This window comes from Natrix helvetica, assembly GCF_964273705.1.
Source record: "Natrix helvetica genome assembly, chromosome: Z".
NCBI lineage: Eukaryota > Metazoa > Chordata > Lepidosauria > Squamata > Natricidae > Natrix > Natrix helvetica.
Window position 1 is genome coordinate 16276832 of NC_138554.1, and position 72089 is coordinate 16348920.

Consider the following 72089-nt stretch of genomic DNA (forward strand, 5'->3'; position numbering starts at 1 on the left):
GTCTTAAGAGAGACAGAAACTCAGAGGCCCCCCTCCCCTTCCCCAGCAGATATTTTGTGCTCACTGAGAAAGATTGGGCCGGCCTATCTACAAAACTTCAGCTCCAGGGTGAAGGGATTAAGACATGACTCTTTGGGACATAATAGGATTAACCCACTAAGACACAGAGCTCACTACTGTTGTGGTCTGCCAGCAGAGCTGGCAGCAGATTTGGACAGTGAGGAGGTTGGGGAGGAACATGGGCCAGTCCTGGAGTCTGGGGAAGGCTCTGATGAGGGCTCTGTGTCAGAGGCAGAGAGGGGGCCAGAGCCGTCTGACAGTTATCAGCTTCCTTCGGAGTCAGACATCTGTGAGGCAGAGGAACAGCTGGAGCCTGTTCCCAGTGTGCACATGCACAGAGTTTCCAGACAAAGGGAACAGCTAAAAAACATGGGTTGACTTGGAAGAAGGTGAAATGTTTTAATTGTATAATATGTGTTTTTATTTATTGTACGCCGCCCCAAGTCCCTTCGTGGAGAGGGAGCGGCTAACAAATCTAGTAAATTCAATTCAATTCAATACAATACACAGGTGGACAATGAATGGCCCCTCCCAAAGGAAATAAAAGAGGAGCGAAAGGGGAGTGGAGTTTGTAGGAGTTCGTTTAATTGGTTCGTGACTTTCTTAGACTCCTTGCCAGGTTTTGCAGATATCGGCCTGTCAGTTCTCTAAGCCAGATAAGGTCTGTGACTGCAAATACTCCATTGAAAAACTTTGCTGGATGAGAATGAGCAGAATTCACAGTCAATTAATAAAATGATTTTTTTTTTTTTTTGTCGAGAGCAGGAGTTTGCTTCATGCTCTTGGGAAGCCTAGGTCAGAAGAACTACATTGCACAATCTCCTAAGGACATTGCATCATCCCCAGCAAACTTCAACCAAACTTATCTCAGACAAACTCCAACATGGTCCCATGGGCATCTGACAAAAGCCAATAGAATACATGTTCTTGCAAAGGAACAGGAAGTTCAAGTGCGTAGCGCAAGAGAACGTATAAATACCCCTCACTCTCAACTCCATGGGATCAGCTGCACCAGAAACCTTCATGTTGTTCCGCTTCATCATTAAACCATCTTTCCAATCAGCTTCCATGTTTCTAGTGTCTTTTTCCCTGCTTGGAACTGAACCAGATGGATATTTCTCTCAATACATACAATAAATCAGAGCTGAGCCTTTAGCCTCCATGTTAAGAATCTCTTCTCTCAGGACCTTATTGAGAAAAGTCTTTTTAAATAGCATTTATTGAGTTTTGCAACTTTTAAAAGACAAAACACAAAAGACAAATTTACACTTATAACAGCCTTTCCTTATCGGTATCAATATCTTTCGTAACAATCCTATTTACAAAAATTCTACCTCAATTTCACTATCTTAAGTTATATCCTTATTTCAGTTATTACAACATCAAATCAATATCATTTATTTCTTACACCTTTTACATTCTATCTATTATACTTTTACATCTTATACCTTAAGTTCAGTGGTGGGATATGACCGGTACTCCCCGGTACGGGCGTACTGGTGCCTGCTGGGAGCACCATATACCGTTCCAGTATGGTGCTCTGGAGGGCCCACCTGCCCTCCCATGCTCCTTACCTGTATTTGAGCTGTTTGGAGCTTCCGTGCACGGAGTGTACGGCACCTGCGCAGCGCTCCGCCGAGCAGCTGGAGCATCACGGAGACATCACAGAGGGTCGCGGAGGTGTTGAGGAACATCACGGGCAGTAAGTACACATGCGTGTGCCACACACATTCATGTGGTGGACCCCCAGCCCAGTTGCACCATACCGGTTGCACCGGGATCCGGAATCCACCACTATTTAAGTTTTATGTTTACTTTTAAGCCAGGAATACCATCTATTCCAAATTTGATTGTACTCAGTTTCTTCCCTCTCCTTCATTTTCATAGACAGTCTATCCATTTCTGCATATTCATAGATTTTCCTTCTTATATTTGGGTCTGGAGGAGTATCTGTTTGCTTCCAGTTCTGTGCTAGAACGATTCTACTTGCAGTTAGAATATGTAATGTTATTTATTGAAAAAAAGTTGCATGATGCAATGACTCTCCCACCTCCTTTTAATCAACATTCTGAAGATAAGAAATAGTACAGGAATTGACATTCACACAGCTGAAACGGGTAATCCTTGACCTAAAACAGTCCATTTAGTGACCAATGAAAATTACAACGGCACTGAAAAGAGTGACTCGTGACCATTTTTCACACTTACAACCATTGCAGCATCCTGATAGTCACATGATCAAAATTCAGATGCTTGGCAACTTAATTACTTAATTCACAACTTAATTCACTTAATTATTATGGCAAGAAAGCTCTTAAAACAGGGGGAAAAACATTTAACTGTCTCACTTAACAACAGACATTTTTGGTTCCATTGTGGTCATAAGTCAAGGACTATCTGTAGATATAAGCTACCTATTGCTTAGAAATAAATACTTCTTTATGGGTTGTTCTTTATTCCAGATGTGAATAAACACCTGTGATACATCAAGGATGTAACTGTCCTTTCAAAAGCTCATTTCTAACAAAAGTGTGATTTTTTTCCTAAAATATGTTACACTGAAAATGAGAGAGTCAGTTCAGATTGGTCTTGTAGGAGTTAAAGGGCCATGTCCTCCATTAAAGTGAGATCCTGTTGTATAAGAAATATATCTGAAACAGCTTATTTGAATTTGTTTGCTTGTTTTTCACTTTTTTTTAGTTGTGCTAATTTATTCTATTTCATCAAGCATGAATTAGATAACAGATATAAGTATAAACATGATTATGAATACATGAAATGAATACGAATACAAGGGAATATTAGGACTAAGACGGTAGGCACATTGGTGTGCTTAGTCATGCCCCTTAAAGACCTCTTAGGAATAAGGTGAGGTCGACAGTAGACAGTTCTCGGGGGTTGAGGAAGAAACCATAGAGTCAAGCAGTGCATTCCAGGCATTGTCCGTTCTGTTACTGAAGTAATGTTTTCTACAATTAAGTTTGGAACGGTTTACTATAAGTTTGTATCTATTGTGTGCTCATGTGTTATTGTGGTTGAAATTGAAGTATTCATTGACAGGTAGGACATTTTAACAGATAATGTTATGTACTACGCTTAGGTCGGATCGAAGACAGCGAAGTTCTAAGTTGTCTAAGCCCAAAATTTAAAGTCTGGTGGCATAAGGTATTCTGTTGTGAGCAGAAGAGCGGAGGACTTTTCTCATGAAATATCTCTGGACTCGCTCAATTGTATTAATGTCTGATATGCAATGCATACCGACATATGAGCTGTATTCAAGAATTGGTCTAGAAAAAGCTTTGCATGCCCTAGTTTGCAGTACAATGTTACCGGAGAAGAAGCTTCGCAAAATTAAGTTATCAACTCTTAATGCCTTTTTGGCAATGTTATTACAGTGGGCTCTGGGGCTTAGATCATTAGAGATTAGTACTCCTAGGTCCTTGACAGAGTGAAGGTCATCTACGAGGTCGTATATGCCCAGCTTGTATTTGGTGTTCTGATTTTTTTTGCCAATGTGTAAGACAGAGCATTTGTTGGTTGAGATTTGAAATTGCCAATTGTTCGACCATTCTGACACATAGTCAACGTTGCTATGTAGGGCAGCAGCATTGTCAGTGGTGTTAAATAGTTTTACATCATCAGCGAAGAGGACACCGTTGTTTATAATATGATCACAAAGGTCCTTTTCTTATGATCAGTTTCTCTCTCAGTATTTTCCAGCCTCTCTATCAAATTTCAATATCCACTTCTTAAGTTAAAAAAGCCATTTCATTAAGCAAGATGTACAGTGTGTTTTGCCTTTTTTTCCTCAAAGTCTTTTCAACACTTTCAGCACTGCTAAATGGATGTCTTTGTTTCTTAGAGTGTAAATGATGGGGTTAAGAAGGGGAGTGATTACAAGATAAAAGACGGCAATTTTCTTGTCCCGATCAGGGGTGGAGTCTGACTGGGGGACAATGTACATAGAGATGATGGTGCCATAGAACAAGGTCACCACAGCAAGGTGGGAACCACAAGTGGAGAATGCTTTGTGCCATCCTCCTGTCGACTGCATGTGCAATACAGAATCCAGAATGTACCCATAGGAAGCCAGGATAACAAAAAGGGGAACGAGAACAATGAAAGTTGAGAGACCAAAACCAATGACTTTGGTGATTCTTGTGTCACCACTTGCAAGTTTTAGCACAGTGGGTGGTTCACAGACGAAGTGGTTGATGACAATCCCACAAAAGGGATGACGAAAGGTGCAGAGGACATAAATTGCAGAGAACACAAAACCAATGGTCCAACAGGATGTGGCCAGCAAGAGTTGGTGCAACCTATCCATGGCTAAGGCATATACCAATGGATGGCAGATGGCCAAATAGCGGTCATAAGCCATGGCTCCTAATAGTAAACACTCAGTACTACCCATAGCCAGAGTCATGTAACCCTGCAGAGCACAACGCGCTAAGGAGATGATCCCATTGCCAGTCAAAAGGTGACTCAACATCTGTGGCAATGTGCTAGTAACATACCCAATTTCCATGCCTGCAAGATGGCTGAGAAAGAAGTACATGGGGGTATGCAGTTGAGAATCAACCCATACCAATACGATGATGAGAGTGTTTCCAAAGATGGTAAGCAAGTAGATAAGGAGAACTGTCACAAAAAGTAGCAGCCTGGTTTGGGGATTGCTGGTGAGCCCAAGTAGGATGAATTCTCGGGTGATGGTGTAATTCTCAGCTTTCATCTTTCTTTCTGTTTGAAAAGAGAGGTGAGGCTGGGGCAAAATGAATGTCCCTGTAAATAGGGTGACCTTTAATAAGAGAATTCCTCCAACCAAAACTTTTAATGAAAAAAATCGTTTTCTTTCATATTTCCAGTATTGATTTTCTGCAGGCATCGTTCATATGTTTATAAGGAATGGGGTTTTTTTTATGGCAGCGGCTTCATTTTTAGTGTATAACCTGTGTATAGAGTATGACATTGGATATAAAGAGCATGTAATGCATTATTTATAATGTCAGAATGAATGAACTTCATGGACATTAAACAAAGAACTGGGGGAGAAGAGATTTATCTCCACACTGAAAATTATCTTTTGTGAGTACAATCAGTAGATTAGTCACCTACCTTTTCTCATACTAGCCAATAAAAAGGGGCAAAGGATTGAAACTTAAGGTAGTAAACAAACATACTGAACTTCACCAACATCTATATTCTCCAAAACCACTATGGATATAATATTTTATGGCCTCTGATCACTGTTTTATCTTTATGGACATGTTGGAAGGAAAATCCATCTGGTTCAGTTCCAAGCTGGGAGAAAGAAACTGGAAACATCATGGAAGCTGATTGGAAATAAATATTTATTGAAGAAATAAATATTGAAATAAATATTTATTGAAGAAATAAATATTGATGAAGCAGAGCCACCAGGGTTTGTGGTTCTGGTGCAACTGACAAAGTGGAGCTGAGAATGGATGGGTTTTTATACCTTCTTTGGGGTTTGTATTTGAGCTTCCTGTTCCTGTGAAAGGACATGTCCTTTAATATTCTATTGGCTGTTGTCCGATTCATATGGGATCATGGCTCGCTCCATAGGCAAAAGGGGAAATGCAAATCCTTGGTGCTTGTCTGAGCTAATCCACTAAACCCCTTTGGCTTCCTAATTGCTTATTTGGAGTTTCTTGATTGACCCATTTTTTCTGAATGGATGATGAAATCTGCATTTCTAAAAGCTGACCTACTCAGTTTCTGCTTGGGGGCAGGGAGATTGGTTTCTGCCTCTCTTAAGTTTTTTCCCCATTTCTCCTTTAAAGCAAATATTCTAGCCTGCCTTTTAAAAATATTTCACAAAATATTTCATTCTTCTAGGAGGGGGCCTTCCCACAGGTTTACCCAAGAAAAGGGCAAGTGAACTTGAGCTTGAAATTATGAAAAAAGGTATCTGATTATCTGCTGAAATAATTGCCTTTGGATGCCACAAATGACATCATATACACACAATAGGAGGCTGGAATGCGGTCATAGCATGTTTTGCTTGGTACATCCTCATTTTTGAGATATGAAGAGAAGTGGATTTGTATCAAAACTAACAACTACCAGATAAATGTCTGAGGATCATTAAATGAAGATACTAAAGGACTTCTAAATGAAGTTGCATGCCATATGGTGGAGACCTGTAAACCAAACCCAAGATTCAGAAATGTATTGCAGAATTAATTCAGAAATTTGTTGCAGAACTAGTGTTAAAAGATTATCAAAGCCACAACAAAACAGAAATATCATATTTCTTCACATGCATAACAATATATGGGCCTGAAACATGGCATATTATAACTTCCATATACTACATAATCAACCACCTATGAGATGGAAAGGTGAACTATAGAAAAATGTGCTCCTGGTTGGAACACTAGAACATTAGACAGAAAACAATTCCAACATCTGTAAATAATGTTGTTGTAAGTGGTGAAACTACTCAATGAATTTAATAATTGAAGTCTCAAAGTAGGCATTTGCACTATGTTCTAATTACTCAACCACTTTAACAACTGCTCCATCCCCCAAATTTTAAATCTTTCTCTAGGATTTATCCAACTCACATGGAGACTTCAGCTTGTACTCTATCCAAGTAGCACTCTGTCTTACGCATCATGATGTGTAGAAGGTTTGAAAATTTCTTAGGGAAATAAAAAGGATATCAACCTGCTCTCTTGAGAATGCTACACTCCCTGTTGGACTTTTTGTAGATCATTATACATGTGCAACAGCTTACCTCTCAGGGGTATCTGATATACTATCTCTGGTATACATAAATAAATATCCACCACAATATTCTCTTTCAGGTTAAGCACTATTATGTTATGCAAAAATCTGCAAAGTAATAATAAACCAAAGGAAAGTAAATCATGAGATAAGAAAAAGGGAGAAAAAGAGAGAGGGAGAAAAGAACAAATTCAATTCAAAGTTTCCCATTCAAATTCAAAGTTTCTTCTTACCTATGAGTTGGCCAATCACTTAGCCGGTTCCGACACTCTGTTCCGACACCATTCCATCTCAAAAAGCTTACTCTGGTTGCCCCAGCTTTAAAGCGATCATTTGTATATGGTCGCTTCTCCCCCTGTCAGTTTGGAGAGCTTTTCTCTGACCTACCGAGGAACTTGACAATTCCTCTTGGTTGTCTGAGATGCCTCTCCTTCTTCCCCGTTCCTTCAAAATGGTTCCAGTCTGAAGCCCTCCCCCTCCCCCGCAGCAGTTTGTTTAGTTGGATTTCCGTCAGACCCCGCTATTTTTCAACCGGTCTCGCCGTGATGCTTCTGGTTTCTCCCTCCTTTCTTAGTTTTCTACCTGTCCTCCAGAGGTGGTATTCAGCCATCTCTGACAGGTTCAGGTGAACCATAGCAGAGATTTTGAGTAATTTGGAGAACTGGCAAATAGGCTGGCCTTCCCCCAATGCCTCCCAGCCTCCTGATCTTCTTTCGTTGCCCTGAACAGGAGAATGGAGCTGGAAAGCAGGTTAGTGGGGTGGGGAGGGAATGGAGATTTTGCCATAACCTTCCCCCAGGAGTGGGGAGAGAATGGGGAATTTGCAATATCCTTGCCCTGCCATGCCCAAAAGCCATGGCCACAAAGCCACACCCACAGAAGCAGTAGTAAAAGGAAGTGTCCAAATCGCTCTTTATTTGAATTGTACAAATAATGGAAAATTTATCATTTCATCAAGAACCAGTTAGGTGCATTGATTAAGGCATCAGGCTAGAAACTGGGAGACTGTGAGTTCTAGTTCCTCTTTAGCATGAAGCTAGCTGGATGATCTGGAACAGTTACTCTCTCTTAGTCCTAGGAAAAAGGCAATGGCAATCATTGATGAAAAATATTGCTAGGAAAACTATTCATGCAAACACCAGGAATCAAGATTTACTCAAATGCACAAAAATCATTTTGCTACATCTCGTTGTCAGTCCTTTGATGAGGACAAATTTAGGAATGGAGTTTACAAGAAATATTAGAACTCTACTTTAGTAATACATGGTGTATATATCTTGAAAACTTGGCAGCATTTCCCCTTTTTTTCTCTCATACCAAAAAGTATCGTGACAGGCCAATCTTGAGTTTCTTTCTCACGTGTTCTTGTTTTTCTGGGATATGTTCATGTTTTGCCAATAAGTGCCACATATATCGCTTAAATAAAACCCTAGTATGTCTAGTTTAATGAAAAGGACTAGGAGTGACATGAGAGAAGTCTTCCAATATCTCAGGGGTTGCCACAAAGAAGAGGAAGTCAAGCTATTCTCCAAAGCACCTGAGGGCTGGACAAGAAGCCATGGATGGAAACTAGACAAGGAGAGAAGCAACTTAGAACTAAGGAGAAATTTCCTGACAGTTAGAACAATTAATCAGTGGAACAACTTGACTCCAGAAGTTGTGAATGCTCCAACACTGGAAATTTTTAAGGAGATGTTGGATAACCATTTGTCTGAAGTGGTGTAGTGTTTCCTGCCTAAGCAGGGGATTGGACTAGATGATGTGCAAGGTCCCTTCCAATTCTGTTGTTCTATTCTATTCTATTCTATTCTATTCTACTCTACTTTACTCTACTCTACCCTACCCTACCCTACCCTACTCCACTCCATTCCATTCTCCCCTCCGCTCCCCCCTCTACCTCTACTTCTACCTCTACCTCTAACCCATCCCACCCACCCCACCCTCTCTACTCTGTTCTGTTCTGTTCTATTCTATTCCATTCCATTCTGCTGCCTGCTTTTCTGCCACATCATCCTTACAAAAGAGCAGAAACAGATAAAACTGCCTGGTATTATGTTTATAGTCATCCTTCCTCAGTTGAAAGAGAACATAACCAAACACCAGCCCAGCAAGATGTCAATGGTCATATTCATTGCTCTAAGCCCCATCTTCTCGCCATCTTGATCACTGCGGAATGAATCTCCTTGTTCCGCAAGGTATATATGACAGGGTTAAGCAGAGGAGTAACTACTAGGTAACAGATAGTCATTTCCTTGTTGTGAGAAGGACCTGAGTCTGGGTGGGGGATAATGTACATAGAAATAACGGTGCCATAGAACAAGATGACAACGGTAAGGTGGGACCCACAAGTGGAGAAGGCCTTACTCCTTCCTGCAGTTGACCGCATATGCAATATAGAATGCAGAATGAATCCATAGGAAGACAAGATAACTGAAAGGGGAATGAAAACCATGAAGGCTGATAGACCAGAGACAATGGCGTTAGTCATTTTTATGTCATCACATGCAAGCTTCAGCACAATCGGCAGCTCACACATGAAGTGGTTAATGAGGTTAGGGCCACAGAAAGAATGATGAAAAGTACTGACGGCATAAATCATGGAGAATGCACCGCCTGTGATCCAGCATGTGCCAACAAGCAGGACCTGGTGGATCTTTCTCATGGCTGTAGCATATAACAAGGGAGAGCAGATGGCCAAGTAACGGTCATAGGCCATGACACCCAACAGCAAACTTTCAGCACTGCCGATGTTCAGTGCAATATAACCTTGCAGCATGCAACGCGTTAAGGAGAGGATTCCATTCCCGGTGATCAGATGGGCCAACATCTGAGGCAGCGTGCTGGTGACCAACCCAATCTCCATCACAGCAAGATTGCTAAGAAAAAAGTACATGGGTGTATGTAGCTGGGGATCAGCCCACACCAAAGTGATGATCAGCAGGTTGTCAAAAAGGATAAGCAAGTAGATCAGGAGGAGCACCCCAAAGAGCAGAAGCTGGGTCCCTCGATGACTTGTGAGTCCCACCAACATGAATTCTTTAACTGAGGTTAAATTCTCAGTTCCCATCTGGCTTACTGCCTGTAAGATAAAAGAAGTTGTTGGAAGATAGTGAAAAATCCCTAAAAATTAAGCAATTCTTTTTTTAAAAAAAAAGAGTATATCCATAGAAGACTAATGTAGGCAATAATCAAGGCTAAATAGTGATGTCAGTCAGTCTCAGACTTTTAGGAGTTCCTTTAATCAGGAATCTTTCTGGGGAGCAAGTTCTTTTAACAAAATTATACATAGAGAACTAATATTCTCTATGTATAATTATGAACACCATATATTATGGAAATAATATATTACTACACTATATGACATTTGATGCAAAAATTAGACAAATAAGTGGGTATTTTTATCTCCATGTAAAATCACCATAAGAGACATAGTGGCTCAGTGGCTAAGATGATGAGCTTGTTGATCAGAAAGGTCAGCAGTTCAGCGGTTCAAATCCCTAGCGCCACGTAACAGAGTGAGTTCCATTACTTGTCCCAGCTTCTGCCAACCTAGCAATTCAAAAGCATGTAAAATGCAAATAGAAAAAAATAGGAACCATCTTTGATGGGAAGGTAACAGTGTTCTGTGTGCCTTCAATATTTAGTCATACCAGCCACATGACCACGGAGACGTCTTTGGACAGCGCTGGCTCTTTGGCTTTGAAACAGAGATGAGCACCGCCCCTTAGAGTCAGGAACAACTAGCCCATATGTGTGAGGGGAGCCTTTACCTTGTATACTATATGACATTTGATACAAAAATTAGACAAATAAGTGACATGGGTATTTTTATCTGCATGTAAAATCACCATGCCAGTGGAATTTCTCAAGCATTTTTAATGAGATATTTTATTTATTTCTATCCCAACTTTATTTGTTTACAAATAATTCAATTCAGCAATCTTATCTAATACTTCTTCCTTCTCTTATTTTCCCCACGACAACACCCCTGTGAGTTGATTTTGGAGGAGAGCAAGTAATTGGTCCAGTCATCCAGTTGGCTTTCATGTTTAAAGCGGAAATAAAAATTTGAAGGAAAATTCAAGAAAGGTGACTAAATCTAGCTGGCTGAGAAATGAGAAACATTACATACTATTTCTTACTTACATGTAGCTTTTCTTGCATCCTACTCACATGCCTGTTATCTATTTGGGTGTAATTTACTTAAAGAATTAAAAGTTGCGTCATTTGATTTTATTAATGATAACAATTAATCACTACAACTGCCTGTCTTGAGATATTGTGGATCTTCCATCACTAGAGATTTTTAAGAAGGAATTAGACAGCATTTGTCTGGAATGGTATAGGGTCTCCTGCTTGAGGAGAAGTTCAGAACAGGATATCTCCAAGATCTTTCTAACTCCATTATTCTGTATTCATCATCTTCACTCAACCCATCCAATTACATTTGCTAAGATTAAAGCTGCTTAATTCTTTCAGATCCCTTCAAACACTGCAAAAAGACATGGAATTCTGGGCTTCTCATTCTTCAACTATAGAAGCCAGAGCCTGAATTTCTGCACATCCACTGCAGAGATATCAATTATCATGAAATTATTATGACCAGATTATACCATGTGTGTCTTGTACTTTGCTGGAGATGCAAACACAATAAAACTTGAACTACCTTGCTAGGATAAGTCCCAATAGGAGTCTTGCATTGAAGCACGAGATCACAATTTTTGTAGACCACAAATCTTATCCCATTTAGCTTAGCAGGATGGCAGCTTCCATGTTGCTTGTATCTTTCAATTTATATTGTTTTTGTTTGTTTCCTAGTATGATTTGTTAACTTATTAGTAACCTTGACTATCAACTAAATGTTGCATCTTTTTATTCTTGATGAATGTATTTTATTCTCCTTATATACACTGAAAGTCTATGCACTGAAGACAAATTTCATTTGTGCCCAATCGCACTTGGCCAATAAAGAATTCTATTGTATTCCATTCCATTCTTACCAATTTTGCCATACCGTGCCAAGATTGTATCAACTAAACACCATTCTTAATACATGGCACATAGCTGACTACAGCATCAGTCAGCTGCAGGAGCAGTCATTCAGGCTTTTGACCATGCTTAGTTCTTTCAGAGGTAGCAATGATTTTCCACCTAATTAAAAACAACATCTTCCCTCATGTTCTCCTTCCTAACAAAATCAGATTCTGTCAACAGACTTCCAAATGGCGAAATGTCTTACCTTTCTGTATCTCTTAAATACTACCAGCGTCTGTTGAGTAACGGTGAGAAGCAACTTGGAAACTCAATGGCTTTTCAACGGAAGATTCTTAGATGTTCTGTAATATGTTCTTCTGATGCTTGAAAAGATTCTCCGTGCACCGAGCCTGTTAATGTAATGACTAGCAACTAATAGAAATACTTAGCTGAATAAAGCCCAGTTTTATGAAGATCCTGTTTAAGATATCACAAGCCATAGATACTTACTTAACTAAAGAACTAGAGAAATTATTATTTTCTTTCCTGTACCAATTACTTCCGATTCCTTAATTTCAGAGTCACCATTCAAAGGTAGTAGGCTGAAGAATGAGAACACATGAATTTATGAGTAAGTTTTTGAAACTGGGAATTGCCTTAGATTAAATCAAAACAAAGAATCACCCAGGTTAGACAAACTATCTTCCCAAATCCTCGGGTGGATGTTGTTCCATAGAATTTACTGAAGGCCTTTTTAGTTGATGATATCAACTGTTCTTTTTGGTGCAAAGTATATTTTCAGTAAATCAGTAAGTTATTGTGTCTTGATCCTTGTAACAGCTAAATACAGTTAGATTTAAACCCACTTATCCTTGCTTTTTCTTCTTCTCCCAGATATTGACAGTTGCTGCTTTGCTGGGCAAGGAAACAAGATTGCAAAAGATCATAAGAATAATATGAATGTACTCCATGGAGGTTATTTCAATTCCACTGGAACTTTGCTTTACTCATTTTTTATCTCAATCTCTTGAGAATTGAAGTACTTGATTAACAAAGTCAAATAAGATGGGTTCTTTGAATAATTAAAACAAAGGTAGTTTTTCACTTTTGACAATTGCTTAGCAATCTTTCAAATTTATGACCGACCTCCCCAGAGCTACTTATTGGTGTTGTTGTTAGTTGCAAAGTCATGTCCCACCCATCGCAACCCCATGGACAACGTTCCTCCAGGCCTTCCAGTCCTCTACCATCCTCTGGAGTCCATTTAAGTTCACATCTACTGCTTTGGTGACTCCATCCAGCCACCTCATTTTCTGTCGTCCCCTTCTTCTTTTGCCCTCAATTTTTCCCAGCATTAGGCTCTTCTCCAGGGAGTCCTTCCTTCTCATTAGATGGCCAAAGTTTCATCTTCAGGATCTGGCCTTCTAAAGAGCCATCAAGGTTGATATCCTCTAGGACTGACCTGTTTGATTGCCTTGCAGTCCAAGGGACTCACAGGAGTTTTCTCCAGCACCAGAGTTCAAAGGCCTCAATTCTCTGGCGCTCAGCCTTTCTTATGAATTTCTTATTATTACCTGGATTCAAAGTTCTAATAGTCATGTGATCACTTTTTGGGTGCTCAGCAACCATCCCACATTGACAACTATTTGCAGCATCCCACAGTCATATAACTACAATTTATGAGGGGTTTTGCTGTTGTTTACTTCCAGTTTTTGGCAAAAAAAACACCTGTTGAGGATGATAGATTCACCAAAGACCTTCAGTGTTAACTTTATGACAATGGCAAATGGCTAATAATGAATCATTGGTTCACTTAATGACTGCAGTGATTGCTCAATGACCGTGGAATTCACTTAACAACTGCACAAAAATGGTCATAAAATTGTATGCATTTATATGGGTACCCACAATGACCAGCATGGCTTATAACTGTAATTCCAAAGACTATCTGTAAAGACCATCCCATCATGCAGCAATGCTTTTTTCCCTTGGTGCCAAAAGCCCACACGCATGTGCCAACACCCATAATCTAATACTCCCCCCCAGGTCCCCCCATCATACAGGCATGTGTGACATCTCCCCCATGCTCCCCCTCTTCTCACGCATGCATGTGTGACCCCCATTTTGATGCTAGAAGGCCTCCCTGAAGCCTCCTGGGACCAAAACAAGTAGGTTGGTAAAATGAAGACTTGGGTTTTTGAGGGCAATAGGCTGACTCTATAAACAGCTTAGAGAGGACTGTAAAAGTACTATGAAGTGGAATATAAGTCTAAGTGCTATATGCTATTTGTACTAAAATATATTCAGTCCATTTATTAATCAGGGTCAAAATACACTATAGCCTGTTAGCATCAAAACAGGGGATTGGGGACCTCCCTGAAGCTCCTGGAACAAAAAATGGGATGTGGGGGGGGGCATCGACTCCCCCATCCCCCATGTGTGACTCCTCCCCACTCTCCAAGCATGTGTGCGCGTCAGTGGTGGGTTCTGGATCCCGGCACAGTCGGTACGCTGCGACGGGGCCGAGCATCCACCATGTCTACGGGTGCTGCGCGCATGCATGCACCCACTGCCTGCAATGCTCCAGCTGCTCAGCAGAGCATTGCACATGCGCTGTACACTCTGTGTGCATGTGCAAATGGCCCAGTTGGATCAAATACAGGTAAGGAACACAGGCAGATGGAACATGGGCCCTCCGAAGCACCATACCAGAACGGTGCCTGCTGCTTCCAGCAGGCACTGGTGTACCCATACCGGGGTGTACCAGCTGAAACCCGCCACTGGTGTGCGTCCCCTAGAAGAGACCCAAAAAACAACTGGCCAGCAGGAGGCACAGAGGAGCTGACCTGGGTGATGGCTCGCATGCCCCCAGAGATGGCTCCGCTTCTCACCTGTGGCTTGCGTGCCATAGGTTCACCATCAAGGTCATAGTATATTTTGACCCTGATTAATAAATGGACTGAATGTATTTTAGTACAAATAGCCACAGCACTTAGAGGTATATACCACTTCATTGTGCTTTTACAGCCCTCTCTATGCGGTTTACAGAGTCAGCAAATTGCCCTCAAAAAATTTTCATTTGACCAACTTCGGAAGGATGGAAGGCTGAGTCTACTTGGATGCAGTCCGGATTTTCTCTTTCTGTGACGATGGCACACTCTGTTACAAGTGGGATCATAGGAGAAATGTTCTAGAATTTTCTTCCAAGACTAAATGGATTGAATAATGTTTGGTTTGTGTTTTCTGCATTGTGTATGTCTGACGAATAAGCAAAACAGCAGGAAGACCTGCCTTATCTGCAAAAGAAGTCCAACCCATTTATAGGCCAAAGTTTCTTTTTTGGAGAAACTTTTTTCCTTATGTTAATCTGGATATCAAAAAGAAAAAAAAGGAGGGGGGATTTTACTTAGAAGTAAGATTAGTAAAATGTGGCATTTTCTTCCGTTATCTTTTTTCCTCAATATTCCCAATATTTTCCAGCATATTTAAAATCACTAGTAATTCATCTTCTAATTTTCATTGTCTGCAATTCATCTCTGTGTGTGTGTTTGTCTTTCTCTGTGTGTGTCTCTGTTTGTCTGTCTCTCTCTTTGTGTGTGCCTCTGTCTGTATGTGTGGGTATGTGTCTGTCTGTCTGTCTGTCTGTCTGTCTCTCTCTCTCTCTCTCTCTCTCTCTCTCTCTCTCTGTCTCTCTCTCTCTGTCTCTCTCTGCCTCTGTGTGTGTGTGTCTGTCTCTTTCTTTCTTTCTTTCTCTCTCTCTCTCTGCCTCTGTCTGTGTGTGTGTGTGTGTGTATCTGTTTGTCTGTCTTTGTCTCCCTCTCTCTCTTTCTCTCTCTTTTTCTCTCTCTCTGCCTTTGTCTGTCTGTCTGTCTGTCTCTATCTCTTTTACACACACACACACACACAAACACCTTAAATGAACAACCCCATCCAATTCTAAAAATCTATTTAGCAAGACGGGAATGTTCATGCTATAAAGCCAAAGTCCTTCAGCATTTTGAGTGCTGCTTTATGGACTTCCTTGTTTCTCAGGGTATAAATAATGGGGTTCAAAAGAGGTGTCACTACAACATAAAAGACTGCGACTTGCTTGTCATGACCTTGACCTGTGTCTGAATGGGGGATGATGTACATAGAGATAACGGTACCATAGAACAAGGTGACCACCATAAGATGGGAGCCACATGTGAAGAAAGCTTTACGCCATCCGGTAGTTGACCTCATGTCCAAAACGGAATAGAGAATTAAACCATAGGAAGAGAGGATGACTAAAAGGGGAACCAGAACAATAAATGCTGATAAACCAAAAACAACGGCTTTAGTTATAGTGGTGTCATCACATGCAAGTTTTAGCACAACAGGCAATTCGCAAATGAAGTGGTTAATGTGATTGGGGCCACAGAATGGATGATGGAAAATGAAAGCTACATATACAACTGAGAAGAGGCAACCTACAGTCCAACAGGATGTCACAAGGAGTAGCTGGTGCATCCTATCCATGGAAGAGGCATATGTCAGTGGATGGCAAATGGCTATGTAGCGATCATAAGCCATGACTCCCAACAACAAGCATTCTGTACTACCCATGGTCAGAGCAATATAACTCTGTGTCACACATCGTGCTAAGGAAACGACTCCATTTCCAGTCAAAAGTTGACTTAACATCTGGGGCAAAGTGCTGGTAACATAGCCAATTTCCATGCCTGAAAGGTTGCTGAGAAAAAAGTACATGGGAGTGTGGAGTCGAAAATCAGCCTGCACCAAGATGATGATTAGCAGATTCCCCAAAATTGTAAGCAAGTAGATGATGAGGATGATCCCAAAGAGAAGAAGCTGCGTTCTTCGGTGGCTGGTGAGTCCCAATAAGATGAACTCCTTAATGGAGGTGAAGTTCTCACTTGCTATCTTAGCATCATCTTGCCTGAAATGAAAGGAAATTAGTGAACGATAATGAAATTTCCTGGAAATGAGGCAGAAAGAAAGAGAAAGAAAGAAAGAAAGAAAGAAAGAAAGAAAGAAAGAAAGAAAGAAAGAAAGAAAGAAAGAAAGAAAGAAAGAAAGGGGGAAGGGAGAGTAAGAGAAAGAAAAAAGAAAGAAAGAAGAAAGAAAGAAGAAAGAAAGAAAGAAAGAAAGAAAGAAAGAAGAAAGAAAGAAAGAAAGAAAGAAAGAAAGAAAGAAAGAAAGAGAAAGTAAGTTTCAGAGTGTAGTCTCAAGAAAGTCATAATCATTAGAAGCTAATTCCTACAAGCTGAAATGTTTCAGATGGTTGGCACAGCCTTGTTGGGAAATTTTATTTATTGGATTATCTTTATTCTCCTTAACAAATTATAAATATCCACAGTACAAACATTTTAGTGAGATTATGGGACTTAAAAATTAATCAGCACAATGCATCAATTTTAAAAAAAAAGAAAGAAAAAGGAAGGGGAAAGGGGGAGCCTGGAAAATTATTCTGAAAACAGAAGAATTCCAAAAAATATTGACCAGAGTGGATATCTTCCCTGACCCTTTGTAAAAAGAACAAGCAGAAAAAATAAAGTTGAACTCTAAAAAGTAATGCTTGTTAACAACCCACAGTTGCAAATTGGGTTTAGATTTTATTTCCAGGATTGTATGAACTCGGTGCCTGAAAAATCCATAACTTGATATTTTTAATTACCTACCCTACCATTTTTGTACAGGAGCTGAAAATTTCAAGTACATCTATTTTTGCTTAAGTTTAATCAGGAATGCCTAAAGTTCTATCTGGATGATAAATTGCCACATACCTGTTTTAAATCGTTGCAAACAAGAAACACAGACAGATAGGCAAACAATTTGGGCAATCAAATAATTTTTGAATGAGTGATTTAGTTCTAATCTGCTTTTAACTATATATATATATATATATATATATATATATATATATATATATATATATATATATATATATATATATATATATATATATATATATATATATATATATATATATATATATATATATATATATATATATATATATATATATATATATATATTTGTAATTTCTGAAGAATTAAATAGCTGTTGACTGGAGAAGAATTAGCACTGATTCAGTATTTCATGATTTATAGCAACTTTAACAATAGCCTTAAAATCCCTTTCTGGGAGAGGGGCGGTCTAAAAATCTAAGAAATAAATAAATAAATAAAAATAGTTCCATAGTCAGATTAACTAGCTCAACTTGGACCCCAACGTGAAGGAAACTAAAGGTAAAAGTACCCAAGGATTATACTCAAATATTACTTGAATACGAATCCCAGACAAATTGCCAATGCCGAGGGAAGCTAAGAAAATAGCAATCATTCTAAGCACTTTCTGAGGTAAAAAAAGGAAATTAAACCCCAGAGCTCACTGTAACAGCATTGCAAAAAAGGCATTAAGAACTGTTAATCTAATTTTATGAACTTTCTTCTCCGGTAACATGGTACTGCAAACTAAGGCATACGAAAGTTTTGCCAGACCAATTCTCGAATATAGCTAGTCTGTCTGGAATCCACACTGTATATCAGACATTAATACAATTGAGTGAGTCCAGAGATATTTCACGAGAAGAGTCCTCCACTCCTCTGCTCACAACAGAATACCTTGTGCCATGATGCTTGAAATTTTGGCCTTGGACAACCTAAAACTACCCTGACTAAGGTCTGACCTAAGTGTAGTACACAAAATTGTCTGCTACAATATTCTACCTGTCAATGACTACTTCAGCTTCAACCGCAATAATACACGGGCAAAGAATAGATAAAAACTAAAGGTAAACCTCTTCAAACTCGATTGCAAAAAATATGACTTCAGCAACAGAGTGCTCAATGCCTGGAATGCACTACCTAACACTGTTGCTACATCCTCAAACCCCCGGGACTTTAACCTTAAACTGTCTAGTGTGTACCTCATCCCTTTCCTAAGAGGCCTGTAGGTGCCATGCATAAGCGCACCAGCGTGCCTACCTTCCCTGTCCTATAGTCCCCATTTATTCGTACCCATTTCCTGTGTTCATGTCCATGTTTATACTTATACCTGTTATCTCGTACATGTTTGACAAACTAAATAAATAAAATAAAAATAAATACATATGCATGGTTTGCCTTAGCAAATGTCTCTGCATTTATCTCCACCAAGAAATACTTAAGATAGGGTATGCCAGTATTAAAGTTAAATTCTAAGACTACTCTCCCAAGTCAAAATATTTCATCCTTTAAAAATTCTTTTCGTCATAAATACATTCCAAATGAGCCATTGAAATATTAGCTTTAAGAATCATTAAGATCTTTCTCACTTAACCAGAAGGATTCCATCATGATTCCAATTATAACAGCCAACAACTTGGTACACAATATTGTGAAACAATTCAAAACATTAGTGGAATAGTTTCAAAGAACTATAATAATGAAATATACTGAAAATATAATGAAATATCTAAATAAAAAGGTCAGGAACTCTACCATGCCATGTCCTTGCAATAATTTGGAGGAAGAAGTAGGTGGCAGAAGATTTTGGACTGATAGATAAAATGAAATTCGAAGAGATTTCAGATTAAATTCTTGGTGTTGATGTGTTGGCTTTTGTTTCAGGTTTTTTAAAGGATTCTTGAAAACTTTTTTCTACCATCTTTTCCATCACCCTGACTCCTGCTCAACCAACTATGTTTTCCAGCTTCCTAAAGTTAGTTCATCTTTGAAAGTATTCCAGGACTTAAGATAGCACTCTGGCCTCTTCTCTCACTGTCTATGAGAGATGTCAAGATTTCATAATATTATTTCCAATGAGATTACTCCAATCCCTTGTGGTTATTTCTAATAAATTGATAACACTCTCTGTTTTTTTTAATCTCATGGGCACTTTTAAATATTCACTGAAAGAAAAGAACTTTATGTCAATGTATTCACAAAGGTTAAAAGAAAGGAGAGGCAAACTTTTGTGTTTATTATTTCTTTTTTCAAACATATATGGAAAATTAATTGAAAGGCAGACAAATATTTGAACATTGAACAAAGAGGAACAGACATTAGTAAAGCAAAATCCAAGAAAAATGCACTGTCAAACCATTTCTGAATTAAAGCTGAAAATGAAATGAATGAAGTGTCCCTAAGAAATTAATTCAATTCAACATATGAATATTTATGTGGGTGAGAGGGAAAGAGGGAGAAGGAGGGAGAGGGAGAGAGGGAGTGAGGGAGAGAGAGTTCTGTAAGCATTTGTAAACAATTTTTTATGGAATGGACTTTCAACTGGAGACATATGTAGCTTCATACAAACTCTCCTTAGAACATGAGTAAATACTGAAGGTGCCCGGAACACTGTTACCTTCCCACCAAAGGTGGTTCCTATTTTTCTACTTGCCTTTTTACATCTGTCCAACTGCTATGTTGGCAGAAGCTGGGACAAGTAACAGGAGCTCACTCTATTACATGGCGCTAGGGATTCGAGCCACCAAACTTCTGACTTTTCTGATCGACAAGCTCAGCATCTTAGCCACTGAGCCACCACATCCCTTGTACACCTAGATAGTCTTCTCCAACACCACAATTCAAAAGCAGTGATACCAATTGCCTAATAAATTGCCTAACAGAAACCTTATTTGGGGTATTTGCTTGTTTTTATAAAGCAACTCTTCACAATATTTTAGATGCTGCCCTATGTATGCTCTTGTTCCTCAAGGTATAAATAATGGGGTTGAGCAGAGGGGTGACCACAACATAGAAGACTGCAATTTGTTTATCATGATCAAGAGATGAAGCTGACTTTGGAATCATATACATACAGATAATCGTCCCATAAAACAAAACAACCACAATCAAATGGGAGCCACAGGTAGAGAAAGCCTTGCGCAGTCCAATGTTTGACTTCATATGTGAGACCGAGTAAAGTATACACCCATAGGTGGTCAAAATGACCGATAGAGGAACGAGAATGCCTAATGCTCCTATAGCTAAATTCACAAGCTTGATTATATGTGTATCACTACATGCAAGTTTCAGCACCACTGGCAACTCACATATGAAGTGGTTGATCTGGTTGGGACCACAATACGTTTGGCCAACAAGACAGATAACACAGATGGCACAGAGCACAGGAGCAATTACCCAGCAGGCTAAAGCAAAGTGCAACTGGTTTTGCTTGCTCATGGCAGTAGCATAAATTAGAGGATGGCAGATGGCTAAGTAGCGGTCATAGGCCATGACACTCAAGAGAAAGGACTCCATGCTCCCCATGGTCAATGCGACATACATCTGGATGGTGCAGAGTGCAAAAGAGATGACCCCGTTTCCAGTCAAGAGATGGGTTAACATGAGGGGCATAGTGCTGGTGACATAGCATATTTCTATCCCTGCAAAATGTGAGAGAAAATAGTACATGGGAATGCGGAGCTGAATGTCAATCTGCACTACGATGATGATCAGGAGATTCCCCAAAACCGTAAGCATGTAGACAAGAAGAATGACCACAAAAAGGAAAAGCTGGATTTTTCTTTGGCTGGTTAGTCCAAGTAAGATGAACTCCTTTACAGAGGTGACATTCTCAGCTTCTATCCTGGCCTCCTGCTGTAATGAAAGAGAAATGAAGCAAAATTTTAGATTCCTTGGAAAAAAGACTAAAACAAAAGACCAAATTACTCTCAAAAGAAACCAATCGTAACCCACTCTTATATCCCGAGGTAGAGTTATGAGATGGACTCCAGAAATTTTATCTCAAGGATAACTATTTCCACAATGGCAGGTTCAATCCCTGGATATTCTTGTCTTAACTCAAAAGCTAAGGCAACTTAAATTTGGTTACATCTTGGATGGATATGGGAAAGTGGTTGGGAGGATTGTTGGCACACAGCTACAAAGGGGATGAAGTGGATTATCTGGAACCTTTACAGTCTGGATTTAGGGCAGGACATAGCATTGAAATGGCATGGTCTAGAGCCGAGGGAGTTCACTGTTCCTCAGATATCCGGGTGTGAGTCACTTGGTGTGAAATGGGGCCCAGGGAGGCAGTGGGGTTTGCTGATTGTATACTTGGCTCCTCGCTATACGTCAGCAGCCCTGCCCGAGCTCCTCGAGCTGATCTCGGAGACAGCGGTGGAGATCCCCAAACTTTTAGTTATGGGGGACTTCAACCTGCCGTCGACGGGAGCAGCATCCGAGGTAGCTCGGGAGTTCATGGCTTCCATGACAGCCATGGGCCTGACCCAACTAATTCAGGGCCCCACACACGAAGGTGGTCACACACTGGACCTTGTTTTTGTATCTGAGCAGTGGACGAGTGATCTGGGAATAGGGGATTTAGATATTACCCCCCTGTCATGGTCAGATCACTCATGTCTCCGGCTAGACTTCCCTGGCGCTACCCCCCACCGTGAGGAGGCGGAGCCAGCTCGTCCAAGCTGGTACCGCCCCAAGCGCCTGATGGAACCAGATAGGTTCCAGATGGAGCTTGGGCCATTACCTGTAGCCCTGACCCGCGCTCGGTCGGAGGACCTAGTGGCCGCCTGGAATAGGGCGACGGCTGGGGCCTTGGACCAGGTTGCGCCTTTGCGACCTCTCCTACGGCAGCGACTCATCCGGGCACCTTGGTATACCGAGGAGCTCAGGGTGATGAAGCGCCATAGAAGACGTCTAGAGAGCAGGTGGAGGTCCTCACGCTCCGAGTCTGACCGAACACAGGTAAGAGCCTACTTACGGACCTACCTTGTGGCATTGAGAGAGGCCAAACGTAGACATTGTGCTGCTCTTATTGCGTCTGCGGATAGCCCTGCCGCCCTGTTTAGGGTGACCCGCTCCCTCTTGGTTCAGGAGACACGGGGGGCACCCTTACAGGGAAGAGCAGAGGAGTTTGGAGAATATCTACAGAACAAAGACGCTCAGATCCGAAGCAGATGGGCCCCCTCCAGTGGTCTGGATGGGCCGTCAACAGTGAGTCTTGTGAATCCACTCTGGGAGGAGTTTGACTCTGTTGCCCCCGAGGATTTAGACAGGTTGCGTGGACGGCTGCGACCCACCACATGTTCATTGGACCCGTGTCCCTCCTGGTTGGTACTGGCATCCTGGGAGGTGACACGAGGCTGGCTTCTGGGCCTGGTGAATGCCTCGTTGGGGGAGGGATCCTTACCATTTGCCTTGAAAGAGGCGGTGGTGAGGCCCTTACTCAAGAGGTCTTCGCTTGACCCAATGGAGCTAGCTAATTATCGTCCAGTCTCCAACCTTCCCTTTCTGGCGAAGGTTGTTGAGAATGTGGTGGCGCAGCAATTTCCACGTCACCTTGATGAATCCGACTATCTAGACCCACGCCAGTCCGGCTTCCGACCCGGACACAGCACAGAGACAGCCTTGGTAGCGTTGGTCGATGATCTCTGGAGGGCCAGAGATAGAGGTTATTCCTCTATCCTGGTCCTATTAGACCTCTCAGCAGCTTTTGATACCATCGACCATGGTATCCTACTGCGCTGGCTGGAGGGGATGGGAATCGGAGGCACCGTTTTGCGGTGGTTCGGCTCCTACCTCTCCGGCCGGATGCAATATGTGTTGACAGGGGGGCAGAGATCGACCCTGAGGCCACTCTCTTGTGGAGTGCCGCAGGGGTCGGTCCTCTCGCCCCTTCTGTTCATTACATATGTGAAGCCGCTGGGCGAGATCATCCGTGGTTTTGGGGTTGAATACCATCTGTACGCTGACGACACTCAGCTGTACATTTCAACCCCGAGCCACCCCAATGAGGCTGTTGAAGTGATGTCCCGGTGTTTGGAAGCCGTCGGGGTCTGGATCGGGGACAACAGACTCAAACTCAACCCCTCCAAGACTGAGTGGCTGTGGCTACCGGCGCCTTGGTTCAGCCAGCTGACCCCATCGCTGGCCATAGGGGGCGAGCAATTGCCCCCTGTGGAACGGGCGCGCAATTTGGGCGTCCTCCTAGATGCCCGGCTGTCAATGGATGACCATGTGGCAGCCGTGGCAAGGGGGCCGTTCCACCAGGTTCGCCTGGTGCGCCAATTGCGCCCCCTTCTGGATCGGGATGCCCTACGCACAGTCACTCATGCGCTGGTGACGTCTCGCCTAGACTACTGTAACGCTCTCTACATGGGGCTTCCCTTGGGACGCGCCCGGAGACTGCAGCTAGTCCAGAACGCGGCCGCGCGGGTTGTCATGGGGAGCTCTAGATACTCCCATGTAACACCTCTCCTGCGCGAGCTGCACTGGCTACCTGTAGTTTTTCGGGTGCGTTTCAAGGTCCTGATTACCATCTTTAAAGCGCTCCATGGCACAGGACCTAGTTACTTGCGGGATCGCATCCTCCCACATACATCCCTGCGGCCAATCCGCTCTCACAGGGAGGGGCTTCTCCAGGTGCCGTCCGCTAGGCAATGCCAGCGGGTGACGCCAAGGAGTAGGGCCTTCTCTGTGATGGGCCCAACCCTCTGGAATGACCTCCCCCCCGATATCAGAACCACCACAGACTTCCGCTCCTTCCGACAAAAATTGAAGACTCACCTGTTTCGATTAGCTGGCCTGGCATAATTATAATTGTGACAACTGTTACCTCCTGGAAACATATTCTTACCTGGTTATTTATAGGGTACGGTTTTAAATTTAACTGATTTTAGGGTTTTTAGAACCAGATTTATATTCTTCCGTACAGTTCTTTTAAATTTTTAACTTCCTCCTTATGTGTATTTATATCTGTATTTATATTTGTATTTGATACTTATTGTTTGTTGTGTGGACTGTACACCGCCCTGAGTCCTTTTCGGGAGAGGGGGCGGTCTAGAAATTCGAAGAAAATAAATAAATAAATAAATAAATAACATTGGTCACACTTACTAAGACTGTATTACTATTCTTCTTCTCTTCCTTACTAGTACCTATCTCTTCCCACTTATGACTATAACTATGTTGCTTGTATCTTTCTATTTATATTGTTTTTATTTGTTTCCTAGTATGATTAGATAGCTTATTAGTAACCTTAATTATCAACTAAATGTTGTATCTTTTTATTCTTGATGAATGTATTTCATTCTCCTTATGTACGCTGAGAGCATTTGGACCAAAGACAAATTCCTTGTGTCTAATCATACTTGGCCAATAAAGAATTCTATTCTATTCTATTCTATTCTATTGTCTTTGGGGGGCTCAGGGTGGAGTTGGGTGCAACTATTCTGGCGCTCCTGACCATCTCAGCACCTTTTGATACTATCAACTATGGTATCCTTCAGGACTAGCTTCTGGGGTTGGGAATGAGAAATATTGTGTTATGTTGAGTCTCACTTGTTCTCAACCAGTTTCAATCCATGTTAATAGTAGGGGAAAGTTCAAACCCTAGATTTCTACAATGCCTCAGAACTCACCTCCATCAGGCCTGCAGGCGGTTCCTTTTGGGATTTTTGGCCTGCCACACTCATATTCTATTCTACTATGTTGTTTCAGTAGTGGGGAATTGGGAGGGGGAATAGTAAGGAGTAGAATGTGATGTTGTCAAAATAAAATTCCTATCTAGAATCCAAGGTCATATTTTGTCTCTGCACCTCTGCACCTGACCGGAACTGGATGGGTGGAACTGCCAGCATGGCAGTGGAAGATTGGACCATGTTGTGGACTTGTGGGTGTGGGGGTAGGATCATGAACTCTCAACTGGGTGGGGAAAGCCAGGAAGCTTTCAGATTTGGGTTTTCCCAGATGTGCCAACATGACTCTCTTATTAAATTGGAACCTTGAGCAATACTTTGTTTTGGACTCTGATTTAATTTTGGATGTTATTTGGAACCCTGTCAACCTTTCTATTTGCCTCACGGACTCGCCTTTCGCATCTCCATTTAAATGTCTACATGAAACTACTGGGGGAGATAATCTGTTGGCCTGGCATCTGGCATATTAATCACATCTAATTATCTTCCATCCCAAGCCAGACTGGTGATATTTTGACAGTGCAGGCTGAAGGCCTGGAGGCTGTAAGTGTCTGCCTGGGGAGGAACTAGTTTTGACTCAACCCTGGCATGACAGTGTGACTTTGTGATATTGGTTTCCCAGGCCCATATATTTTATCTTCGGCTCTGGCATTCCCCAGACAGAACTGGTATGTCATTTGTAGGTTCTTTTAGACTCACAGCTCCTACTCAAGGCTAGGGGGGGGCTGACTTTGCACATTTCATCTAATGCACCAATTGCACCTTCTCCTGAACTAGGAGGCCCTATCCCAGAAGCTTCAATGGGTTTCAAAATCAAAATTCTGCATGAGTCAAGATTTGTGTCACCTCTTTTGCAGGAGCTGCATTGGTTATTGATTTGCTTCCAGTTGCAATTCATTTTACAGAATAATAGAGTCGGAAGGGACCTTGTAGGTCATTTAGTCCAACCTCTGCTCAAGCAAGACACCCTATACCATTTCTGACAAGTGCCTGTCCAGTCACTCAAGGTGCTGGTTATTACTATTAAAGCACTAAACGGCTTGAGGCCAAGTTATCTGAAGTATTGCCTTTTCTCAGATACATGTATACAGATGATACCACTCAAATGGCAGAAAGTGAAGAGGAACTAAAGAGCCTCTTGATGCTGGCGAAGAAGTAGAGTGTAAAAGTTGGCTTGAAACTCAACATTAAGACATTAAAAGACGCTTGCTCCTGGGGAGAAAAGCTATGGCAAATCCAAACAGCATACTAAAAAGAGGCATCACCCTGCCAACACAAGGGTGTATAGTCAAGGCTATGCTTTTCCCATAGTTGGTTCTATGGTTCTGCAACCCAACAAGACAGACACAGACTTCAGAGGATAATCAGAACTGCAGAAAAAACAATTATTGCCAACCTGCCTTCCATTGGGGACCTATAGACTGCACGCATCAAAAAGAGGGCCGTGAAAATATTTACAGACCCCTCACACCCTGGATATAAATTGTTTCAACTCCTACCCTCAAAACGACACTATAGAGCATTGCACACCAAGACAACTAGACACAAGAACAGTTTTTTTTTCTCATCACTCTGCTAAACAAATAATTCCCTCATCACTGTCAAACTATTCACTAAGGCTGCATTGCTATTAGTCTTCTCATGGTTCCTATCACCCTTCTCCTCCCACTCATATAACTTTGTTGCTTGTATCCTTACAATTTATATTGATATTGATTGTTTCCTGATTGCTTATTTGTACCTATGACTTTCATTGTAGTGTTGTACCTTATGATTCTTGACTAATGTACCTTGTCTTTTTATGTACACTGAGAGCATATGCACCAAAGACAAATTCATACTTGGCCAATAAAGAATTCTATTCTATTCTATTCTATATAAACTGACAGCAGGCAGCACTCCTTACTAGCACTGATGATGATAGTTAGGGTAATGAAACATTTGCAAGAAAACCAGCAAGCTCAGAGAGCACCAAGGACCCCTCATTTCAACCCTGACCTACAAATATTTTCTTTTATTGAATCCTTTATCCAGCAGCAAAATATCAGCTTACCTTAGCCTTTGGCGAAGCAACTAAAAAAGACATTCCTTGCTCTTGGTTTCTGCCCATCTCAGTAGACTATGTCAGATATGTTATTGGAGAGGGTTTGATGGTCCATTGTACAACTCTCAAGAAGATATGTTTTTTAAACAATTTTTTAAAAATCTTGGCAGGAATCAGTTACTTATCATCTCATAATTCTTAAAAGCATCTCAACTCTTATGGGTGAATAATAACTCACAACACCTGGAGATACCTTGGGATTAATTAACGAGCACAATTATTTCCACAAGGAATCTATGAAACTGCCAATGTTTATTCAAATGTTGATTTTTTTTTATTTCTCTTTGCAAAAGTTGCAAGATTTGGGGGGATTACCTTCCCCTGCATGATGTAGCTGTCAAAATTTTCTATACCCTTTCTTTTACCCTTTTTCCTTCAAAAAATTTGTAAAAACCAATAAAAAATTTTCAAAAAAAAAAGGAATCTATGAAGTGTGCAAGATATCAATGGGAATATGGAACTTCGCTTGCGTTTGTTTATTCTCAAAGGTTCTACTGAAAAGAAATCAGTAGCAGTTAACAATCCTAGGGAAATTGCCCCAATTAATTATCTTCATGGTCATTTTTTTCAGCGCTTGATATTTTTTTAGCTTCAACGAAGGAAAAGAAAGTTATTTGGACAGATGAATCAAAGTTTTAAAAAATCAATCAGTGCTTAGATGGAACAACCAAGAAATAGATATAGATGGAGACTTAAGAGAGGAATGGGGGAGACAAGCAAAAAAACAGAGCATAACAACTGACGTATCAAAGCGGGCAAGGGACGATGAGTAGATGATTCCTTTTTTCTTTATTATTGTTCTGACTTGCTTTTCCTTCTAACCCTCTTTATTTAAAGCGTAGCAATTAAAGTATAAAGCAGGCAAGAGATTATGGATGGATCCTGTTCTCAATTCTTGATTTGAATTGTTTTCTCCTATATCTCCCTCTCCATTCCTCTTCACTTTTTCTCTTTTTGTAGGCAGGTGACATGATGAGAACTTAGACAGGAAAGAAAGAAAAAGCTTTTTAATGTAGGGTGATATAATTAAAAGCCAGTGCAAGAGATAGAAATAAAGGGAATATCAATGTATTACATTTCTATTTGACAAAATGAAACTAATAATGAGAAATAAGTGGAATAACTGAATAATGGTAGGCTGTAACTAAATATAGATGTGTATTGTTATGGTAATTTTATAAATTGATTGAACGTATAACAATGTTTAATTTAATTAGTTTTGTTTGTACTGGAATGTATTGTGCCCAAGTGCCACACTACTCACACATTGATTTCACATTTTTATAAAAAAAATTAAAAAATAAAAAACGGGAAAAAATCAATACCCGACAATCTCTGTTTATATCTTTTAACTCTCAATCAATATTAAACCAGAAATCCCAAAGGTGCTTTTTCAAAAGGCAACTAGAATTATTTCGTTTTTGCTTGAAGGCTTTTTGCTTCTCATCCAAGAAGCTTCTTCAGTTTTGAACCAAAGAAGGTTTTTTGGATGAGAAGTGAAACGTCTTCAAGGAAAAACAAGGAAAGTCCAGTTGCCTTTTGAAAAAGCACCTTTGGGACAACCATGACCTGGATGACTGAGAATCTCCACAGACATTAAACAAGTCAGAAATCAGAAATGTCTGGCACACTTTAACTGAAAAACTTAATACTGGCCAAGTTAACACTGGTCTAGGAGGCAGGAGGGTAAATTCTTCCTTCCCAGGCCCTTCCTTTGTGGAGAGCTGCAGGATTCAACCCTTGACCATGTCCAATTTAACATCTGCTGTTAGAAAGTGTTGAAACTGTTGGATGAGGTCATCCACAGGTTTGGTATTCAGATATAATGGTAATTATATTTGTTGAACCCAGGCCAATGAAGCGAAGCTGTCAAGGGTCCCTCCCTGAACGTTATGTGGATGAGAAAGAATAAATGTATATGTGTCAGTAATGAGTTTCCTGAAATCATCCACTTTGCAGATCTCCAGTCTGCCTATCCACAACATCAGGTTGATTTTAGATTCACTAGCTAAGGGGAACAATCCCTAAAATTGATAACTCGCAGATAAATTACTTCGCACGTAGCTCAGTCAGAAAAAGGGGATTTGGGCATAACTATGAAATGATGGAAGGGACACTGCGGCTCAGCGGGTAAGATGCTGAGCTTATCGATCAGAAAGGTCAGTAGTTCGAATCCCTAGCACTGTGTAATGGAATGAGCTCCCATTACTTTTTCCCAGCTTTGAACCTAGCAGTTCAAAAGCACGTAAAAATGTAAGTAGAAAAATAGAGACTACCTTTGGTGGGAAGGTAACAGCATTCCATATGCCTTTGGTGCTTAGTCATGCCAGCCACATGACCACGGAGATATGTTGGACAGCGCTGGCTCTTTGGCTTTGAAACGGGGGGCACCGCCCCCAAGAGTCAGGGTGACTAGCACATATGTGCAAGGGGAAGCTTTAGCTTTAGCTATGAAATGATAGTTAGGACTAGAAAGAGAAGCTAAGGGGAACAATCCCTAAAACTGATATCTCTCAAGTAAATTACTTCGCATGTAGTTCAGTCAGAAAAAGGGGATTTGGGCATAACTATGAAATGATGGGCAGGACTAAAAAGAGAAGGGAGTTCTGAAAGAACAAAGTGGCAATATTTCATGAAAATAGTGTAGCTTCTTTCTAAGTCTCACTTTATCTTATGCTGACCTTCCCTAGAATTCTGTTTGCTTCTAATATTTCTGACATCCTATCAGCATTCTTGGGCCTTTCTCTGAGATGTGTGTCTGGAGAAGAGAGTAACTTTACTTTTTAAATTGTATACCACATAGCTCAGCTCTTGCATAGTTTTCCTTAGATGTCTTAAATAAGGGACTTTCCCTTTAACTGTGAATGCCTCTCCATGTTTAAATACATGACTAAGACAGATCAAGTATAACTTGTTTCTTGGCCAAGCTTTCTTGGATGAGTGTCAAAGATAGACCATCCCCTGAATGGTTATAAGAAGAAAAAATGGACATCAACTTGCTTGTTTTCTCTTGCTCCTAGTAAATTGTGAAGATTTTAATATTCAGTTCAATATTCTATCACTATTATTGTATGTACACCGACAGCTTTTGCACTGGAGATAAATTCCATGTGTCTCTAATCACACTTGGCCAATAAAGAATTCTAATTCTAATGGAGATTAGGCATTCAGACAAACTTGTGCAGCAGCAGCCAAAAAAGCCAATGCAATTCTAGTTGCATTAACAGAGGGATACAATCAAGATCAGGTGAGGTACTAATACCACTCTATAAAGCCCTAGTAAGAAAACATCTAGAATACTGCATCCAGTTTTGGTCACCACATATAAAAAAAGATGTTGAGACTCTAGAAAAAGTGCAGAGAAGAGCAACCAGGATGATTAGGGGACTGGAGACTAAAACATATGAAGAACGGTTACAGGAACTGGGCATGTCTAGTCTAGTGAAGAGAAGGACCAGGGGAGCCGTGATAGTAGTATTCCAATATTTGAAGGTCTGCCACAGAGGGGAGGGGGTCAAGCTATTTTCCAAAGCACCTGAAGGCCAGACAAGGAATAATGGATGGAAAATGACCAAGGAGAGATTCAACCTAGAAATAAGGAGGAACTTTCTGACAGCGAGAACAATCAACCATGGAACAGCTTGCCTTCAGAAGTTGTGGGAGCTTCATCCTTGCAAGCTTTCAAGAAGAGATCAGACTACCATTTTTTTAGAAATGGTGTAGGGTCTCCTGCTTGAGTGGGGCAGGTTGGACTAGATGACCTATAAGATGTCTTCCAACTCTGTTAATCTGTTATCTATTAATTTGAATAAATTATTTCATAGAATTTACCATAGAATATTTTATATGTTTACTCAGAAAAAAATGCCACTGATATCATAGATACACATTCCCTGGTAGAATATTTCTCAACATTAACCACTTTAAGAAGTGAGGACTTCTCAGCCAGTATGTTTTCTCTGTTTACAAAAAGCACCTGGGAGAAAGATGAGTCTATAACTGGTCTCAATTAACATTGATACCGGGCAAAGGTTTAGAACAGGTTACGATATGGTCAACCTGTGATAAATATGAACAACAAATATCCATTATTCATTTGGGATAAGTATGGATTTAGAAACAATATTCCAGACTAACAGAACTTTGTGAAATATAGGCAGTAGACTGTATCTTCTCAGCCAAATAATTTCCCCTCATTTCACACCCATGTTTTTAACTTTAGATCAGGGGTGTCAAACTCGATTTGATTGAGGACCACATCAGGGTTGTGCTTGATTCAGGGCGTGGGGGGAACATGACTAGGGACTGTGGCTGGGGCATGGCCAGCTCAACATCATTCATAGAGGCTCTATTTTCAGCCACAATGGCCTCCTGCAACCCTCTGCGAGTGAAAACAGAGCCCGGGGGCACATTCGACTTCCTCAAGCTCCACTTCCACTGGCAGAGGGCTTCAGGAGGCCATTGCAGCTGAAAATGGAGCCTGAATGGGCCACAGGCAAAAATGGAGCATCAGAGGGCTTCACACAGCTCTCTCAATCTCTCTTTTTACTGCCAAAAGGGACTGCAGGCCTGTCCTTCATTATTTCCAGGGTGGTTCCACAGGGTAGATCTAACCACCCCATGGGCCAGATCCAGCCCATCAAGGCTTAGTCTGGCCTAGAGTTTTTCACTCCTGTTTTAGATTATATGAATTGTTCTCCAGCTTTAACTCTGCCATTAAAGGGACTTTTGTAAAGAGCCCGGGAAGTAGATATAATAGCTCCCCACATACCTCATTTTTCCGAAAATAAAAACTTATTTACATTGCACCCAAATACCATGATAATAATAGTCCGAGAGGTCATTCACAGAAATATTGGGTTGAGTTTATGTCTAGGCAAACCAAAATTTAAGGCATTCTGAATTAATGCTCATGATCGGCCAATGTCCGATATAACATGAAATAAAGACTGACAAAGTAAGACACAAACATTCATGTTTTCTGATCAAAGTCTTTTCTTTGCAATATCTTTCTTACTGACCTATGGATGTCCTTGTTCCTTAGAGTATAAATGATAGGGTTAAGCAGAGGGGTGACCAGAACATAGAAAATTGCACTGTGCTTATTATGATCAGGAGCTGAGATTGATTTAGGAATGACATATATAAAAAAGGAAGGGCCATAAAACAAGGTGACAACAACCAGATGGGAGCCACAGGTAGAGAACGCTTTGCGCTGTCCAACTGTAGACTTCATGTGGGATACAGAATAAAGAATTAACACATAGGAAGTCAGGATGACACAAAGGGGAAACAGAAGGAGTAATGCTCCTGCAGCAGATACAATATTCTCAACGAGTTGCATATCACTGCATGAAAGTTTTAACACCACAGGAATTTCACACATAAAGTGGTTGATATGATTGGGACCACAGAAAGTTTGGGATACCAGGAAGGCATCACATATAGCACAGAGCAGAGGTGCAATTATCCAGCAGGCTAAAGCAAACTGCAACTGGCATTGCTGGTCCATGACAACAGCATATTTTAGGGGCGAACAGATAGCCAGATAACGGTCATAAGCCATGACACCCAGCAGCAAAGACTCGGTAGTAGCCATGGACCCTACCAAAAATATCTGGGCAATACAGAGTGGAAAGGAGATGGCTCCATGCCCAGTCATGAGGTGAGATAACATTAGGGGCACTGTGCTTGTGATGTAACATATTTCAATCACCGCAAGATGAGAAAGAAAATAATACATCGGAGTGTTGAGTTGCACATCAACCTGTACCAATATGATGATCAGCAGGTTCCCCAAAACTGTAATCAAGTAAAAAATGAGAATGACCCCAAAGAGGAGTAGCTGGATTTTTCTGTCACTGGTGAACCCCAACAAGATGAATTCCTTGACAGAGGTGAAGTTCTCAGCTTCAATCATGGGCTCCTGTCTGAGGAGAAGGAAAAAGAACGAGAGTCCATTGGATCAACTACCACTTTTTTTCAGTTTTTAAATATTTTTATTTGAAATACTATACATCAATTTATCAGCTGCAGATGAATGTGTGTGTGTGTGTGTGTGTGTGCCTGTGTGTGTGTGCCTGTGTGTGCACGCACACACACACACACACACACACACACACACACACATACATATACATATACATATCCGGGTGGATGGGCGGAGCCTCCCATTGCCACTACTACCGGTTAGCCCGATCTAGGCGGAATAGGCAGTAACCCACCTTTGGTTTACATATAAATATATTGAATACAATGTAATTGTCCTGGAATTCCATTTGCCATAAAATAAAGATAACACATACACTATTTTAACTGTTGTCTGTGGGTTTTTTTTTTTCCTGTTGATAGATTGTGCTTTTATCTCAATCATCATTGGAAATATTCCACCTCATAGTAAGATTATTTTGTTGTTGTTATTGCAAAATAGCAAAGGGAACAAATCAACAACAATTGAAACAGCTTCCATAATTAACTACTTTTGACAATTGGTTTAAATTTCACTACATATAGGCTTCATGGTTAGTAAAATATTATTCTGTTATTTATTCTTCTGTAGCAATGCAAACTAAAAAAATATCAAAGGAATTTGTTACAACCAGATAATTGTGCAAACATCTCCTTAGCTTCAGAAACTACAAATATTTTCACATGCTGTAAATTATACATAAGATAATTCTGTTATTGGTTTCCTCCTCAAAATAAATCCAAATCAAGAAATATAGTGATGAGTTTCTTAAAGGATTCTACTTCAAGATTGCTAGTATGATAATTTATTAATAATTTAATAGTAACATATTAAGAAAAAATACTTCCTGAAAAGAAATGTTATTCTAGAGTCTTTTCACAAAAGGTACAAAATAGAACTACCTCTGTTACTTCACAAATATATTTTTGAATTTATTCACATTAGAAAACAAATCACTATCTCCCCACATTAAACTTTCTTTCTGGTCTAGTAGCACAGATTATTTTATTAGGAAAACAAGGATTATCTCATCAGGTTCCTCATCTAGATGATCTTTATTTTTATTTTATTTTATTCAGTTTGTCCAACATGTAAAAGATAACAGGTATAAGTATAAACTAAGTATGAACACAGTAAATGGGTACGAATAAATGGAGACAGTAGGACAGAGATTTCTTTGGACCTGGAAGCTAAAAAAAGTTGGATATGGTTATACTTGGAATAGATATGACTAAAAATATCCAGATTATCTTTTCCAGTGACAGAATATAAAATTACCTTTCTTCTTTTCCAGGATGTTCCTCAGCCTTCATTAAAAAACTAATCAGGTGATCACCTTCTATTAAGGTAACCGGCATGATGGAAGATGATCCATTTCCTTTCTACTGAAGCCAAATATTGGACATCTATAAGGGACAGAGATCATGTCTCTGTGATGAACTTGTGGGTGTGGGAGTAAGGTCGTGAACTCTCAACTGGGTGGGGAAAGCCAGGAAGCTTTCAGATTTGGGTTTTCCCAGATGTGCCAACATGACTCTCTTATTAAATTGGAACTTTGAGCAATACTTTGTCTTGGACTCTGATTTAATTTTGGATGTTATTTGGAACCCCGACAACCTCTCCATTTCCCTCACTAACTTTCACCTCTCCATTTAAATGTCTACATGAAACTACTGGGGGAGATAATCTGTTGGCCTGGCATCTGGCATGCTAATCACATCTAATTATCTTCCATCCCAAGCCAGACTGGTGATATTTTGACAGTGCAGGCTGAAGGCCTGGAGGCTGTAAGGGTCTGCCTGGGGAGGAACTGGTTTTGACTCAACCCTGGCATGACAGTGTGACTTTAAGATATTGGTTTCCCAGGCCCATATATTTTATCTTCGGCTCTGGCATTCCCCAGACAGAACTGGTATGTCATTTGTGGGTTCTTTTAAACTCACAGCTCCTACTCAAGGCTACTCAAGGCTAGGGGGGAACGGACTTTGCACATTTCATCTAATACACCAATTGCACCTTCTCCTGAACTAGGAGAATAATAGCATTGGACGGGACCTTGTAGGTCACTTAGTCCAACCTCTGCTCAAGCAAGACACCATTTCTTGATATACCATTTCTGACAAGTGCCTGTCCAGTCACTCAAGGTGCTGGTTATTACTATTAAAGCCCTACACGGCTTGAGGCCAAGTTATCTGAAGTATTGCCTTTTCTCAGATACATGTATACAGATGATACCACTCAAATGGCAGAAAGAGCCTCTTGATGCGGGCGAAGAAGGAGAGTGTAAAAGTTGACTTGAAACTCAACATTAAGAAATTAAAAGACGCTTGCTCCTGGAGAGAAAAGCTATGGCAAATCCAAACAGCACACAAAAAAGAGGCATCACCCTGCCAACACAAGGGTGTATAGTCAAGGCCATGGTTTTCCCATAGTTGGTTCTATGGCTCTGCAACCCAACAAGACAGACACAGATTTCAGAGGATAATCAGAACTGCAGAAAAAACAATTACTGCCAACCTGCCTTCCATTGGGGACCTGTAGACTGCACGCATCAAAAAGAGGGCCGTGAAAATATTTACAGACCCCTCATACCCTGAATATAAATTGTTTCAACTCCTACCCTCAAAACAACACTATAGAGCATTGCACACCAAGACAACTAGACACAAGAACAGTGTTTTTTTTCTCACCACTCTGCTAAACAAATAATTCCCTCATCACTGTCAAACTATTCACTAAGGCTGCATTGCTATTAGTCTTCTCATGGTTCCTATCACCCTTCTCCTCCCACTCATATAACTTTGTTGCTTGTATCCTTACAATTTATATTGATATTGATTGTTTCCTGATTGCTTATTTGTACCTATGACTTTCATTGTAGTGTTGTACCTTATGATTCTTGACTAATGTACCTTGTCTTTTTATGCACACTGAGAGCATATGCACCAAAGACAAATTCATACTTGGCCAATAAAGAATTCTATTCTATTCTATTCTGTTCTATTCTATTCTATTCTATTCTATATAAACTGACAGCAGGCAGCACTCTTTACTAGCACTGATGATGATAATTAGGGTAATGAAACATTTGCAAGAAAACCAGCAAGCTCAGAGAGCACCAAGGACCCCTCATTTCAACCCTGAGCTACAAATACTTTCTTTTATTGAATCCTTTATCCAGCAGCAAAATATCAGCTTACCTTAGCCTTTGGCGAAGCAACTAAAAAAGACATTCCTTGCTCTTGGTTTCTGCCCATCTCAGTAGACTATATCAGATACGTAATTGGAGATGGTTTGATGATCCATTGTACAACTCTCAAGAAGATATGTTTTTTAAACAATTTTTAAAAAATCTAGGCAGGAATCAGTTACTTATCATCTCATAATTCTTAAAAGCATCTCAACTCTTATGGGTGAATAATAACTCACAACACCTGGAAATACTTTGGGATTAATTAACGAGCACAATTATTTCCACAAGGAATCTATGAAACTGCCAATGTTTATTCAAATGTTGAATTTTTTTTATTTCTCTTTGCAAAAGTTGCGAGATTTGGGGGGATTACCTTCCCCCGCATGATGTAGCTGTCAAAATTTTCTATACCCTTTCTTTTACCTTTTTTCCTTTAAAAAATTTGTAAAAACCAATAAAAAAATTTCCCCAAAAAAAGGAATCTATGAAGTGTGCATGATATCAATGGGAATATGGAACTTCGCTTGTGTTTGTTTATTCTCAAAGGCTCTACTGAAAAGAAATCAGTAGCAGTTAACAATCCTAGGGAAATTGCCCCAATTAATTATCTTCATGGTCGTTTTTTTCAGCGCTTGATATTTTTTTAGCTTCAACGAAGGAAAAGAAAGTTATTTGGACAGATGAATCAAAGTTTTAAAAAATCAATCAATGCTTAGATGGAACAACCAAGAAATAGATATAGATGGAGACTTAAGAGAGGAATGGGGGAGACAAGCAAAAAAATAGAGCATAGCAACTGAAGTATCGAAGCGGGCAAGGGACGATCCTTTTTTTCTTTATTATTGTTTTGACTTGCTTTTCCTTCTAACCCTCTTTATTTAAAGCGTAGCAATTAAAGTATAAAGCAGGCAAGAGATTATGGATGGATCCTGTTCTCAATTCTTGATTTGAATTGTTTTCTCCTATATCTCCCTCTCCATTCCTCTTCACTTTTTCTCTTTTTGTAGGCAGGTGACATGATTAGAAGTTAGACAGGAAAGAAAGAAAAAGCTTTTTAATGTAGAGTGATATAATTAAAAGCTAGAGTAAGAGATAGAAATAAAGGGAATATCAATGTACTTACATTTCTATTTGACAAAATGAAACTAATAATGAGAAATAGGTGGAATAATTGAATAATGATAGGCTGTAACTAAATATAGATGTGTATTGTTATGGTAATTTTATAAGTTGATTAAATGTATAACAATGTTTAATTTGATTAGTTTTGTTTGTACTGGAATGTATTGTGCCCAAGTGCCACACTGCTCACACATTGATTTGACATTTTTATTTAAAAAAAACGGGGAAAAATCAATACCCGACAATCTTTGTTTATATCTTTTAACTCTCAATCAATATTAAACCAGAAAACCCAAAGGTGCTTTTTCAAAAGGCAACTAGAATTATTTTGTTTTTGCTTGAAGGCATTTTGCTTCTCATCCAAGAAGCTTCTTCAATTCTGAACCGAAGAAGCTTTTTTGGATGAGAAGTAAAACATCTTCAAGGAAAAACAAGGAAAGTCCAGTTGCCTTTTGAAAAAGCACCTTTGGGACAACCGTGACTTGGATGACTGAGAATCTCCACAGACATTACACAAGTCAGAAATCAGAAATAACTAGCACACTTTAACTGAAAAACTTAATACTGGCCTAGTTAACATTGGTCTAGGAGGCAGGAGGGTAAATTCTTCCTTCCCAGGCCCTTCCTTTGTGGAGAGCTGCAGGATTCAACCCTTGACCTTGTCCAATTTAACATCTGCTGTTAGAAAGTGTTGAAACTTTTGGTTGAGGTCATCCACAGGTTTGGCATTCAGATATAATCGTAATTATATTTGTTGACCCCAGGCCAATGAAGCGAAGCTGTCAAGGCTCTCTCCCTGAATGTTATATGGATGAGAAAGAATAAATGTATATGTGTCGGTAATGAGTTTCCTGAAATCATCCACTTTGCAGATCTCCAGTCTGCCTATCCACAACATCGGGTTGATTTTAGATTCACTAGCTAAGGGGAACAATCCCTAAAATTGATATCTCGCAGATAAATTACTTCGCACTTAGCTCAGTCAGAAATGGGGGATTGGGGCATAACTATGAAATGATGGAAGGGACACTGCAGCTCAGCGGGTAAGATAATGAGCTTATCGATCAGAAAGGTCAGTAGTTTGAATCCCTAGCACTGTGTAATGGAATGAGCTCCCATTACTTTTTCCCAGCTTCTGCATCCTAGCAGTTCGAAAGCACGTAAAAATGTAAGTAGAAAAATAGGGACCACCTTTGGTGGGAAGGTAACAGCATTCCGTATGCCTTTGGCATTTAGTCATGCCAGCCACATGACCAGGGAGAGATTTTGGACAGCGCTGGCTCTTTGGCTTTGAAACGGGGGGCACCGCCCCCAAGAGTCGGGGTGACTAGCACATATGTGCAAGGGGAAGCTTTAGCTTTAGCTATGAAATGATAGTTAGGACTAGAAAGAGAAGCTAAGGGGAACAATCCCTAAAACTGATATCTCTCAAGTAAATTACTTCGCATGTAGTTCAGTCAGAAAAAGGGGATTTGGGCATAACTATGAAATGATGGGCAGGACTAAAAAGAGAAGGGAGTTCTGAAAGAACAAAGTGGCAATATTTCATGAAAATAGTGTAGCTTCTTTCTAAGTCTCACTTTATCTTATCCTGCCCTTCCCTAGAATTCTGTTTGCTTCTAATATTTCTGACATCCTATCAGCATTCTTGGGCCTTTCTCTGAGATGTGTGTCTGGAGAAGAGAGTAACTTAACTTTTTAAATTGTATACCACATATCTCAGCTCTTGCATAGTTTTCCTTAGATGTCTTAAATAAGGGACTTTCCCTTTAACTGTGAATGCCTCTCCATGTTTAAATACATGACTAAGACAGATCAAGTATAACTTGTTTCTTGGCCAAGCTTTCTTGGATGAGTGTCAAAGATAGACCATCTCCTGAATGGTTATAAGAAGAAGAAAATGCTCATCAGCTTGCTTGTTTTCTCTTGTTCCTAGTAAATTGTGAATATTTTAATATTCAGTTCAATATTCTATCACTATTATTGTATGTACACCGACAGCTTATGCACTGGAGATAAATTCCATGTGTCTCTAATCACACTTGGCCAATAAAGAATTCTAATTCTAATGGAGATTAGGCATTCAGACAAACTTGTGCAGCAGCAGCCAAAAAAGCCAATGCAATCCTAGTTGCATTAACAGAGGGATACAATCAAGATCAAGTGAGGTACTAATACCACTCTATAAAGTCCTAGTAAGACCACACTTAGAATACTGGATGCAGTATAAAAAAAGATGTTGAGACTCTAGAAAAAGTGCAGAGAAGAGCAACCAGGATGATTTGGGGACTGGAGACTAAAACATATGAAGAACGGTTACAGAAACTGGGCATGTGTAGTCTAGTGAAGGACCAGGGGAGCCATGATAGTAGTATTCCAATATTTGAAGGTCTGCCACAGAGGGGAGGGGGTCAAGCTATTTTCCAAAGCACCTGAAGGCCAGACAAGGAATAATGGATGGAAAATGACCAAGAAGAGATTCAACCTAGAAATAAGGAGGAACTTTCTGACAGCGAGAACAATCAACCATGGAACAGCTTGCCTTCAGACGTTGTGGGAGCTTCATCCTTGCAAGCTTTCAAGAAGAGATCAGACTATCATTTTTTAGAAATGGTGTAGGGTTTCCTGCTTGAGTGGGGGGTTGGACTAGATGACCTATAAGATCTCTTCCAACTCTGTTAATCTGTTATCTGTTAATTTGAATAAATTATTTCATAGAATTAACAATAGAATCTTTTATATGTTTACTCAGAAAAAAAATGCCACTGATATCATAGATACACATTCCCTGGTAGAATATTTCTCAACATTAACCACTTTAAGAAGTATGGACTTATCAGCCAGTAGGTTTTCTCTGTTTACAAAAAGCACCTGGGAGAAAGATGAGTCTATAACTGGTCTCAACTAACATTGATACCGGGCAAAAGTTTAGAACAGATTACCATATGGTCAACCTGTGATAAATATCAATAACAAATATCCATTGTTCATTTTGGATCAGTATGGATTTAAAAACAATATTCCAGACTAACAGAACTTTGTGAAATATAGGTGGTAGACTGTATCCTCTCAGCCAAATAATTTCCCCTCATTTCACACATGTTTTTAATTTTAGATCAGGGGTGTCAAACTCGATTTGATTGAGGACCACATCAGGGTTGTGCTTGATTCGGGGGGTGGGGGGACATGACTAGGGAGTGTGGCTGGAGCATGGCCAGCTCAACATCATTCATAGAGGCTCTATTTTCAGCCACAATGGCCTCATGCAACCCTTTGCGAGTGAAAACAGAGCCCAGGGGCACATTCGACTTCCTCAAGCTCCACTTCCACTGGCAGAGGGCTTCAGGAGGCCATTGCAGCTGAAAATGGAGCCTGGATGGGCCACAGATAAAAATGGAGCATCAGAGGGCTGCACACAGCTCTCTCAATCTCTTTTTTTACTGCCAAAAGGGACTGCAGGCCGGTCCTTCATTCTTTCCAGGGTGGTTCCACGGGGTAGATCTAACCACCCCATCGGCCGGATCCAGCCTATCAAGGCTTAGTCTGGCCTAGAGTTTTTTACCCCAGCTTTAGATTATATGAATTGTTCTCCAGCTTTAACTCTGCCATTAAAGGGACTTTTGTAAAGAGCCCAGGAAGTTGATATAATAGCTCCCCACATACCTCATTTTTCCGAAAATAAAAACTTATTTACATTGCACCCAAATATCATGATAATAATAGTCTGAGAGGTTATTCACAGAAATATTGGGTTGAGTTTATGGCTAGGCAAACCAACATTTAAGGCATTCTGAATTAATGCTCATGATCGGCCAATGTCCGACATAACATGAAAAAAAGACTGACAAAGTAAGACACAAACATTCATGTTTTCTGATCAAAGTCTTTTCTTTGCAATATCTTTCTTACTGACCTATGGATGTCCTTGTTCCTTAGAGTATAAATGATAGGGTTAAGCAGAGGGGTGACCAGAAAATAGAAAATTGCACTGTGCTTATTATGATCAGGAGCTGAGATTGATTTAGGAATGACATATATGAAAAAGGAAGGGCCATAAAACAAGGTGACAACAACCAGATGGGAGCCACAGGTAGAGAACGCTTTGCGCTGTCCAACTGTAGACTTCATGTGGGATACAGAATGAAGAATTAACACATAGGAAGTCAGGATGACACAAAGGGGAAATAGAAGGAGTAAGGCTCCTGCAGCAGATACAATATTCTCAACGAGTTCCGTATCACTGCATGAAAGTTTTAACACCACAGGAATTTCACACATAAAGTGGTTGATATGATTGGGACCACAGAAAGTTTGGGATACCAGGAAGGCATCGCATATAGCACAGAGCAGAGGTGCCGTTATCCAGCAAGCTAAAGCAAACTGCAACTGGCATCGCTGGTCCATGACAACAGCATATTTTAGGGGAGAACAGATGGCCAGATAACGGTCATAAGCCATGACACCCAGTAGCAAAGACTCAATGCAACCTGTGGACCCTGCAACAAATATCTGGGCAATGCAGAGAGGAAAGGAGATGGCCCCATGCCCGGCCATGAGGTGAGATAACATTAGGGGCACTGTGCTTGTGATGCAACATATTTCGATCACCGCAAGATGAGAAAGAAAATAATACATCGGAGTGTTGAGTTGCACATCAACCTGTACCAATATGATGATCAGCAGGTTCCCCAAAACTGTAATCAAGGAAAAAATGAGAATGACCCCAAAGAGGAGTAGCTGGATTTTTCTGTCACTGGTGAACCCCAACAAGATGAATTCCTTGACAGAGGTGAAGTTCTCAGCTTCAATCATGGGCTCCTGTCTGAGGAGAAGAAAAAAGAACGAGAGTCCATTGGATCAACTACCACTTTTTTCCAGTTTTTAAATATTTTTATTGAAATATAAAACTTTGAAACACTGTACAGGTTCAAATCCCAGTAAGGGTATGGCTAGCTGATAAGAGCTAAATAGCTTGAAATAGATCTATACTAGTCTCCCTTTATTTATTTTATCAGCACAAATACAACTCACTCTCTCTCTCTCTCTCTCTCTCTCTCTCTCTCTCTCTCTCTCTCTCTCTCTCTCTCTCTCTCCTCCTTATCAGCTGAGCCAGGGAAATAGGTATGTATTTGTGCTACAACCCCTGGTATGCCCAAATATGGGTGGAAGCTCACTACTCCCCCTTTCTGTCCTTCGGCTCATTACAGAAAACCATCCAGGCAGAAAACCATATTTTTTTATTTTTAATGTTGCCTTTTAATATTTGTGTTGTATTTGTGCTGATAAATAAATAAAGGGAGACTAGCATAGATCTATTTCGAGCTATTTAGCTCTCATCAGCTAGCCATACCCTTACTGGGATTTGAAGCTGGGCTGTATTACATATTAGGCAGGAGTCTTAACCACTAAGCCACAGGCTCTCCCCCCTATCAGGTGAGCCAGGGAAATAGGTATGCATTTGTGTTACAACCCCTGGTATGCCCAAATATGGGAGGAAGCTCACTACTCCCCCTTTCTGTCCTACGGCTCATTACAGAAAACCATCCAGGCAGAAAAGCATATTTTTTGTTTTTATATTTGTGTTGTATTTGTGCTGATAAATAAATAAAGGGAGACTAGTATAGATCTATTTCGAGCCTCATTTTTCTAACCATTGGTAGATTCTACCCCATGTAGCATAGTATTCTGTATCTCCTTTATCTTTTATTTTTAACATTAGTCTGTCTATTTCTAGTATCTTCCTTATTATCTCCTTTTCTGAAGGGCTGTTTTCGCTCTTCCACTGCTGTGCATACACAATTCTTCCTGCGATCAAGATGTGTAATATTAGGTATATTGTCCCTTTATCATAACCATCTATGTAATGCCCAATAAAAATAATTCTGCTTAAATTCTGTATGTTGTCTGGTCATTTAAATACATAAATACACACAAAACAGGGCCATGATTACCCAGAGCCATTTCTGAAATCAAGGTACTTAAATTATTCCAGGAAATATTAGTATCATCATCTGAGGATGGGCATGCTTGGATGCAGGGATCAAAAGTACTACAAGATGGAAAAATAAACTTGTTTTATTTCTTTCCTATCATTCTCCTTTATTTGCTTTAGAGATCAGGTTTAAAGAGGCAGAATCTAAATAACTTATTTTGGGTAAAGTCTATTTTCTTGCCATCTGTAGCTGTGGTGTGTGGTTTTTTTTTTCCTGTTGATAGATTGTGCTTTTATATCAATCATCATTGTAAATATTCAACCTCATAGTAAGATTATTTTGTTGTGGTTGTTATTGCAAAATAGCAAAGGGAACAAATCAACAACAATTGAAACAACTTCCATAATTAACTACTTTTGGCAATTGGTTTAAATTTCACTACATATAGGCTTCATGGTTAGTAAAATATTATTCTGTTATTTATTCTTCTGTAGCAATGCAAACTAAAAAAATATCAAAGGAATTTGTTACAACCAGATAATTGTGCAAACATTGCCTTAGCTTCAGAAACTACAAATATTTTCCCATGCTGTAAATTATACATAAGATAATTCTGTTATTGGTTTCCTCCTCAAAATAAACCCAAATAAAGAAATATAGTGGTGAGTTTTTTAAAGGATTCTACTTCAATATTGCTAGTATGGTAATTTATTAATAATTTAATAGTAACATATTAAGAAAAAATACTTCCTGAAAAGAAATGTTATTCTAGAGTCTTTTCACAAAAGTAACAAAATAGAACCACCTCTGTTACGTCACAAATATATTTTTGTATTTATTCACATTAGAAAACAAATTACTATCTGCCCTCATTAAACTTTATTTCTGGTCTAGTAACACAGATTATTTTATTAGAAAAACAACGATTATCTCATCAGGTTCCTCATCTAGATGATCTTTATTTTTATTTTATTTTATTCAGTTTGTCCAACATGTAAAAGATAACAGGTATAAGTATAAACTAAGTATGGACACAGTACATGGGTACAAATAAATGGAGACAGTAGGACAGAGATTTCTTTGGACCTGGAAGCTAAAAAAAGTTGGATATGGTTATACTTGGAATAGATATGACTAAAGATATCCAGATTATCTTTTCCAGTGACAGAATATAAAATTACCTTTCTTCTTTTCCAGGATGTTCCTCAGCCTTCATAAAAAAGCTAATCGGATGATCACCTTCTACTACGTTAACCCGCATGATGGAAGATGATCCATTTCCTTTCTACTGAAGCCAGATATTGGACATCTATAAGGGACAGAAATTATGTCTCTGTGATGAAAAAGCATATATGAATTGTCACAGAAGTTGTCTTAATAAAAAAATAAAATGGAATATTCTTCACAGGAGCTTGGCAGCCTATTTGTTCATACTAAGAATAACATCTAAATTATTATGGAAGAATGATATACTATCTGAAGGTATCTTGGGAATATTTATAATTTCTGAGCCCATAAACATCATCAAGAGAATAGAGAGAGTCTGCATATTAACATTGGGAATACAAATCTTTGCTCCACTTGCTCTTCAAAATCTCTGTTGAAGGGAAATTGATAGGAGATCATGATCTGAATGAAATTGCTCAGGTCCCTTTGACCTATTGCAATAATTTATATACTTTTTGTTTCTCTTAATCTTGACCTCTTGTGTATCTCAAAAATGTATTCAAGTATCGGCCATTGTTTGAACATATCAACAGAGGTTAAACTAAGGAATATCCATCACTTAGAGTCTTAATTAGTATATACTATGTATATAATATTATATATATAGTATATACATAGTTTGTGTGTTTGTGTTGTGTATAGCATATATATTAATTAATTCAGAAATTAAAATATATCTTCAAACAAGGTTTTGTCATAGTGATCAATATTGATCTGCAAGGGTCAATGGGAATAGGCATTATTGTTGCTGCTGCTATTGTTAGTAATAGTACTATGAGTTAAATAAGTATTTATTTAAATAGTTTCATATAATAAATGTTTGCGGGTCGATGAACAATCTGAAACCTCATGAAAGAGTCAATGAGCAGAAGGGTTTGTGGACCTTTACTTTAAAATTTCAGGCAACATCATTTCAAAGGTTTCTACTGCTTGGTGAATTGAAATGTATAGAAAAATATACCGCCAGTATACAGCGTTGAATTTATACTGATTTCATATGTGCTTTTAAAGAAGGAAAAGTCAACTTTTAGTTTCCTGTGTGGTTTATTTAAAAAGCTGCAATGGTCCCAAATTTAAATTCATAGATTCCAACGTTCAAGTCAATAATTTTTCCCAAATATATGCTACATTGAGAAGGAATTGTCATAGACTGCATTTGGTCCATCATTCCAGTTCATTAAGACAGAGGTCTACAATATTTCAATACTGTGAGTGGTTAAATATCCTTGCAATGGACTCCTAATGTGTTAATCCTATTAATGTATATTGCAAATAAAATTTCATCCAGTTTATTGCAGCATAAGCATATTCCAGAATGTCTCATTGAGTTAAACTGCAGCATATTTCGGAGTGCGTTTTCTTTTTTTCTGAAGCGTAAAATAGAAATGTTGACTTGTTCTGCTCAGCTACCTGAAATGTCAGACATAATTATTGGACACTACCAGGAGTGGATTCCAGCCGCCATTACTACTGGTTCAGTAGGGAAAAAAATCGCACGCATTTTCATTTTAAACAATCTGCGCATGCAAACACCATTAAAAAATGAATAAAAAGTACATTTTTTAAATGAAGATTGTTCTGCACATGTGCAGAACCGAAAATCAAGATGTCGCCACTGTAGAGTCCTGGCAATGATGTCAAGAGTGTGCCCGAGTCTGCCAGCAACAGCCAGGTCGCGTCTGATTGGTCGAGACGCGGCCTGGCTAAACGGGGGCAATCCCCGCTTCCTGATTGGCCGCCCTGCCTGACAGCTCCATATAAATAGCTGTCAGGCAGGGACTGCTCCCGCTTCTCTCCTGTACTTGTAGTTCTTGTTGCCTGTTAATAAGCGATGGTTGGATTTGCCTCACGGCGTCTGTCTGCGTTCCTGCCTATCTAGCAGCCACTGATCACAGAATTGGTACAGTCACATGTCCGATGGAGTTACTACCTATTCAGCCGAAACGGACTGAATAATAGGAACCCACCTCTGGACATAGTCACCCTATGAATACCTAGAAATGATATGGCAGGAGAGGACATGGATTTAATATTTAATAATCCTGTTTCCTGGAGCCAAAATAATAAGACTTTTGGTGGGATGTAGTCTGCGTTCCCAAAATGGTGGAAGCACTTACCCAGAGGAGCAAGACAAGAGCATATGGTTTGTTTAAGGAACAATAAAAGGAACTAGAGGTACTCCTCAAGTTTGGCCGCAACTGAGCCCAAAATGTATGTTGCTAAGTGAAACACTTGTTAAGTGGGCTCATCCCATTTTATGACTTTTCTTGCCACAGTTGTTAAGTGAATCATTGCATTTCTTTCTCTTTTTAATATTTATTTTTATTACACGATTTTTCTTTACATGCTTCTATCACATATTTAACAGATCAGTGGCATTATTCACACAACTAGAATCGATATCTGATACATTATATACATTCTGTTTCCAAATGTTCTAACCGTGTGAACATTTCCATTTCTTATTTCTATTATTTATCCATTCATAACATTTCTCCCATACCACATAATATTCCGAATCATACTTTCCATTTAACACTAACATGAGTTTCTCCATTTCTGCACAATCAAATATTTTTTGGATTACTATTTCCTTTGGCGGAATACTATCTTTCTTCCAATATTGCGCAAAAGCAATCCTTGCCACCGTTATTATATGTAACATCATATTTCTATTATATTTCACCTTAATTATACCCAGGAGAAACATTTCCGGTTTGAATTCTATTTGACATTTAATTAAGTCCTGCAGCCAATTCTGTACATTCAGCCCATATCTTTTCACTTTCTCATGGCCACAATGAGTGAAAGAAGGTACCTTCTCCCTGTTTGCATTTCGAGAATTGTTGCATTTCTTAACTTAGTCGCAAAAGCAGATCTCATGAGACAGGACACAGTCATAAAGAGAAATCAGTTGACAACCATAAGAATTTCGATCACATGACCAAGGGGATGCTGCAATGGTCGTCCGTGTGAAAAATGATCGTAAGTCACTTTTTTTGGTGCCGCGTTGTAACTTTCTTAGATTTAGGAGCCTGACAGATTTTATCTTCCGTGCCTAAATCCAATAACTTACTTTCTACCTAGAGTCATTCTGTACCAGACTTTCATTGTAAGTGTGAAACTTTTTTAAAAACTTCAGAAATATCATTAAAAAAAATTTTTTTTGCAAGATTTTTTTTTATTTTTATTAAACAAACAGCACAAAAAAAATCATCATCTTACATTGCATCTTGTAGAAAATGTGTCAATTGGTTACAATTAGCTTTCGTGCATCTCTTTCGTAGTCATTACTTATATTCATATCAAATGTCAAAGATTCTTAATGGGTCTTACTATCATAGCATAGTTCTCATTTGACTGAAATTGTTTTAATGTCCTTTTGCCTAAAATAGTCCACAGTTAAAAACACAACCACCTGATGGCATTTCATTAATTATTACAAAATCATCCAATAGCCTTAAAGCTTTATAACATATTCTAAACAAAGATTAGTTGACAAAGTTTCTAAGCCCCCTCCCCCCCCCCAAGTCACTGTTTACAATTTCTGTCTAGGTTCCTTTTGTTATGGTAGTACATGTGTGTGTGTGTGTGTGTGTGTGTGTGTGTGTATTTGTGTTACAACCTCTGGTATGCCCAAATATGGGAGGGAGCTCACTACTCCCCCTTTCTGTCCTTCGGCTCATTACAGAGAACCATCCAGGCAGAAAACGATATTTTATTTTTAATGTTGCCTTTTTATATTTGGGCATACCAGGGGTTGTAACACAAATACATACCTATTTCCCTGGCCTAGCTGATAAGGAAGAGAGCCTGTGGCTTAGTGGCCATTACATCGGCCTAATATGCAATACAGCCCTGGTTCGATTCCCAGTAAGGGTATGGCTAGCTGATGAGACCTAAATAGGTTGAAATAGATCTATACTAGTTTCCCTTTATTTATTTATCAACACAAATACAACACACACACACACACACACACACACACACACACATATCATTAACTGTATCCCTTATCTTTATCATTCCATTATTAGTTGTTATAATTAATTTGGTTAACAAAAAATCCTTTACTGTTTATATCCATTTTCTTCTCATCAAACCAACATATATGTGTATCTTATTGCCCTTATCAAGTGTTCATTTAACATAACAATCTATAAGTTACTAAATTGTTACTTATTAATTATAAAGCTCAGTTAAATTTTTTGTTATCTACTTTCATATATCCAATAACATTACACCTTTATAACATATTCAAAATAAGAATTAATTAACTAAATTTCTAAACCTTTTTCCCCCAAATCACTGTTTGCAATTTATATCCAAATTCCTTATATTAAACCAGTACATATATATGTCCTTAACTATATCTCTTATCATTTCATTATTATTGTTATCATTAATATTTGTTAACGAAATCATTTATTACTTATATCCAACTTCCTAACCTCCAGCCAACATAGAAATGTACCTTGTTACCATTATCAACTATTTATTTAACAAAGCAATCTAAAAATTACTAAATTCCTACTTACTAATCATCATACTTAGCTATCTTTTTATTATCAATTTTCATATATCAACCTGTGTCCTTCCAGAAGGCATATAGTCTTATTTCTTTTGCCATTTGTGAAGTTGTCCTTCTGTTTATTTCCTTGGTAAAGTTTTTATGGACATCTCTCCGCACCTTGTTGCTTGTTGCATCTCTCAAGTAATCTCGGTGCCCTTTTGCTACTTTAATTTATTTATCTGAGATTATCAACCGTGCTTCTGATAAGGTTTTTCTCTTTAAAACCATCATTTTTTTCTCTTTTTTCTTCTTTTGTGCCTTGAAATTTGGGGTAGAGCTCAGGACCATCGAATTCCCTTTTCCATACTCCCATTTTTTCACTTTCAACCACTTTCACTCCAGAAATCAAATCATTAGTTTTCTTATCTTTGTATTCATTTTTCTCTTCAATTTTTGGGGCTCCATCTCCATCATTTTTTTTCTAATATAAACTCCATCTTCTTCTCAATTCTCCCAGTTACCTCCAATAAATTTTGAATTGCGTCCCAAGTTAAAGTTTCCTCTACTGAAAATTGATCCATATTTCCAAATTGTAAATTACTGCCACTCTAGCTTTCAAGACATTATATGTAATTATAATAAATAAAGGGAGACTAGTATAGATCTATTTCAAGCTATTTAGCTCTCATCAGCTAGCCATACTCTTACTGGGATTTGAACCTGGGCTGTGTTACATATTAGGCAGATTTGTTAGCCACTAAGCCACAGGCTCTCCTCCTTATCAGCTGAGCCAGGGAAATAGGTATGTATTTGTGTTACAACCCCTGGTATGCCCAAATATGGGAGGGAGCTCACTACTCCCCTTTTCTGTCTTTTGGCTCATTACAGAGGACCATCCAGGCAGAAAACCATATTTTTATTTTTTATTTTTTTTTAAATATTTGGGAATACCAGGGGTTGTTTTATTTTTAATTTTAATTTTTTAAAATATTTGGGCATACCAGCAGACTCTAACCAAAAGAGATGGTTTAGTCTGGAAAAGGCCAAAAATATATGTTCCAACAGAACAACGATAGCAGTTTTACAGTGTTGTCACGACGCACAGATAGCAGGACATTGTGGATTCCTGAAAACACTGCATTTGACGAATTGGCAGTTTTGATGGCCAAAGATGAAGTGGGATATTGAGGAATATGTTCAGGGTTGTAACGTTTGTGCAACTATGAAAAGCCAGCCAGGAAAGCCACCTGGCTTGTTACAACAAGTAGCAAAGCCCACTCAGCCCTGGGAAGACATAGCAATGGATTTCATTGTGGAGTTGCCAGAGAGTAAGTGGAATACCTTTATCTGGACAGTAGTTGATTTGTTCTCAAAACAGGCTCATTTCATTGCCTGTCCAGGGCTTCCGTCAGCTAAAAAATTGGCCAAACTATTCCTAGTACATATTTACTATTTGCATGGTGTACCTAAACATATAATTTCCAATTGTGCAGTACAGTTTACTGCTCAAGTTTGGTGCAGTTTCCTGAAGAGGGTGGGGCCCTCTCAGGGTTTGAATTCTGCATTCCATCTGGCTACCAACGGCACAGCAGAGAGAACTAATGCTGCAGTGGAACGGTATCTCCGTTGTTATGTGCATTACCAGCAAACTGATTGGGCGTGTCTACTGCCATTTGCTGAAGTTGCACATAGCAATGCAGTACATAGTAGTACTGGGTATACCCCCTACTGTATTGTGAATGGGTTTGATTTCATGGCTATACCTGAATGTCCTCAAGCCACTGCTGATCACAGATCTATAAAGGAATGGATAGACTACATGTATCCAGTGTGGGAAAAGCATTGTGGGTTGCAGCAGACATGTACAAGAGACACGCCGACAAGAAACGCAGTCCAATCTTTCGGGTTGGGGATAAGGTATTTTTATCTACCAAGTATATACGCCTTAAAGTGCCCTGCCGTAAGCTGGGTCCCAAGTTCATAGGTCCATTCCCAATCGTCAGAGCAATTAATCCGGTCACAGTAGAATTTAAGCTGCTTCCCATGTTGGGGAAAACCCACCCGGTGTTTCACAGCAGTTTACTCAAACCAGTGACTGCCACTGGGCTGCATAAGCTTCCAACACCACCGTCTCCGGTGCAGGTTGATGGTGAATGCCATTATGAAATTGAACAGATAGTAGATTCCCAACGTCATCATGGCACTTTACAGTATTTAGTAGTTTGGAAGGGATACCTGTTTACAGATGCATCGTGGGTGAGGTCATCTGAGGTGCGCACACCACACCTGATCACCCGGTTCCATCGTCAATACCCTGATAAACCTATAGAGGATACTGCTAATAGTGCTTTTTTTCTTCCAGAATCCTCTCCACTGGTAGGGGGTGGCATGTCAGCCCTCAGGCTGCCATCTAGGGCAGTGATGGCGAACCTATGGCATGCGTGCCACAAGTGTCACGCGGAGCCATTTGTCAAGGCACGCGAGGCGCTGCCCTGTCAGCTGGCCAGCACTCATGCACGCGCTGGCCAGCTGACTTCACCTTTTTAAAAGCTATTTTTCGCCTTTCCCAGGCTCCAGAGGCTTTATAGGAGCCTGGGGAGGGCGAAAAGAGCCTTCCCCCCCCCGAGGCTTCAGGGACTGTCCGGAGGCTTCCCTGAAGCCTTCGGAATGCTTAAAACCACCCTCCGAGCAAACCGGAAGTGACTTCCGGGTTGCTTGGAGGGTCGTTTTAAGCGTTCCGAAGGCTTCAGGGACCGTCCGGAGGCTTCCCTGATGCCTTCGGAGCGCTTAAAACGACCCTTGGAGCAACCCGGAAGTCTCCGGTTTGCTCGGAGGGTGGTTTTAAGTGTTCCGAAGGCTTCATGGAAGCCTCCGGACGGTCCCTGAAGCCTCCGGAGGGCCTCAGGGGGGTGGGGGAGGCTCTTTTCGCCCTCCCCAGGCTCCTATAAAGCCTGGGGAGGGCAAAAAAAGCATGTAAAAATGGCGTCATGCATTGTGCGCGCATGCGCACTGGGAGGATCGTGCGTTGCATTATGGGTGCGACCGCCCTGCGCTCCTCCCACTTGTGGCACGCAAGCCAAAAAAGGTTCGCCATCGCTGATCTAGGGGGACCCTGTCCATCACCATGCCCACTCAGTCATGCTTACACACCACTAATGCTGCCATGTTGATGTTGCCTCTTTGATGTCAATTGAGCCTGTAGCTGCATGTGGCTCTTCTACCCGGGTGCAACTGACTACTCTGATGTAACTCTTCTACTCAGGTGCAACTGCCTACTCTGATGTAACTCTTTTGCTCGGATGTGGCTAACCAGGAAAGAGGCTATGATGACATTGAGTGGGTGTGTGGCTGGAGGTGTGGGTCATGGTGATTGGTGATGGTGGGTGGCTATCATCTGCTTGGAGTTGTGGGTGGAGCTGGGTGGGGTAATTGTATATATATGGGTGGTGGTGTTAACTTGGTGAGAACTGACTTGGACTTGATTACCTTTGTATCATTGTCATTTAGTGCTGGTTATCACGTAGTTTGTTAGATAGAGATAAAAGTTTTTCACCAAACAAACTGAATCGCTGTTTGTATGCAATGTGAAGGCCGGAACGTGACATCACAACTTTAAGAGCAATATATCTTCCCCTAATAAGTGATACATTGAGCAGGAATTTTCATAGACAATATTTTCTTCATTGCTATAGTACATTCAGAAGGATTTCTACAATATTTCAACACTGCGAGTGCAGAGGTAGTATTCAGCCAGTTCGAACCAGTTCAGGCGACCCAGTAGTGGAAATTTTGAGTTTTTCAGAGAAATAGCAAATACCTCTCTGATTGGCCCCACCCACCCACCAGCTCACCACTCAGTCCCGTCACCGGATTTAGAGGAAAGCAGTGGCTCACAGCTGCTAAAATGAACAAGATGCTCTTCCAGCAGTGCGGAGAGAAGCAGCCGCTGCCCCAGAGAACAGAGATGGAGGGGAGCAGGCCCTTGAGGCTACTCAGCTGAGGTTCACCCTGTGGCGGAAGCCCTGCACATGCACATGTGCACACATGCATTTTCATTGAACCAGTGGTGGAATTGTTTGAATCCCAACACTGTATGAGTGGTACATGTTCTTTGGAAGACCTTACAATACAATCCTATTAAGATCTACTGAAAATAAAATGTCATGAATGAATTCACTGCAGAATATTTTGTCTCCAGAATATTTTCTCTCTTTTCTGAAGAGTTGGATACATGTGTAAGTTCGTTCTGTCCAGCTAACAATGCCTGTAAATATTACAGGACAAATATCTAAAGATAGGTTTAATCTCACCTATCTAAAATAAAATCTCATTGAATTATAACCAAACAGAATAATAGAATTGGAAGTCACATTGCAGGTCTTCTAATCCAACCCTCTGCTCGGGCAGGAATCCGTCTACCATTTCAGGCAAATCATTGTCTGATTTTTTTCGTGAAAGCTTCCAGGGTTGGAGAACCCACAACTTCTGTAGCCAAGTCATTCCACTAATTAATTGTTTAACTGTCAATAAATTTCTCCTTAGTTTCATTCATTTCATTGCAGCATATTCTAAGGAACATCTTCCCTTTTTTCTGAAATGTTGCATAGAAATGAAGACTCATTCTGGTCACCTAAGAACAATACCAGTAAAAATTATAGGACAGATTATATAGTCAGCCTGTGAATATCTAGGAGATAATATTGTTTCTTTGAGGGCAACATGGGCTTATAAAAAATATACCAAGAATAAAGAATTCGTTTCCTTTAATTTGTCATCAATTTTAAGATAATTTTTCATTTTACTTTCCTGGTATAGCAAAGGAAGATTGATGATAACTTATTTAACTTAGAAAAATATCCTGTTTCTAGTTATAAACTATTAAATGAAAGCCAAAACAAAACTGTCAAAAATATAAGTGAGTAAAAGAACAACTAACAGGATGGGATTTGAATACTTTGCATGGAAGATGAACTTGCAATTAAGAAGCAAGTTTTAGGAGATGGTTAGGAAGAGATCAGCTGCCAAAGCTACAATGTTCTTCTTCCTCTTCCATCATCGGACGTTGGTGATCATATTTTTATCAACAACCGCATGAAAAAGTGCTGCTGAGTTCTGTCCAAACTGGTCCCTTAGATTTTGAAGCCACAAGAAGAGAGGATCAATTTTGCACAGCACCTCAAAGCTGGACAAGAAGCAATGGATGGAAACTGATCAAGGAGAGAAGCAACCTAGAACTAAGCAGAAATTTCCTGACAGTTAGAACAATTACCATATTTTTCAGAGTATAAGACGCACTGGAGTATAAGATGCACCAAGGTTTGGAAGAGGCAATTTTTTTAAAAAGTAGGTAGGTAGATAGAGGGATAGAGAGGGCGAGAAAGAGAGAGAAGTACAGTAGGTAGGGAGAGAGGGAGAGTAGTTAGGTAGGTAGGTAGGAAGGTAGATAAAGGGATAGAGAGAGATAGAAATAGAGAGAGAGAGAGAAATACAATAGGTAGGTAGGGAGAGAGAGAGAGTAGATAAGTAGGTATATGTTTCCAGGTGTATTTATCCATGTGCTGGAGAAGGAAATCACTGGCAATCTGCAACACCTAAGATTTTGTTTCTGCTGGCACAGCACTTGATCAATGTAATTCTCATCAATCAGTTAAAGAGCTTTCCAAAGGGGGGGGAGTTTTTGCATTATGCAAACCTCCAAAAAACGGCCCGTTTTTCACAAAAATGGGCCTGTTTTTTTTAAAAGGCATGAATAGCTGTGGGGGGACTTGCAAAGTGCTCCTGGGGGGCAAAAATGAGCAAAAATGTCCATTTTTTCACAAAATGGGCCCTTTTTGTCAACAAAATTGCATGCATAGCCTTATGGAAATTTCTAGAGTGCTTCTGGGAGCTGGGGGGAGGCAAAAGATGGCCGAATTTTTGCTCATTTCTGCCCTCTCCAGCCCCCTGGAACTCTTTGAAAGCCTCCATAAGGCTATGCACAGTCATTTTGGTGAAGGGGGCATGGCTTCAGGAGGCAAAAAAATGCTGTATTTGATGTTTAAGACGCACCCAGATTTTTAGTTGAACAACTTGCCTCCAGAAGTTGTGAATGCTCCAACATTGGAAGTTTTAAAAAGAGATTGGATAAACATTTGTCTGAAGTGGTGTAGGGTTTCCTGCCTAAGCAGTGGGTTGGACTAGAAGACCTCCAAAGTCCCTTCCAACTCTGTTATTCTATATTCTATTCTAAAGAATTGGTTAAATTAACCTACCTGAATCCCGTAATCCTTCATTTTATATGAGGTTCATTTTGTTTCATATTTGCTCCTCTACAGTTTAAAGTGTGATACTTTCTAAAAGTTTTTAAACCGCAACCAGGAAAGTAGACATGAGAACATTGTATTCCTCATTTCATAAGAGCTACACTTAGAGGTTGCAACATCTCAACACAATTACTGAATAAAGACCAGGCTGAGAGATCACTCATACACAGAACAGAGTTTATTTCTAGGTTGACAAACACAGACTTTCAAGTTATTGCAGAGCAATACTCAAAATCATCCACGGTTAGACCATCTTGGCTATTTTTAAAAAGAAAAGTTGATCAACCTTGAGACAACCCTAATGGTTTTGTTCAAAGGTCCTTCTCCACAAAATCTTGGCTACTGCCCTATGAATGTCCTTGTTTCGCAGAGTATAAATGATAGAGTTGAGCAGGGGAGTGATGACAACATAGAAGACTGCAATTTGTTTATCACGATTAGGTGCTGAATCAGCTTGCGGAAGCAGATACACACAGATGGAAGGGCCACAAAACAAGAAGACCACAAGTAGATGGGAGGCACAGGTAGAGAAAGCCTTACGCTGTCCACTTGATTTCATTTGTAACACAGAATGAAGAATAAATCCATAGGACATCAATATCATACAAAAGGGAACCACAAGGACAAAGGAACCTAAACCAAAAATAATGTCCTCAGCAGTATTTGTATCACCACAAGCAAGTTTCAACACCACCGGCAATTCACATATGAAGTGATTGATCAGATTTGGACCACAATAGTTTTGGCAAACAAGGCAGACAAGGCAAATCACACAGATCAGAGGAGCAGTGATCCAGCAAGCTAAAGTGAACTGCAACTGGCACTGCTTGCCCATGAGAACAGGGTAGAGTAATGGGCGGCAGATGGCCAGGTAGCAGTCATAGGCCATGACTCCCAACAGGAGACTCTCAAAAGAACCTGCAGCCAAGGCAAAATACATCTGGATCATGCAGAATGTTAAAGAAATGGTTCCATCATCAGCCAGGAGCTGAGTCAACATTAGAGGCATGGTGCTGGTAACATAGCAGATATCTATCCCTGCAAGTTGGGAAAGAAACTGATACATGGGTGTGTGGAGTGCTCCATCAACCTGCACCAATAGGATGATCAATATGTTCCCCAATACTGTAAGCAAGTAGATGATGAGAATGATCCCAAAGAGGAGAAGTTGGGTTTTTCTCTGGTTGGTGAGTCCCAGCAGGATGAATTCCTTGACAGAGGTGAAGTTCTTAGCTTCTGTCATGGCCTCCTGTCTGAGGAGAAGGAGAAAGAATGAGACTGACTTATCATTTTTAAAATATGTAATTACACCAAAATACAGCCATGATAACCAACAGCCATTCCTCATATCATTAATCATTGTCAGATAAGAAACAGTTCAGTCTACTGTATAACTCAGAATATAAGCACAAGTTGGCAAACCAATTAACGCAGTGACAATGACCAACAGCCATTCCTCATATCAGGAATTATTCCAGGAAATCATATTATCAACATTTGAAGATAAGTGTGCTTTGATGCAGGGAACATCAAAATTACTATCAGATTTAAAAAAAATATCCCTGGCTTTTCCTATATCTCAATCAAAATAATTTTTCTCTAGATATAATTTTAATGAGAATTTAGAGAATTTAAATAATTTATTTGGGGTGAAATCTCTCTCCTTTTTTGCCAACTGTAGCTTTTATGGGAGGGGGATTTCTTCTCAGAAAATCTAAATATTTGGTCTCATGTTAAGAATTTTTTTAGTTACTGCAGTCCTGACAGACTGAGAAAGCAAACAAAACAGGAGCAATTGACTTTGATTATTTAGCTACTTTTAGCCATGGATTTAAATTAAATTTTATGAACTTTTGCAGGGATGGTAGTAATATTTTCAGTTATTTTTTCTGTAGCACTGCAAACTAAAAAGATTGGAAACGTTTGGCACAATTAGGTAATTTTGCAAAAAAAAAAAAAATCCACAGCTTCAAAAATTGCATTTTCTCCTGCTGGAAAATATATGTAAGGAACTTCTATTCATGATTTGCAAGTTATGGATGGCCACCAAAATAAGGAAATATATTGGTGGATGTGATTGTCTTTGATGATTTTATGTCAAGATTACTTGAATAGAAATCTCAAATATTGTGCATATTTTCAGTAACAGTTTAAGAAGCAAAAAGTCAGTAGAAATTCTTACTTATCGAGGTCATGGTTATCCCAAAGGTGCTTTTTCAGGAGGCAACTGAATTTCTTGTTTTTTTTTTGGAAGACATTTTGCTTTTCATCCAAGAAGCTTCTTTAGCTCCGACAGGATAGTGGGGAATGGAAAGAATCATACTCTTTGCAGACAGCTGGTAATCTGCATCTTTTTAGAAGGTCCCTGAAGCAGTTGGTGGGTTTTCTTTGTTGTGGGTAGTGCTCTGGTGTTAGATATTAGCATATACCGCTGTAAGTCTCCACTCAGGTCCGCCACTAGGGTGGGAACAAGGGGTTGTTCTGATTGGACGGGAGGTGTACCCGATCCCTATAAAAGGGGAGCTATTAGACCCCAACCCAAGCTGGATCACTACTAGTACTAAATAAAGAGCTGTTGTTGTCACTATCGTCTGGAGTCTGTTCTCTCGTTGCCAGAATCTAACATTGGCGACGAAGGTGGGATCGAGAGACAGATAGGACGAAGAAGCTACCTCCAAAATCTACGGATCCGATCCAGCCCCGGAATTTGGCAGAAGTTCCGGCAGCCATTTCAGTGCGGCAAATTCAAACGCAGACAAGATGTCGATGCATGCTCCTCCAACTCCATACGACCCAATCGCCGAGCATTGGGAATCCTACATGCTGAGATTCGAGTGCTTCCTCGAGGCAAACGATCTCACGGGAGTACCGGACTCCCGGAAAAAGAATATGTTCCTGAGCTACTGCGGTCGAGAGGTTTTCGAGACGGCCAGGGATCTCTCAGAGCCAACCCCCATCCAGGCGGTAACATGGACGGCGCTGCAACAGACGCTGCAAACACATTACGCGCCAAAACCTTCCCGCCACGTTTGCCGCCAAGGATTCAACACGAGGAACCAGAAGGCGGGAGAAACCATCAACCAGTATGTTGCAGCACTTCGGAAAGCAGCCACGCATTGCGGGTTCAGGGATCTGGACGAGCAAATCCTGGATCGCCTGATATGCGGGTTAAAAGACATTTCGTTACAAAAACGATTGTTGGCTAAACCCAACCTAAGCCTGCAAATCGCGCTACACGAGGCGAGAGCTTCTGAATCAGCGGACAAATCTTCCGAAACAATATAACGGGGATACAGCATGATCCAGCCGGGAGCCAGACAAGCCAAAGTGCACTATGAGGCCACCGATCAAGAGGCCGAGGACAGCAAATTCGAAGACAGCCATCACATGCGGAGCAGTCACACAAGACCGGCGGGAAAACCAGAATTCCGTTGGCCACCATGCGCAAGCTGCGGAGGGAACCACCCCCGGTCTACCTGCCATTTCAGTTTTTCACTCCAGGGAGATCAAAAGACAGCAATCAACAAGAGATTTATCTGAGTAGCACGGAGACAAAGACCGGAAGCCTGGAGCTTTAAAGGTGGAGTCAGATTTCACATTTCATAAAGACAACGGAAGTGTGCCATCTTGCCCTGCCAGCTTCGGGTTTAGAGGCAACAAATAAAGTTTTCAAAGTTCAGAGTTCCCAAAGTTTCCAGATTATCATTGTTTTAAGGTTTAAATCCGAAAATTCACTTAGTAGGGGCGTGACATCATTGGTTGGCTCTCTCCCTCCTCCTTTCCCTGGGGCTAAGAGCAAAATCATTTCCAGCCGCCTGTCCGAGGGAGGGCGGGAAATCCCCCTCCCTCAGCCGCGCCTCTCCGATTCAAGCTGAAAGTAAAATTTAAACAGCTGACTGATTCTTGTTAAAATTGTTAAAGGGAATGGAGGAAGTTCACGCCTCACCACACTGCAGCCACATCCTTCTGTTCTCTTTTTCTCCGATCAGCCTCACAGCGAAGACGCCGGCGCGTCTCCCCTTTGTGCTCCCCAGTGCCTGGAGCGAGGCAGAGGGGCCCCTGCCGGCCGCCGCCAATCCAGGGATGCCCCGCAGTGCCGCCCCTCCGGCAGGATGCCTCTACAGGGCGTCCTGTGCCCCCCAAGGAGTGGGAAGCCCACCGGGGATGCGCGGGGCGGGCAAGGCTTGCCCGTCGCCGTCAGCCGCCGGAACCGGAAGTCCTTCCTTGTATTTTTTGACTTTCTTGCATAATCATTTGCAAGGTTACTTCCTTTTCTTTTTCATGTTGCACCATTCCTCCAGATAGTAAACACTGCCACTATATCATCCAAAGCTTTTTTATTAAATTCCAAACAAGTTCACTGTATTCTTTCAAGTCAAGGCTTTCTTTTCACTCTAATCCAGCTACTGATAGTATCCCAGAGGAACACCTGTATACACAGTCCATGCTCTTCCCACTATCGTTTTCAATAAACAAGTTCAGAAACCTTGAAATGTAGATCAAATGTTCAAAGAAAATAAGCAAAACAATATTTCCAAGCCTCCAAGCCTCTAAGTGGCAATGTTCTCCTCTTTATAGTCCAAACTTAAGGAGAAAAGTTCTTAGGAAAAAAGTTCAATAGAGTGTTGAAAAGAGAAAAAGAGAGAAAGTCTTAATCAATAAGTATTTTAAAAAAAAGAAAAATAGAAGAAGAAAATAAAAACCGGTCCAGTTTAAAAAGTAAAAAGCATTTGTAAAAAATTCCATCCCAAAAAATTTTAAAGAAAGATAACGCACTAAGTTTGACTCAGGCTTAATCTCATCGCTTAACCTCTTCTCTCTTCAATTGTAACCTTACTTTTGATCTTTTTGTGTGTTCTCTTCTCTGATAATAAAATTTATCTCACTAATTCGACACACTTTCTCTCCTGCTTTTTTTCCATTCTGGAGCTGTCCCAACTTTCAGCAGCTTCAATGGCTGCTTCTCTGTGGCCAGAAAAATGAGCTTCTCCTGGATCTACCAGGGACTTTGCGATGTCCCTGGGATCAGCAGGATGTGCCCTTCTCTATCACCATCTCTACGGGATGGTTTAGGTCCAAAAGGACCGTCCAGTGGCAGCGATATCGATGGCGATCTTGGAGCTCCAAGATCGCACATCGTATCATCGCGACATCAGCTCTGCCCCAATCTGCCAGTGTTTTGACTGTTTGTCCTAAATAGAGGTTGTGGCAGTCCAAAGACTCAGTCCCAAGACTTTCTAACCTAACCCCCCAACACTAACAGGGCAAGCCACTAGAACAGGGGTCAGCAACCTTAAACACTCAAAGAGACTCAAAGGTCCTAACTGGAAGCCCCCCATTCAATTCTGGAGTCGACTGGAAGTCTGGTTCCCCCACCATAGAGTCTTCTCTATGGACTCATAGACTCATCTTTTTTACTTTACCTGTCCTAACTGAAAGCCCTATCAATTGTGGAGCCAACCGGTGATAGAGACCTGAAGCAGAGGAATGAAAGAGCCACATGCAGCTCCAGAGTTGTGGGTTGCTCACTCCTGCACTCGATCATAAACAGAAAGCAAACCACACTCCCTATTGGAGTGATGATATTACCTGGTTTGGATAATGAAAACAAGCAAGAAAACAAGCAAGCTCAGAGGGACCAAGGGCTCCTCATTTCAACCCTGTCCAGTTGGTGAATCCAGGAAAAGGAACTCCTGGACAATATTTTACCAAGAATATAAAACTTTACTGAATAAACCATATTGGTACATTGGTCTAGGATGGTCACCTTTTCCCAATTGAACCTATGTGTAGGTCTTGTCTGGTCTGTTGTGAAATGAAAAAGTTTTCATCATGTCTTCTGACTGCTAATTGTTGTTTATGGATGTGTTGTGAGGCTTCTGAATGTTCATTCTAAATAATTGTTGTTGCAGTTCAAAGACTCAGTCCAAAGAATCTCTAAAAACCACCATCCCCTAACACTGACCAGCCAAGCCACTAGAACATAAACGGACAGCAAGCCACACTCCTCAGTAACAGTAACCGTGATGATATTACCTAGTTTGGGTAATGAAAGGAAAACAGGCAAGCTCAGAGACACCAAGAACCCATCATTTCAACCCTGTCCAGTTGGTGAAACCCTAACTCCTGGGACATTATTTTGCCAAGAATATAAAATTTTACTGAATAAACCACACTGGAACAGCTCTGGATTTCCCATGCAAAAGCACACATAGTTTGTTGTTGTTGTTGGTCATTAAGTCATGTCCAACTCATTGTGATCCCATGGACAATGTTCCTCCACTCCTTCCTGTCCTCTACCATCCCCTGAGTCTACTGCTACTGCTTCAGTGACTCCATCCAGCCACCTCATTCTCTGTCATCCCCTTCTTCTTTTGCCCTCAATCGTTCCCAGAATTAGGCTCTTCACCAGCGAGTCCTTCCTTCTCATTAGCCAGCCAAAGTATTTGAGTTTCATCTTCAGGATTTGACCTTCAAAAGGGCAGTCAGGATTGATCTACACTAGAACTGACTGGTTTGATCGCCTTGCAGTCCAAGGGACTTTCAAGAGCGTAGTTAATTCCCCCTTTTCCCTACAAGCAACCCACAATCCAAAACATCCACCAAACACTCCTGTTCATTTTGTTATGGGAAACAACCAGCCACACTGGAACGTCTACTTGGTGTGTCCTTGAGATGACAGCAATGTCTCATGGAAGCCGATGGATGCTTGAATACCATTCTACCACCCTTGCATTCCATCTTCTGCCCCCTCCCTGTTATTGTCAAACCGAAGGAAAAATGAAGGTGAAAGTGTAAATCAGTCTTGACACGTAAACTACAAATATTCCCCTTTATTGAAGAATTATTATTCCCAGAACTTTAAACATGAAAAAAAACAATTGTATAGACAGAATGATTATTAGCTTTTCCTAAGAAATATGACACGAACAGGTCTTCAAGTCTTGAATTTAACTCACAAGATATGTGTGTCGAAAACGGTATGTGACCCTGTGTTTATCACAAGCTGAGTTTTTGTAAGCAATATGCTGTATCACTGTAGTTCTTTTTCACATGATTAGATACCAGAAATTAAAAAAAAATTATTGAGAAATTAGATGTTTTTCTATTTTAGTTCAGAATACATGAATAAGATTCCCAATCTGGTTTTTGCCCAAAAACTCAGCTTCGTGTTAAAATGTTCTCTGATTGTTTGGAAGTAGTGAGTTGAAAGAATATTTCCTTCCCTCTTTGATATATCCAAGCTTTTTTGTTAGTTGTGTAACAATGTTTAGGTCCTGGTCTAATGTATGTGAGGATTGTGTATGTTATGATGTCCATAGAAGTGTTGAAAGATAGATCCACTGCTTTTCACCCATCAATGGTTTTTGTACTCTCTATAGTTTCCCAGTTGTCCACCAATATAGTAATCTCTATTTGTGTTGTGCTGCACTTCCATAATTACCATTTTATTACAGCTAAATATTGGATGAAAATTCTAATACTTACACTCGCAATGTTCCTAGAGACAGCTATTCTACTGAAAAAATATTCCTTTTTTCTCAATAACTGGAATTCCTTTATTGATCTTTGGAACTTGATTTGAGTTTGATTATCAGAAAAAAAAGGGAACCATGGTGTAATGTTAGGGAAAGAGGATACAATTTAAACATGTTTATAATTACAATGAAGAAGATCCTAAACCACTTCTTTATATTTTTTCCCATTTTTCTTTCTTTGCCTTTTTTCTTTTATTTCTTTTCTAATTATTTACCACTTTTCTTTTTTTCCTCTTTATTTTTTCTTTCATTTGAATTGTGTTTACCTTCTGAAAAAATCCTTAATAATTTTTTTTTTTAAAAGTCCTCTTGCTTTCTTAAATTCTTTCTCCCTTCTCTGGAAATGAAGTTGCTGGGCTCAGAAGAACATTTGTAGAATTAATCCAGGATTGATTAATAATCTAAGATGAGCATCACAATGATACAAAGTTGTTGGGTTCATTGAAAAATATTCAGCTGTTAATTGTAGTCTATGTTGTATCACAATATTTCTAAAAGTACAACACACTTCTAAATCTTGATGATCATCTTTCACAACACAACCAGGGAAGCAGATACAGTATATACTCCACATTTCAAAAGAGCTAAATTTTGAGATCTTAACATTTCAACAAAATTACACCTCACCCCACCCCCAAAAAGACTAGGTTGAAATATGGATTTTCCACAAAATTCAGGACTTGATTTCAGGGTACATATCCATACAACTTCCTTCTAAACCAGAGTTTTTCAACTTTGGCAACTCCAAGATATATGGAACTTCAACTCCCAGAATTCTTTCAATAACATTTTTGAAAAGAAAACTAACATAGCTTGTATTGCATCTAAAGAATTATTTCCACTTGGACTCTTGTAGATTACATGGTAATATTGGTTGGTTTAACTCAACCAATGATTCTGGGTGTGTTTTTTTTAATGAAAAAGCCGCATGATACAAAAACAGAATTTTTTGTTCATTGTTCATTGTAATTTTCTGAGGCTTTCCTAGTCTCACATCGGTATTATGCATCAGTTTCTTCATCTCCCTCTAGTTTCTTGTTATAGCTTCCTGAATACCTTGAAACATCGATCTTCTTAAAAACTTCCAGTATTGGAGCAGTCACAACTTCTGGAGGCAAGTTGTTCCACTGATTAATTGTTCTAACTAAAGATGCAAAGACTTTTAGATATTTGCAAACAATGCTCACTGTTAGACCACTGTTAGACCAGTGGTTTTTTATTAAAAAAAAAAGTTGGTTACCCATGACAATACTTTTATTGTGACTTTTCTTCAAGAGCCCTTCTTCACAAGATCTTGGCTACTGCCCTATGAAAGTCCTTGTTTCGCAGGGTGTAAACGACAGAATTGAGCAGAGGGGTGATCAAAACATAGAAGATTGCAATCTGTTTATCGCGATCAGCAGTTGAGTCAGTCTTCGGAATTATATACACCCAAAGCAAAGGTCCATAAAACATGGAGATCACAATAAGATGGGAACCACAGGTAGAGAAAGCCTTACGTCGGCCACTGGATTTCATTTGTAAGACAGAATGAAGAATAAACCCATAGGAGGTCAACACAATAGAAAGGGGAACCAAAAGGAAAAACCCTCCTATGCCAAAAATAATGGCCCCGGCAATTCTGGTATCACCACATGCAAGTTTCAGCACCACCGGCATCTCACATATGAAGTTATTGATCTGATTGGGGCCACAATAGTTCTGGCAAAGAAGGCAGACAATGTAAATCACACAGACCAAAGGAGCCGTTATCCAGCATGTTGAACTGCACTGCAGCTGGCGTCTCTTGTCCATGAGAACAGGGTAAAGTAAAGGACGGCAGATGGCCAGGTAGCGGTCATAGGCCATGACCCCAAACAGGAGAAGCTCAACATTCCCTAAGCCCACTGCAATGTATATCTGGATCATGCAGAATGCTAAAGAAATGGCTCCGTCTCCACTCAGGAGCTGAGTCAACATGAGAGGCATGGTGGTGGTTACGTAACACATATCTACCCATGCAAGATGTGAGAGAAAATAATACATGGGTGTGCGCAGCCCTGAATCAACCTGCACCAATATGATAATCAGCAAATTCCCCAAAACTGTAAGCAAGTAGATGATGAGAATGATCCCAAAAAGAAGAAATTGGATTTTTCTCTGGCTGGTGAGTCCCAGCAAGATGAATTCCTTGACAGTGGTGAAGTTCTCAGCTTCTGTCATTGCCTCCTGTCTGAGGAGAAGGAAAAAGAATGAGGGATCTTTAGATCAACTCCCATTGTTAAAAGCCGATGTTGACAACTAACAGCTATCTTTTCATATCAGTGTAATGAAACTAAAGACTAAAACATATGAAGACGCTTACAGGAACTGCACAGGGCTAGTCAAGTGAAGAGAAGGACCAGAGGAGACATGACAGCAGTGTTCCAATATTTGAGGAGCTGCCATACAGGAGAAGGGGTCAGGCTACTTTCCGAAGCACCTAAAAGCCTGACAAGGAATAACGGATGGAAACTATACAATAATAATACAATAGTAGAGTTGGAAGGGACCTTGGAGGTCTTCTAGTCCAACCCCCTGCCTAGGCAGGAAACCCTATACCGTTTCAGACAAATGGCTATCCAACATCTTCTTAAAGACTTCCAGTGTTGGGGCATTCACAACTTCTGGAGGCAAGCTGTTCCACTGATTAATTGTTCTAACTGTCAGAAAATTTCTCCTCAGTTCTAAGTTGCTTCTCTCCTTGATTAGTTTCCACCCATTGCTTCTTGTTCTGTCCTCAGGTGCCTTGGAGAATAGTTTGACTCCCTCTTCTTTGTGGCAACCCCTGAGATATTGGAAGACTGCTATCATGTCTCCCCTAGTCCTTCTTTCTCTTAAGCTAAACATACCTAGTTCCTGCAACCGTTCTTCATATGTTTTAGTCTCCAGTCCCCTAATCATCTTTGTTGCTCTTCTCTGCACTCTTTCTAGAGTCTCCACATCTTTTTTACATCGTGGCACTGATCAAGAAGAGATTCAACCTGGAAATAAGGAGAAATTTTCTGACAGTGAGAGCAATCAACCAATGGAACAGAAGCTGCCTTCAGTTGAAGTTGTGGCAGCTTCATCACTGGACGCTTTCAAGAAGAGATTGGACTGCCATTTTTCAGAAATGGTGTAAGGTGTCCTGCTTGAGTAGGATGGTTGGATTAGATGATCTATAGGGTCCCTTTCAACTCTGTTAATCTATTAATAAAATGATTCCAGGAATTTGATAACGGGTGTGTTTTGATGCATGAAACTGCAAAATTACTATCAGGTAGAAAAATATTCCTGCTTCTCTATTTTTATATCTGTTTTCTTTTCGCTAAGACAAGACAATTTCCTTTAGATGTTGGTTTAAAAAGGAAAAACCTAAAAAAACCTATTTTGAATGAAGTTTGGTAGGGTTTTCATTTTTGCAATATATAGGTTATTGTGAGTTTTTCTTTGTTGACAGAATGTATTTTCACATCTATCATCATTCAAACTCAAGTCAATTTGTTTTCTTCAATTACCGCAATACTGTCAAGCCAACTGAAATAACATTAATAAATTGCGACCTTTGCCTTTTCACTTAAAAGTCCATCTGAATTTTTACATGTTTTGTCATTAGCAATTTATTCCATGATTCGCTTGGTAGCAATGCAAACTAAGAAAGAAATCCAAGAAACTTGTTAACACTTGGTACATGTGCAAAAATTGCCCTAACTTTTGAAATTACAAACATTTTATCATGCTGGAAAACATATATAACACAATTCTATTCTTGGTTTGCTACTTATGAGTGGAAATCAAAATAAAGAAATATGACTGGAAATTTCTTAAATTTCAATCTATTTCAACATTGCTTAAATAATAATCTCCAATATGCCTTACATTTTCAGTAACAGGTTAAGAACAAATGCTTGCTAAAAGAAATGCGCCTTTAGAGTCTTTCAAAAGGAAATAAAATAAAATACCTCTATTGCATAATTGATTATTATTTGAATTGAGGAAATAATTTAGATCTTGCCCATATCAAGTTTATTTTTCGCTAGTTACATAGATTATTTTTCAAGGGAAACAAACGTTATCGCAATAGACTCAAGCTCCACCACTGGAGTCTTTTAAGAAGAGACTGAACAACCATTTGTCTGAAAGGGGGTTGGGTCTACTGCTTGGGCAGGAGGTTGGAGTAGAATACCTCCAAGGTCCCTTCCAATTCTATTATTATTTTAATATTCTTTTAAACATGAGAATATAACATAAATAATTTATCTTAATTGAAATATAAATATTTAAAATATTCTTTTAAATATGAGCCAGCAGTGTGCAGCAGCTGCATAAACAGAGGGATAGAATCAAGATCACATGAAGTGTTAATACCATTTTTTCATGCCTTGGTACAGTACAGCCTTTATTGTCATTGTACAAAATAAATACAATGAAATTGGTTTTAATCTCACTGGTAAGGCCACACTTGGAATACTGCATTCAGTTTTGGTCGCTTCTATGGAATGGAAAGAAAAGGTTTCTAAGTATAAAGTCCAACAAGTAGGTCTTGTATAGATTAAATTGAATATCAGTACAGATATAGTGTGCATTGTTTTATCATCACTCAAACATCATCACCACGATGTAAAATACATCATCGCCACGATGTAGAAAAGATGTGGAGACTCTACAAAGAGTGCAGAGAAGAGCAACAAAGATGATTAGGGGACTGGAGGCTAAAACATATGAAGAACGGTTGCAGGAACTGGGTATGTTTAGTTTAATGAAAAGCAGGACTAGGGGAGACCTGATATCAGTGTTCCGATATCTCAGGGCTTGCCACAAAGAAGAGGGAGTCAAGCTATTCTCCACCTGAAGGCAGGACAAGAAGCAATGGGTGGAAATTAATCAAGGAGAGAAGCAACAGAACTAAGGAGAAATTTCCTGACAGCTAGAACAATTAATCAGTGGAACAACTTGCCTCCAGAAGTTGTGAACGCTCCAACACTGGAAGTCTTTAAGAAGATGTTGGATAGCTATTTGTCTGAAATGGTATAGGGTTTCCTGCCTAGGCAGGGGGTTGGACTAGAAGACCTCCAAGGTCCCTTCCAACTCTACTATTGTATTGTATTGTATTAAAGAAAGAGTAGAGTAAAGGGATAGAAATAGAGAGAAAGGGGAAGAAGTTTGAGGAAGGAAGGAAGGAAGGAAGGAAGGAAGGAAGGAAGGAAGGAAGGAAGATGAGAAAGGAAGGAAGTTTGAGGAAGGAAGGAAGAGGAGGGAGGGAGGAAGGAAGGAAGGAAGGAAGGAAGGAAGGAAGGAAGGAAGGAAGGAAGGAAAAAGAAAGAAATGTATGCTTGAAAGGGGAAGGAAGGAAGGAAGGAAGGAAGGAAGGAAGGAAGGAAGGAAGGAAGGAAGGAAGGAAGGAAGGAAGGAGATGGATGAAATAATGGATGGATGGATGGATGGATGGATGAGCACTACTCAGGTGACTCTGAGGACACAGATAAAAGTTGCTCCAATGCTCCAACACTAGAAGTTTTTAAGTAGATGTTGGGTAACCATTTGTCTGAAGTGATGTAGGGTTTCCTGCCTAAACAGGGGGTTGGACTAGAAGACCCCCAAAGTTCCTTTCAACTCTGCTATTCTATTCTTTCTATTCTATTCTATTCTATTCTATGATCTATGGTTTTTGTTGTCAGATTATACAGAGATTTCCTTTTAGGGAAGATCAGGGGCAAATCTTTCCAAAAGCAAACATCATAAAAATACTCAAAAAGCATCAGCAATGTTTATCCTGAATTTGAACAAAGATGTTAGAACATACCTTTATTAAACCAAACCGGTACTAATATTCATTCTTTTTCTGGAAAAACAAAGATGATCTCATCAGATTTGGACCTTACATTCCCTTCTTTGGACTAGGAAGCTAAGCAAAGTTCTTGGTTAGTTCTTGGATGACTAGGGATTTCCAGAGCTGCAGTCTTTCTCCAATGGCAGAGGAGAACTTCACTTTGCTTCCTTTCCAAGATCTTCCACATCCATTAAGAAAGAATGAAGCATGTTAACAGCTTTTACAAGTGCTCAGCAAGGTGGAAGGTGATCCACTTGCTTTCTAGGAAAGCCAGGTGTTATATAACTATTCAGGAATTTGCAGGTGTATCGTGGGAGATCCTTTTTCCTATTAAAAAAATAAATGAAGAATTGCTTTAGAAGGAGCTCAGTAAGTTCATCAACACTAAGAACATCTCAATTCTCATGACAGAATAATATATTCTCTGAAGATGTCTTGTAATTATGTATAGTTTATGAACATCACTAAGGGATTCTGCATATTATCACTGAGAAAACAAGAACTTTTTTCTTCTTCTCAAATCTCTCTTGAAAGGAAATTAGTCAGAGATCATGAATCCAATGAAATTGTGCTAGACTCTTTGGTCAATTCCCATAAATTGTTCCTGCTCTGTTGCTCGTCATCTGGACCTCTTGTGTATCTCCAATATGAAACCTTTATTTGAATAGATCAATAGAAGTTACAATAATGAATATCTAGCACTCCATGTCTATGTCCATTATCAAAAACAAACAAAGATTAATATTCCCAGAACTTCTAACATTCAAAAATAATTGTAAAGAAAGTGTGATTATTAAAAGAAAATTCCAGGAAAAGGCAGTAGCAAATCATGTTGATGTTTTTCCTAAGAAATATGTCAGAGACCTCTTTCCAAGTCTTAAATTCAACTTAGGAGACATATTTTTCCAAGTCTGTGTGTGTTCCCATGTTTATTGTAGAAAATACATAAGATCACAAGACTGGAAGGGACCTCAAAGGTCTTCTAGTCCAACCCTCTGCTTAAGGCAGCAGCTTTACACCATCCCATTCAAATGGCTAACCAATCTATTCGTGAAAACCTCTAGTGCTCCACAACCCCAGGAGGCAACTTATTCCATCCCTCTCACAGTCAAAAAATATGTCCTTACTTCGAGGTTAGTTCTCTCCATAATAAGCTTCCACCCATAACTTCTTGTCCTGCTCTCTGGTTCCCTAGAAAACAAATCAATCCCCTCTTCTTTGTAACAAGCCCTCAAGTACTGGAATGCAGTTATGATGTCCCCACTAATTCTTCTCTTTGACAGGCTAGACCAGTGATGGCTAACATTTTCATTGTTGCGTGTTGAAAGTGCGCGTGCACATGCACCCATAATGCAATGCAAACATGACACCCCCATGCAACCCTCCCCACGCATGCACATGTGACCCCCCATGCACTCCCTCTACCCCCTACATATGCATGTTTGACCCCCTCTGCATGCTCTCTGTGCATGCCTGGCAGAGACCCCAAAACCAACTGACTGGCGGGAGGTGCATGCATATGTGCGTGGTTGACTTCATCTGGGGTGACGGCTCACATGCCCGCAGACAGGGCTCTGCATGCCACCTGTGGCATATGTGCCATAGGTTTGCCATCAAGGGGCTAGACATAGCAAGCTTCCTCAACTGTTTATCATATAATTCAGCTCCAGGCCCTATCATCTCTGTTGCTTTTCTCTTTACACTTTCTGGGGTCTCAGCATCTGTTTTTGTTCCATGGTGACCAGAACGGGATGCAGTATTCCAAGTGTGGGCTCACCAGTGTGGTGCAAAGTGGTATTAATAGCACATTGTCTTCCTTTTGCGTAAAAACAGATGTAAAGAAGGAATTCAACATCTTCTCCCATTAGTGAAACTATCATTTCCTTGATTTTCTTCTTGTACTTTACATATTGAAAGAAACTTATTGCTGTTATTGTTATTTCTTTTATTCATTAAGCATGAAACTCAGTCAAGTGAACATTTAAAGATGTGTCGCAAATACCAGTGACTGCTAATGCTTGATACAGGTTGCTGCCAGCGTCCTAGGTATCAACCAGGTCCCTTCTTAAAATGTAGGATGTTCCTAGTAGCGCAGTTTTTTGCAGTTCCGCTGGTGTTATTTGCAGGAAGCTGCAATTTCTTGTTGTGTTTTGTAAAATTCTTGGACATGGTGTCAAGTGCCCCGATGACAATGATATCACTGTTACATGCTTCATCCATAGGCCTTGCAGTTTTGATGGGTCGTAACATTTTGTGATTTATTTTTCTAGTTCTTTTTCTTCAACTCTGGCATCTCCTGGTACAGCAATATCAATAAACTGTACGCATTATTATTATACTTTATTCATTAAACATGAAACTCGGTCAACTGAACACTACCTCCTCCAGTCCTATGTTTAATTTATTTATTGTATATTTATAACATGTATATTTACTGTCTAACTATTTTAATATGACTGTACACCGCCCCGAGTCTCTTTTGAGAGAGGGGCGGTCTAGAAATCCAATAAAGTTAAGTTAAGTTAAGTCAGCGGTTCTCAAATAGTGGGGCGCGCCGTAAAGGGGGGCGTGAAGGCTCCCTTTCCATCTGGGTGCAACGGCGGCGAAGGCGTGGGCGAGGCATAATATATCCCGCCTGGAAGTGGCAGCACTTCGGACTGTGGATTTTCATTGGAGCCGCGGGCTGGAGCTGTGCAAGAAGCCTGCTCGGGCGGGGGTGGGAGGGAGGGAAGCATGGGACCACCCGTCTTCGCCACCGCGTAGCTCGCCTCCCCGCCAGCAGCTCCACCGCCAGCATTCCGTCTGGAAGCGGAAGCGCAACAGCCGCTGTTGGGGACGGGACAAAGGGGCGGCGGTCGCCCGATCTTGCCACCGCCACCCCTTCGCCCCTGGTAACGGCGACTGTTGTGCTGCTGCTTCCAGCTGGGATGCTGGAGGAGCTGCTGGCAGGGAGGGAGGGGAAGAGGGGAGGAGGGAGTAAGGATAGACAAGCAAGAGGGAAAGAGGAAAGAAAGCAGGAGGGCAGAAGGGAGGTGGAAGGAAGGAAGGAAAAGCAGACACGCTGGAGGGAAAGAGGAAAGAAGGCAAGCAGGCAGGAAGGAGGCAGAAGGAAGGAGGGAAGATGGAACTGGAAGGGAGGCAGGGAAGGAGGGAGGGAGAAAGGA

General features: G+C 40.2%; 7 protein-coding genes across 7 annotated transcripts; all 7 read right to left on the reverse strand.

Annotated features, from left to right (window-relative positions):
* Positions 1-3868: 3868 nt before the first annotated feature.
* LOC309381731 (olfactory receptor 5P56-like) lies at positions 3869-9880 on the reverse strand (the record flags this gene model as incomplete). Its single annotated transcript, XM_081933016.1, has 2 exons — positions 3869-4101; positions 9178-9880. The coding sequence occupies 2 exons, from the start codon at positions 9878-9880 to the stop codon at positions 3869-3871; spliced, it is 936 nt and encodes a 311-aa protein (XP_081789142.1).
* A 5873-nt stretch (positions 9881-15753) lies between these two features.
* Positions 15754-18738, reverse strand: LOC309381732 (olfactory receptor 2D2-like; the record flags this gene model as incomplete). Its single annotated transcript, XM_081933017.1, has 2 exons — positions 15754-16708; positions 18701-18738. 2 exons carry the CDS (start codon positions 18736-18738, stop codon positions 15754-15756), a joined length of 993 nt encoding a protein of 330 aa, XP_081789143.1.
* A 1685-nt stretch (positions 18739-20423) lies between these two features.
* On the reverse strand, positions 20424-25144 carry LOC309381733 (olfactory receptor 8U3-like; the record flags this gene model as incomplete). Its single annotated transcript, XM_081933018.1, has 2 exons — positions 20424-21353; positions 25139-25144. 2 exons carry the CDS (start codon positions 25142-25144, stop codon positions 20424-20426), a joined length of 936 nt encoding a protein of 311 aa, XP_081789144.1.
* Positions 25145-32271: 7127 nt separating this feature from the next.
* Positions 32272-34625, reverse strand: LOC309381735 (olfactory receptor 2A12-like; the record flags this gene model as incomplete). The annotated part of the gene is made up of 2 exons (XM_081933021.1): positions 32272-33229; positions 34546-34625. The coding sequence occupies 2 exons, from the start codon at positions 34623-34625 to the stop codon at positions 32272-32274; spliced, it is 1038 nt and encodes a 345-aa protein (XP_081789147.1).
* Positions 34626-41446: 6821 nt separating this feature from the next.
* LOC309381736 (olfactory receptor 2D2-like) lies at positions 41447-44776 on the reverse strand (the record flags this gene model as incomplete). Its single annotated transcript, XM_081933022.1, has 2 exons — positions 41447-42404; positions 44697-44776. The coding sequence occupies 2 exons, from the start codon at positions 44774-44776 to the stop codon at positions 41447-41449; spliced, it is 1038 nt and encodes a 345-aa protein (XP_081789148.1).
* Positions 44777-55855: 11079 nt separating this feature from the next.
* On the reverse strand, positions 55856-58941 carry LOC309381737 (olfactory receptor 2D2-like; the record flags this gene model as incomplete). The annotated part of the gene is made up of 2 exons (XM_081933023.1): positions 55856-56806; positions 58852-58941. The coding sequence occupies 2 exons, from the start codon at positions 58939-58941 to the stop codon at positions 55856-55858; spliced, it is 1041 nt and encodes a 346-aa protein (XP_081789149.1).
* A 5438-nt stretch (positions 58942-64379) lies between these two features.
* On the reverse strand, positions 64380-65297 carry LOC309381738 (putative olfactory receptor 2B8; the record flags this gene model as incomplete). Its single annotated transcript, XM_081933024.1, has 1 exon — positions 64380-65297. The coding sequence occupies one exon, from the start codon at positions 65295-65297 to the stop codon at positions 64380-64382; it is 918 nt and encodes a 305-aa protein (XP_081789150.1).
* Positions 65298-72089: the final 6792 nt, after the last annotated feature.